Below are 72,089 nucleotides of genomic sequence, written 5' to 3'. Positions count from 1 at the left end.
TATATTAGCTGAAGATCCAAAGCTAGAAAAATGCTTTAAAAATTTTTTATTCATATAAACAAAATTTAATTTCTTTGTTAGCAAATCTTAATTCTATAGTTGCAATTACATCGAATTCTTGGACATCCAAATTTAATATTAGTTATATTTGTGTTACCGGCCATTTCATTGATGAAAATTGGCTTTTGAATAAAAGAATTTTTAAGTTTTATTAGGCTTGAATGACCACATAGTGGCCCAGCTATTGTTGTAAGTATTTTAAATACTTTGCATGCTTATGGAACAAAATTGTTTTCTATTAGTTTTGATAATGCCAACAATAATGATTCTGCAATAAATATTTTAAAATCTTAATTAAAACCATGCTTAAATGGTAAATTATTTCATATTAGATGTGGATGTCACATCTTAAATTTATGTATTCAAGATGCCTTGAATATTATTTCTACTCATATTTCAAAAATTAGAAATTGTGTTATATATATAAAAAGTTCAGGGGCAAGAAAACAAGAATTTAAATATTTATGCCAAAATTATGGTTTAAAATATAAACATTTTATATTAGATGTAAAGCATAGGTGGTATTCTACCTATGCTATGTTAGAAAGTTTTATATCTCATAAACAAATTCTTTCTGATTTTTATAATTTAAAAATGCCTAATGATATGATATTTGAGGAAGACTAGGAAATGCCAGTCTGTATAAGAGATTTTTTAAAACATTTTTATAATGCAACAAATGAATTATCTGGAATTTATTATCCAACTATTTTAATTTACCATTTCAATTAATGGTAATTAGTGATTGTTTTGCTAAATATAAAAATAATCCACAATTTCAATGTATTGTTGAAATTATGGAAAATAAATTTAAAAAATATTGGGAGAACATTTCTCCCCTTTATTGTTTAGCTACAATATTAGACCCTAGGATTAGTAAGGATGGTTTAGATATTTTACTTGAAACATATTGTGAAAATAGGAATATTGATATAGGAAATAAAAAAGATGAAATTAATAATTTATTATTTGAAATGTACAGTTCTACAACAAGTTCATTTACTGAACTTAATTTTTATTTACAAGCAAAATTTTCTAATTTAGGTGAAGTATCAAATAATTTTGATATTTAAGCCTGGTGGAGTGAACACTCAAAAAATTATCTGGTTCTCACTGCCATGGCATGTAATTTATTAACCCCTCCAGTGTCTATAATTCCATCGGAGTCTTGTTTTAGTGCAGGTACCCGGGTGCTGGATGACAAAAGAAGTTGCAAGAATGATGAGAGCATAGTGCATCTGTTCAAAGATTAGCTAGATGCAGAAGATAGATTACAAGACAAGGGAGGGCATGATACAACACTAGACATTTCACCCGAAGCAGATGGTGAAAGTCATGAATGATGATTCATGAATTTGACTACTTGTATATAATTTTTCATTTTTTCAAATTATTGTATTTTTTTTAATTTTATTTAATTTATTTGATATATTTTTTAAATTTTTTAATAATGTAGTTTTGTATTTTCAATTTGTAACCATATTGTATTTTTTATATTTTATTAATTTATTCCATTTTTATATTTCATTCATCCAAGTATGCAATGATCCAATCATTATATTTGTAATTCACTAATTTGTACCTTTCAAATTTAAATGAAATAAAATTCCTATTTTTTCTTCCAATTTGTTATTCCATCATTCTTATTTCAATTTGGTTAAGTATTTTTCTTTTTCATTTATGTGTTAAATAACTTAGATTTCTCATTTCTTAATTTTTTAAATAGTTTCCAATTTCCAAAGTTCATAGGAAATTGGAATTCAAATTTAAATGAAATAAAATTCCTATTTTTCTTCCAATTTGTTATTCCATCATTCTTATTTCAATTTGGTTAAGTATTTTTCTTTTTCATTTATGTGTTAAATAACTTAGATTTCTCATTTCTTAATTTTTTAAATAGTTTCCAATTTCCAAAGTTCATAGGAAAGTTAAATATTTTAGTTTTACAATTTTACTTAGAAAAGAAATCAAAAAATAAAAAAAAAAACAAAAAAAATGAAAAAAAAAACATTGCAGCCCAGTTCGGCCCAAGACCAAGGCCCACATTGTGGCCTAGCCTGGCACAGCCCGACCCAGGTCTGCGTGCTGGCACGGCACAGCACGGGCCCGCCTAGGCCAGGGCCGTGGGCCATGCCCGGTTGACCCCAAAATTTCCACCGAGGAGGACGGCACAACCCGTGGTGGCCTGCGGGCCAGCACGACATGACCCACTTTACACCTCTACCCCCATCGGGTGCCTGAACCTATTAACAACCAGCCTCTAGTAGACAATGTGGACCCTGGCCTAAACTAGAACCAGCTACCGGTGGAGTGTCGAGCTACTGCTCCCATCGGGACAGAGGCTTCTAACTCTTCTAAAGGCTCCAAGAAGAGACGCCGATGACGAACACACCGCACCACTAAGAAAAGTCAGCTCACTCCAGATGGGAGCGTGATGGACAAAAAGGCATACATCAAAGTGGGTAGCCAGGTAGGTGCTTCATATGAACAACCCCTCATAACTTGGGAGTCACCACTTGCTTCAGAAATCCTCTAGGCCCCGAGTTCGAAGAACTTCAAGGCACTAACCTTCAAGATATACAAAGCTGCAATAGACCCGGTTGATCACGTCGACAACTTTCAGGCTCTAATTCTGCTTCACGGGGCCAATGACGCTAGCATGTGCATAGCTTTCCCTACCACCCTTCGAAATGAAGCTCGACTCTAGTATGGCGGGTTGGCACTAGGTTCCATAAAAAGCTGGGACCAGCTCACCAACCTATTTATCACACATTTTTCCACCAGTAAGAAACACTCTAAATCAGCAACCTGCCTGCTAAATGTAATACAAAAGCCTAAATGAAACACTCTAGGAGTACATAAGAAGATTTAACATGGAACATCTACAAATCCTGAATCTAAACCTAACTGTACAGCTCACCGTGGCCAAGAATGGCGTACGTCACCCCGACCTATGTTGGGAGATAGAACTGAACCCTCCAACCACTCTAGAAGAATTCCTCGACATGGAGGATAAATTCATAAAAGCGGAAGAAGCACCAAGATTGCGGTCCAAGCTGTCTGGTAAGAGGAAGTGAGCTGAAGAAGAGGCAAGCAACAACAAATCGAAGTAGAGAAGCAAATCTCCGAAAAGAAGTCGGTCACCAAGAAGTTGGCAAAGTAGCTCACCAAGAAGAAAGAGTAAGTTTCCACAACGAGGTTCAGGTTTAGGCCGACGATCTAGAACCCCACCATTGTACAATAAGACATTTACCCCTTGAATACAAAAGGGGAGAAATATTGATGCAAATAAAATCAACCAACTATGTAAAGTGGCCACCCAGGATGAAGAGTGACCCAGCCACTAGAAACCCTAATAAGAACTGCCACTTCCATTATGACGTTGGTCACGACACAAAAAACTGCTGGAACCTGAAGAACGAGATCGAGGACTTAATTCGTCGAGGATACCTTAAGTAGTTCATGAAAGATGAAGGTCGACTTGCCGAGCAAGGCAGGGAGAAACCTCAGACTAGTCAGGAACAAGAAGCAACTCTCAGGAATCAGCAACAGGAAAGGCCTGTCCGGGAGGTCATCCACATGGTCACCGGAGGGTCCATAGTAGCAGGTTGTACCACCTTGGCCGGGAAGATGAATGTGACCTAACCTCGACATTGGCCGAGGTCCCCTCCATTGATGAGTGACGATCCACCCCTCACTTCTTCCTTGAAGCCTTCTTCTTAGAAGCCACCAACATCGACTCCATGCTCATCATATCTAAAAAAGGAGAAAGAAATGTTAGCTGCGCTAAAAATCAATAGAACCAAAAGCAAAAAACTTGGAGACTGATCTACCTATGTGACTCAGGCCGGCCTGTATAAGCATGGGTTCGGCCAAAACGGCTTTTACTTTGACCTTCTAGTGGACAAAATCCTAAGCCGCAACATGCAACTCTTCGCTGAACCCTTCACTGAAACTTTGACATTCACTATGCCAAACAGTGCTCATGCCCTAGCCACTGCTCTTAGAGAGGAAGGAATACCTGCTCTTTTAGTCTTTAATTTTATTGGGAAACTAGTCTAACACCTTATAGCTACCACGGAAGGGGAGATAGAAACAGAAAGGGACGTTGGGACTTTCTTCATGGTACACAGACTAGAGAAGATATCTAGATTTAAAGGGAAATTGCAGTGGTGACATAAACAGATCAGCCCTACCAAGGTCCGAATTGCATTAGGGTGAAGTTGACCTAAAGAGACACCATAATGCCTCAACACCAATTGAATGAAAGGATGTAGGGGAAACTGAAGGTCGACGACTAGTGCCTCCTTAAAAATACAAATAGCATCCCAGCCGTGATCCCAGGGATATTCATCAAGGTCTGGTTGAATAAAATCATACTCGGTAGGGATCTGGTAAATGCTGTTTAGTTCTACATTGCGCTCCCTAGAAAGTGCAGTTGGGCCAAAAATAGACGTTGCTCGTTGGACTTCACCTCTCATCCCTATTAAAGATCTAGAGCAAAACTCCCCTTGAGATTCCTCCCCTGAGGAACTTTCACCTCTTCGTTCGAGCTATGGTCGAGCGACCTACTCCCTGAGGGATTGAAAGACATCGGGAAAGGCTGACTACTCACCAAAAAAAGAACAAAGAAGACCGGCACTGGCGACTAACAGAACCTCGACAAGCGAACTGGGAACAACACTTCAACCGCAACCTCCTCTGATTAGACACCGCCCCAGAAAACTCCAAAAACAGTGTAAGTGGGGACCTCGTATTTATAATCCACTCGGCAAAAGAATGAGCGGAAGAGATGCATTAACAACAAATTGACGGTTGGAACAAAGGTGCCACACGCGAGCAATTTCAAATTCAAAATTTTGCACACCTGCTATGTAGGGGTGACAGTTTAAACCAAAATTTAAAAACCGAACCAAAACCAAAATTTAGAAAAACTGAAATAAATGAAACCAAAATTTTTTGTTCGGTTTTTAGTTATTTCGGCTAAAACTGAATTTTAATAATATATACTTTATTATATATATTATAATATATTATATTATATATTATAAAATATATATTATGAAATCGAATTTCAATATATTAGATATTAATATATAAATATATAAGGTAAAAAGTTTGTTTAATCTAGTTAATTGAAATTCTAATTCCAAAAAACGAAATTAAAAACTGAAATAGCCGAACTGATTTAACCAAAAATCAAAAAATCGAACAAAAAAAAACCGAAACTGAAATTTTCGATTCGGTTATTCGGTTTTAATCAAATAATGCTCACCCTTACTGCTATGCGCGCCTCTTTTAAATGTTTGAAATCGTCGCGCTTGCTGTGCGTGCTTCTTTTTTTGAGTTTGAAATTTGAAATCCGCTGCGGTCTCGCCCAATCTTAGACCGGATCAAGAAAGCAAGCTGGGTGACTTACAAACCAGTTGGACCAATTACCTTACTGAAAGCTACTCCCTTCATTGAGTTGACGTAGGCTCGAGAGTGGAGACAATTGATGAGGGGTAATTTGGTCCTTCGAATTACGTCATGGCACATGGCTTGTAAACGACACTTCGGCACTGAGTAAGTGAAATAGCTTGGGAAGTTAGCCTGAAGCACCTCTGTCGGGCCGAGTTGATAGGTCTCCCAGCTCGTAGCGATCTGCCTCAAAGATTGGCCTAGCAGTAGGAACCTATGACGACTTGCGAGGAGAGCCCACTGACTTGTTTTGAAGATACGCAACCAGCCTATGATCCCCAGAACATTAATGCCTCGACCGTTGGACTGGCCTACCGCACCGCACGCCTCAGAGTTACTCGGGTAGATCGTAACCCCGCACAGAACATGTACCTGACATGATAACTCACCTGACCAAGCGGAAACGGCTCCACAAAAAGATGAGACCCATTGTAAAGGGGCAGTCCCCTGATACCTATATAAGGCACTCATTTCTACTTGTAAGGGTACATGTGATTATAAGCTCTCAAGCTCTCAAGCTCTCTCATTCTCTAAAAGACTCTCAAAGAAACTCTCTGACTTAAGCATCGGAGTGCCCACTCTGGGTAAAGACAGCCCGGGCACTCTAGCTCTCCGTCTTGTAGAACATGTCAACTCGGCCACCTCCAGCTCGGCCCTAAAAAGGAACTATCTGAATTAGTGTCCAAGTCACCTAACATGAGGGAGCTGCCAGATCGTGCGACATCAATCGCTATATCAATTAATAGTTTTAGAAAATAACTTTTAGAAAATTGATATTTATTAATAATAATTTTAAAATCTTAATCTATATTTATTATATATTTATATATACTAAAATTTATATTTATTATATTTTTAGTAATTATTTATTGTGTTTTTTTGATAAATATATTTTCAATAATTATGTATAAATCTATTTTTATTTTGTTATTTAATCAAAAATTTTCAAAGGGAAATTGTCCAAAACTCATCATAACCTTTCACGAATTCTCTTAAACTCACCATAACTTTTCAAAACATCCAAAACTCACCATGTCAGTCAGTTTTTATTTTCCAAAACTCATCATCCATTAGAGCACTGTTAAAGTTCATTGACCCAAGTTATCCATGTCAACCTAAATGCAAGTTTCATGACCAAACTACCCTTGAATAGTGAGTCAACTTGTTAAATAATTTTTTGACTGAAGTGCCCTTAAGCGCCCAAACCTTTTCATATATAAGTTTTGTGCTTGTTGAGATGAGATTCTTTCTTGCTCTCAACATCCCAGGATGAGTCTTTGCTATCGACGTCCAAGAAAGAGCTTCTTGCTCTCAACATCCAACGAACCTCTAACCAGTTATTTCACCATCAGTTTTTTTTCCATTTTTGCTTAATCAAGGCACTTGTTTTTTCATTGAGTGTGGGGGTGGTTTTTTGTTCCAAAATCACATGTTATTGGTTCCCTAACTAGTAGCGGCTGATGAACACAGAAAAAAACAAAATTTCCAGAGCACCTATCACCCACTAAATTCTAAAACGAACAACTTAATTGATTGGGTCTCCATTAAAATATTTCTGTTATTTCTTCCTTTTGAAGTGGAGAAATTCCATGTTTCAGGATTGAGGAGTGAGTGGATTCCTTTTGGAATGAACAGGAATTTGATGTTAAGGTGGGAAGTGTAACAATCATAGCAAATCGATCATTGTATGTGGATTTTACATTGCCTTACACTAAATCAAGAGAAGCTATGGTGATGCCAATCAAAGATGATCATCGGAAGAATACTTGGATTTTTTTCAGGCCTTTGACTTGAGATCTATAACTGACGATTTGTAGCCTTCATCTTTACTAGCATTGTGGTTTGGGTTCTTGAACAACGAGTAAACACAGTCCATTGGATCACCCGGACAACAACTTGGAATGATATTCCAGTTCTCCTTTTCTCTCCCTCACTAAAGATGCAAATTAACTATAAAATCTGAAGATGAAGTTGGGTCTAATATATATGCTAAAAAAATATGATCTAAAATTAACAGGTAAATAAAGAGCATCCTTCTTTTGATCTATATTGGTTTGGCCACATCATCATTCCATTCGGATGAAGCAACAAAAGTTTTCTAGAAAGAAACTTGAAGTTCCTAGATAATTCTTTTATCATCGTCTCTAATAGTATTAAACAAAGGAACTAAGATTTGCATGTTCCTGTAAATCTCTTTAATCAATCACTTCTGTTGAAACCATCTTTAATTAGTTTCATTCATACCCAAACACCGATCAGACAACCGTCGTCGAAGGTCTCAGTGGCAATGATTTTCCCTTTCTCAAATGGTGGTGGAAAAAGCAGCAACAATCATTTTCACGTTCTCGGATGGTGGAAGAATCAACGACAATCGTTTTCTTTTTCTCATACGAGAGAAGCAGCGGCAATGGTGTTCTCTTCCATTCAAACTTATTAGGGTTTTGGGTTGAAAAATGACGGGGGTAATTTTGGGATGTTGTAAAATGGGTCAAACATAAGATAGGGTAAAAATAGTAAATTAGCAACATCCATTAGCCAAGTTAATGTTATCTTATTAACATGGTAGGTTTTGGATGTTTTGAAAAGTTATGATGAGTTTAAGAGAATTCGTGAAAAGTCATGGTTAGTTTTAGACAATTTCCCTTTTCAATAATTGTTGGCGATTAAATTATTGTTATTAATTAGAGATTAAACTATTAGTTTAGCTAAAATTAAGAGCGTTCGTGGTTTTGTTCGATTCATTTGTATGTTGTTTCGCTAACCAAATTAACCTGTCCGGGTTGGGGAGTTGGTCACCCGAAACCAACCAACCATTAGTGAAATCCAACCAACTTGGGTTATATTAGTTTGGGTCAATTTTCAGTTTGGTTGGTTGGTTCAAAATATATAAACTTAAAAAAGTAAATTTAAAAATGGGAATATGGATCAATTTTAGACTAGGGAATATGGGAATTTCTTGGCTTTTCCATATTCAAAATTATATATATATATATATATATATATATAACAGTCAGGTCAGTTTGGTTTTTGTCAATTTACAAATGGCCAAACTAAAATTAACCCGACCTGGTTAGGTTGGGAAATTGCTGAATCGAAATTCACCAGAAATACTAGAAAACTGACTAACTCAAATCGAGTTGGGTCGTGTTGGTCGGTTTCACCGTTTGATGAACTAGCTAGCTAAAATTAATTATTGTTATTTTTGGATTATAAAAAAATATTAAGAGTAGTATATAAAATATAACTAATTATTAATTATTTAAAATGTTAAAATATAAAACAATTGTCCACTCTTATGTGCTTTTATTGTTTAGCTTTCGCTTAACAAAGCTTGTGCATTGCATGGGTCCCTGCTAGGTGCAACTTGAGTGTTGGGTTGAGTTGAGAGTCGATCTAATCCAAGTCTCAAACCTCAAGCTCAAGGTTGGTCCAATTTCAAGGTTCAGCATGAGTTTACCTACCTAAGCATCTCGGGATTAGGGATGACAATTTTTACCCTACCTAGTGGGTATCCATCCCTACCCACCTCGATGGAGTGAGTTTTTTTGTTTGAAGGATGGGTATTGGGACAAGTCCGGATTTAGGATTCTACAACTCATACGTTATGGGTAGGGTACGGTATTAGGCTAAACCCAACCCCCTCAACCTACATGTTGTTGGAAAGCATATAAATTTTATGTACTAGGTATTGAATTTAATAATATTTTGAATTAGATGTAAAGGATAATTGATGGTTTATGTGTTCTTTTACATCTTAATCAAATAATTGGAGATTTTGTTGTTTATTTATATTATTTTACTTATTTATTGCTTTATATAACAATAAATAATAAGAAATTATATGCGGGTTTTAAACCCAATCCATCCCTACCCTTGAATACGGGGAGGGTTTTGCATTTTCATGTGCACGAAGGGCTTGGGTTCTCAAAATCTAACCCGTGGCGAGTAAAGTCTAGAATTTACAAAATTCTCCCCAAACCCACTCTGTTGCCATCCCTGTTTGGGCTAGGCTTGGGCATATTGAGCTTTATAGCTTAATTGTGCAAAAGCCTTGATTGAATCGGGACAAACTTGAATTAAGTACACCTAACTTTCACCCCTAGCTCTATTGCTTGAAACTGTTTTAATAAAGCCCATATATCACACGGGTTCCTGCTAGTTAATTAATTAAGATGGAACCATAAAGCGCTCTTCATTTTTTTTTCTTTATTATTATTCTTGTGCTTGGCAACACAATCATCAAAGAATGTATTTGCTTTACTTTGTCCCAAGGGCACAGAAGTGATCATGAGTAGGCGTGGGAAGGACTTAGCGCCTATAATAAGGGCTGTAATCCGGACCCATGCCAGGGGCATACAATTTTAATTTGTGACGTGCATTAAAATTTCACTTAGAAAAAGAATGTGAAATAAAACCTTTATAAAAATTTAATGGTTAAATTTTCAGTTGCAATAAATTTCAGTTGAGTTGCTAATCCTCCTTCCTTTGAAATTAAAGCAAATTCTTAAAATGAAATCAATTCAACTAACAATTGAGTGGGTTGCCCAAACCAGATCCATACCCATATTTAGCAGTTTTGGTTAGGGGTGCTCATGGTAGCCTTTTTTTAAACCAAACGGGTTATCGGTTCAGTAACCAAAACTGAACGAAGCCGATTGATTTGTTCAGTTCGTTAGTTTTTTATATTTATAATATAATAGTAGGGATTCATGTGATGTACGGGAAAATTTGAAGAACTTAATAATTTTATTTTTCATTTAATATTGATTTATAAAATTAATTATTGTTAATTGAATATGAACAAATACTTTTTAATAAATTTAGTTTTATTAATAATTTGTAGTAATTTTAATAATTTTTATTTTTTCAATGAGATTTGGTTAAGTTAAAATAAATAAAAATAATTATAAAAGATAACATTTTTATTAATTCCATTAATAGTTAACAATTTAGGAATGACAACGGGTTCAGGGCAAGGTAGCCACTCCTTATTGTCGGGCAAGTTCAAGAGCAAGGCACCCCACTCCTCATCAAGGATGGAGAATCCTTGAATTTCCCTATCTTATCCCCAGTATTGGGCGGGTTCAAGTAGAGGTGTAAATTGGGTCGTGCTGGGTCGGCACAACACGGGCTCGTACAAAGTGTGAGTCATGCCATGCTGACCCACGAGGCATCCCGGGTCGTGCCTCCCTCCTCTAGGATAATTTGGGGGGCACGGTCCACGGCCCGAGCCCGCACGAGCCCGTGACGTGTCGTGGGTCGGGCCTTGGGCCAGGCCATGCCGCACACCAAGCCAAGCTCAAGGTAAGGCACCCACTCCCCATCCAAGGTTTTTAAAATTGGACCGGATAGGGTCGAACGGTCTGATTGTTCGGTCCGAACGGATGACCTGTTCGATCGCCCAGGTCAACAGGTCGCTAACCAAATAAACGGTTTTTGGACAAAAAGCGGTTTTAAGGTAAAACGGTGTCCGGTTCCCAATTTTTCCGATTCAACCATCTGGTTTGACCTAGTTTTGAAAACACTGTCCCTGTCAACCCAATATTCAATTTAATGATAGAAATGATCAAAAGGATATATCGAGTATCAACCACATGGTAAATTTCTAAAAGTACACTAAATTGTCTTTAATATTCAAAATTGTATTTTTTTGAAAATTTTGGAAAATTTATTGTACTTGTGTGATTTTGAAAATTTACTCAAATTTATTTAAATTTTTATTAAATAATTTATTTTCTTTTTAAATGGTTTACTTACAGAATTATATTAATTTATCTTATAATTTCTAATATAAACTAGCCAATAATTTCCTTTTTCCAATATTATACTAATTTATCTTAATAATTTGTGTAATTATTTGTTCAAATTATAGTTTTTCATTTCCCATAGTCATTTATCTTTAAATAATTTTCAATAATTTGCAATGAAAATTATATAATTTTTCAATGGTTTTCCAAAATCTATTAAATGTAATAATTTTTCCTAAATTTTCCAAAATATTCTAATAATTTTCAATAATTATTTAATGCATTTTAAATAAACTTTCAAATACTTTATATCTTTTAATTTCAAAAATGTTATTTTATGAAAATGTAGTTTTATGAAAATTTTTGAAAATTTTATTACATTTGTGTAACTATGGGGATTTATTGATTTTTTTAAAATTGTTATATATATATATATATATATATGGTAGTTTACTAACAAAAGTACACTAATTTATCTTTTATTTTTCAATATAAATTAATTAATGATATCATTTTCTAACATTATAATATTTTGTTCCCCCACTTGTATTTGGTTATTAATTATAATAATAACAATAACTAAAATTTTATACTTTTTGATAATTGTTAAATATAATTCTCAATTTTATAGAAATTAGTTAAAGAGTTTTCAATTTCTACAAAAGGTTGTTAATGAGTTAATTAATAACAATATTTATTAATTTTTGGTAATTTACTAACCATACTAAAAAGAATATTTAATTTTTGGTAATTTACTAATCATATTTATTAACTTTTGGTAATAACACTATTTAATACTCATTGAATATGAGTGGGATTAAATATTAACCGTATTTAATTATTTATTAATTAATTTGAATATTTTAAATGAGGGAGAGTTGATATAGATTGGGGGGTGCATTTTAGGAATTGATTAAGGAGTGGAGCAACATGATACTTTCCTATTGGTTTAAATGAGATACCTTCGAAGAGAGATTATAGGAATATTTTTAGGTAGTTGGGTGACATGGCTTAATGGGAATGGTGGGAAGGGGAGAGGAGAGAAAGTCAAAGAGAATGCAGGGTGGGGATAATGGAGCAAGGAGAGGCATGGTGAGGGGAACCCGTGCGATGCACGAGCTTTGTTAAGCAAAAGTTAAAACAATAGAAATACATAAGAGTATATAATTATTTTATATTTTAACTTTTTAGTAAACAATCTGATCAAACTCAACCCGAGTTGATCGGTTTTCTACTATTTTAGATCGGACTTAGTTTAATAAATATATATATATATATTAATATTTTATATTTTAAATTTAATTTTTTTAATACGGGAAAGTAGGAAAATTCTCATATTTCTTAGTCTAAAATATTTTATATCACAGATTTAATTTTTGTAATTTATTTTTTAATAATATCATTGTAATTTATGAAATTTAAAGTTAATTTTTAAGTTTAAATCTTTTGAATAAACAAACTAAACCAAAAATAGACCCAAATCGATACAACCAGAGTTGGTGGCATTTCACTAATGGTCAATTGGTTTTGAGTGACAAACTACGGACTTGACCAGATCGATTTGGTTGGTGAAACAACCTGCAACTGAATTGAACCAATCATTAAACACTCCTAATTTCAACTAAATTTATAGTCTAATCTCAAATAAATAACAATAGTTTAATCTCCAATAATTATTGAAAGTTTATAGCAAATGTACACAATTATTGAAAATAAGTTTATGATGAAAATATAATAGATATATAATAAAAATACAATAATTACAAAAATATAATAAATACTGAAAAAATAAACTAAATTAGTCAATAAATAGTGTAATCTCGAATAATAGTTTAATCTCTAATAAGTATTAATCTATAAATTATAAAAAATATATAATTACTAAAAATAAATTTATAACAAAAACACAATAAATACGATAAATTAAATTTCAAAAGTTAAATAATAGTTGTTTAATATCCAATAATTATTGATAATTTTTTATTAAATAACAAAATAAAAATAGATTTATAAATAATTATTGAAAGCATATTTATAAAAAAATAATAAATAATTATTGAAAATAAAATAAATATTAATTATAGTATATATAAATATATAATGAATATACACTATTATTGTAAGATTACTACTAATAAATATACTTCTGTTGATAGTTATTTTCTATAATTATTAATTGATATAAGTGAATTTAGTTATTTACAATATTATTTCTTTATTAAAATAATATTGTTATTTAAATTCTTAAAATATTAATTATTAATTAAATTTAATAATCCATAATGGGTAATTATGTGGAATTAAAAAAATAAAAAATTCAAATAAACAGAAAATTAGGAAGAGGGGTTTGAAGCAAGGAGAGGTATGATGACATGGACAGACCAATTTTAATATATATATATGTATATATTATGAAAATATATATAAATATATAACAAAAAATTAGAAATATATAAAATATTATATTTTAAATAATAATAATATATTATATATTATAAATATATATTTATATATAATGCATATTTATTCATTTATAATATATAGAAAATATAATATATATAATATACATACACATATGTAACATATATATAAATATGTATACCAATCAGTTCAGTTAACCGCCGGTTTTCTATTTTGGTTAACCGAAATCGAACTGATATATACCTTTGGTTTTTTAAAAATACCGAATTAAAACTAAACTGATTGGTTCGGTTGACCAAATTTTTGGTTTGGTTCAGTTTTTCTTGCTCACCCCAAGTTTTGGTTTCTTGCAAGGCGCATAGTCAAAAATAAACCCAAATTCAAAAAGCAGATCTAAGTTTGGCCCATTTTATAGACCCATTTTTATGTACTTTTTATATTAAGGACTGACTCATTTTTGGGGAATGATTGTATTATCCATAAAAAATTATTATTAAAAAAGACAATTTTGTCCCGTCTAGATATTGACAACTTTTTCCTATGTAAAAGATTACTTACCAAGGAAAATGAATTTTCTTGTATATCTCACATAAATATGAAAAAATAATACTTTAATCCATAAAAGTTTAACTTCCATTGATCGATTTTTTCACTCTCAAAATCTGAAAAACAAGCAGGCCTTAATTGATATATCATACAGATATAATATGTTAAGTTTAATATCTATTTATGAAAAATGAAGACTCTCGCTGATTTGCCACTTGGCCTGTGGGTTAATAAATAGATTACATAAGGGCCAATCGAGTCAAAATCAGATAATTATTGGCATAGGGATCTTATACTTCACATCTTATTTTCTGGCCGATGCCTGAGATTCCAAAATCATATCCGAGCATAGGGCTCATTAATATTAATGCACGGATTGAGAGATATGCACACAATCTCCAAGCCAACTAGACCACCTGTGTCATGGCAACGCCTTTATATATAGAACTTGGGACACCGAGACCAAGAATGGGACAATAAAATTATAGTGCTTCGAACCAAAGTGCATTGAGATTGGGATCTCGTTCACTTCCCCTATTTCATACTTGCCATGATGCCATCACGACCACAACCACCACCTTTGTTTCGACGCCATGAGAACTGATGAAGGAAGATTTGGCCTGACCTCATGATCACTCAATATGTGGCAAAAGCAACAATTCAGTACAACAGCACGCCAAGGCACGAGTTCCGGAAGGAGGAATTAACGGTCCGAACTCCCTGCAAGGAGCCCGAACTCCCCGTAAGGAGCCCGAGTTCTCCCTTAGGCCCCGAGCCTTACGAACACAAAGGGCAACAACCCGAACTGGCCTGCCCCATGGTAGTTCGGGCCACACCTCTATCCGAACTCAAGACTTCACCTTGCACACCACTCCAGCACTTCGCCTCTAGGACGCCGAACCAAACAACTGTACCGTACCTGACATCGAGAGAGTCCGTATCCAGGGGCGGCGCACCTGACTGACGGGATCTGACGCATGACAGCTGCACTACAAACGACCACCTGCCACCGCCATCTGCAGTTACAGAGACGGCTTCGACAAAGAGAGCAGTGACAGTTCTGCCCCAGCAGAGGTGATGACACCCGAACTGGCAAAAGCACAGAAGTAACCATACCCGACCTAACAGAAGCTTAGGAGTGAATGCGCGAAGTGGTTATAAAAGGTTCTCTACCCCCCAAGAACAAGGTATGTGAACTTTGCGCCATCTGGTTCTATCTTGCCTTTGAGAGAATATTAACTTGAGCTTCAGAGCAATCTCACCGGGTTCCTCCCCGGAGATTCCCCACTTTCTTCTCCGTTTCAGGTCCCTGTTGCTCCAGTCAGAGGCAAGGTCGTTGACAGCTAGGACCGGCCGGATTGCGCACCATCAATTGGTGCCGTCTATGGGAACGCTTCTAAAAGCCTCCCTCTAAAACTCTCATAACCTCTTTTTTCCAAAAACCCCAACACTCATGGCTTCTTCCAGCAATGCCGGACGTGGCACGGAGATGAACACCACCGGGGAACAACTTCAAGTCCCCGTGGTGTGCATCGGACAGTTCACCATCCCCCTTCCAGTGGATGGGATCCCCAGCCTGATTGCGCCACGAACAGTGGCGCCCGTAAACCTTCCTGCCGTGAACGTCCCCTTTCCTCTCCCTGTCGAAACAACATTTACTGAACCAACTGCTGTCCCCCTGGCGATCAGTCAGAACCAGTTGAACGACCTGATGCAATGCATGCGGGCAATGCAAGCCCAAATGCAACAATTCCAGCAACATCAGCTCCAGCAGCACCAAGTACTGCACCACATCTCTTAGTATCATTATCAACAGCAGTTCCCCCAACTGCCTCTGAACCAACCACTGCTTCCACCTCGGCACCCTGCTCCAAAGCCGGTTAATCCCTCCCCTCAGGGTGGACGCCATCACCGAGGAGAGGCCTCCCAACCTCAAAACCCCCACAAGAGCCAGGCCTCATCCTCGGGCCGAGGGGAAAGAAAAATCACCCCCGCCTCGCAGCTCGCCGGTGGGTTAGGAACCTCACCCGCCAAGTCAATATCTCGGCACTCCAAGTTTGAGCTCCCGCTGACAGAGAATCGATTCAGTGTCCTAGAGGCAGACTACCAACAGCCCGGGCCCATTGAGCTCGGCAACACAGAGGCCAGCAGCACCAGCACTAGGCCCACTCAGCAACGAAGGCGCCGGCGAAGTTGCCGAACTGCCACCCGTGTCCTACCCGAGCTTAGAGGCAAAGAAGAGACAAGCTCGAACGAGGTAAAAGCTGCCCCGATTCTCAGTTCCTTCCCCCCTCGCATTGGAACTCCTGGCAGTCCCCATGCCCAGAGACTTCAAGCTTCCACCTTTGGACAAGTATGATGGGTCCTTCGACCCCAACGACCACGTCGATGCTTTCCAGTCCCAAATGCACCTAGCTAGGGGCAGTGAATCGTGAATGTGCGTGGCCTTCACCACCACCTTCAGGGGGGTGGCCCGCACTTGGTACAGGAACCTGGCCCCTGGGTCGATAAGAAGCTGGACCCAGTTCATGCAGGTCTTTACCGCACACTTTGTCACCAGCAAGCGGTGCCCCAGAACCGAGGAAAGCATCTTCGGAGTAGTCCAGAGGGAAGGAGAGTCCATCTGGGGCTACATCAAGCGGTTCAATGATGCGTGCTTGCAGATACCGCGATTGGACCCCGTGGTGCAGCTCGCGGCGGCCTAGAGAGGAGTAACACACAAGGAGTTCAAATGGCACATGGTAGCTAACCAGCTCGTGACCGTAGCCGAATTCCTCAAGCTCGTGGATAAGTTCATGAGAACAGAGGAAGAGATCAACCAAAGGACCAAAATCAGGATCGAGAAAAGAAATAGGAGAGGCGTGCCCTCCAACCCTGTCGACAGAAGAAAAAACCCGGCCCAGGAGCCGAAGCCGAGCCAGCCGTTCCGAGCTCCCTTAGCAGTTTGGACGGACTACACACCGTTAAACACGAGGCGGACCGAGATCTTGATGACAATCAAAGACGCCCCATACGTAAAGTGGCCACCTCGCCTAAAGGGGAACCCAAACGAGAGAAATAAAAACTTGTACTGTAGTTTCCATAGAGATCACGGTCATAGTACCGAACAATATAATAATCTCCGGGACGAGATAGAGGAACTCATCCATTGTGGATATTTGAGAAATTTTGTACAGCATAACAATAATAATAACAATAAGGCAAGTCGTTAAGGGGAGCATGGAAGGGATGCCCCCAAATCCAGCAGCAGGCCAGCCGAACCGTTGCAATGACAGCCTTCGGAAGAGAGGCCAGTTCTGGGAACCATCCATGTGATAGTGGGAGGTTCGGTGGTAGCAGGTTGTACCTCGGCAGCGGCCCGGACGTCAGTTCGCGAAGCAGTCCGAGAAGAACAGAACCCTCCAAAGAGGCCGAAGACTAAAGAACTGATCTTCTTCACGGAAGATGATGCGCGAGGGGTCCACTACCCCCACGATGACGCGCTTGTCATAAAACTAAGGATCAACGACTTCGAGGTCAGGCGCGTACTTATGGATTCGGGCAACTCGGAAGACATCCTCTTCAAGTCGGCGTTTGACACGCTGCAGTTGCAGAAAAGCGAGTTGAAGCCCGCGAACACTCCTCTGGTGGGCTTCAGCGGAGAGGAAGTCAGGCCCCTCGGGAAAATAACAGTACTTGTGGAAGTCGGCACATGGCCTTGTGCGGTCAAACTCAACCATGATTTCCTGGTGATCGCGACCCCCTCCCCATACAATGCCATAATAGGGCGGCCAATTACGCATATCCTACGGGCAGTGGTCTCCACCTATTATTTGGCAATGAAGTTCCCTACAGACTTCGGTGTGGGGGTGGCGCGAGGCGACCAGATTGAGTCCCGCAAGTGTTATCTTGCCGCCCTGAAGGGAAAAACCAAGGTGGCCGACGACCTCGAACTGGAGCGGCCCACAGAGCAGGGCGAGGAGCGAGTTTCGCCCATAGAGGAAACGGTCGCAATCCCAACTTTGGCTATGGACCCGGCTCGAACACTACAGATCGGTGCTTCCGTCAAGGAACCTTTATGAACCGAACTGGTGAGTTTCTTACTTCAAAATTTAGATATTTTTGCATGGTCCGCGACCGATATGCCCGGTATTGACCCCATTAAACAGAAGAAACACAACTTAGCCCCAGAGCGCTGGAGGGCGGTCGACGAAGAGGTCGAAAAGCTCCTCGCAGTAGACTTCATAAGGGAAGTTCATTACCCGAGCTAGGTAGCCAACCCAGTGCTAGTGAAAAAGGCAAACGACAAGTGGCGCATGTGCGTCGACTACACCGACCTGAACCGAGCTTGCCCGAAAGACTGCTTCCCCCTCCCCAGAATTGACCGCCTAGTGGACGCGACTTCGGGACATGAGTTTCTAAGCTTCTTGGATGCCTACTCGGGCTACAACCAAATCAGGATGGACTAGTCTGATGAGGAAAAAACCAGCTTCATAACCGAGTTCGGCCTGTACTGCTACAAGGTCATGCCCTTCGGATTGAAGAATGCTGGGGTGACCTTCCAAAGACTTGTGAACAAGCTGTTTCGGCCCTTAAATGGCACGAAAATAGAATGCTATATAGACGACATGGTCGTCAAGACGCAGCTTTCACAAGAATTAATACAAGACTTAGATTCTGTCTTCCAAATCCTACGTCAATTTAGCATGAAACTGAACCCAAACAAGTGTGTCTTCGGGGTCACCTCGGGTAAGTTCCTAGGGTTCATCGTCAATCGGCGCGGTATTGAGGCCAACCCAGACAAGATAAAGGCCATCCTAGATATGAGACCACCCCGAAAAGTAAAAGAGCTTCAGAGGCTAAACGGCCGCATAGCCGCTCTGAGCCGCTTCATGTCCAAATCAGCAGACCGCTGCCTGCCTTTCTTTAAAGCAATCAAAGGCTAAGGGTTTGAATGGACCTAAGACTGCCAGCTCGCGTTTGACGAGCTAAAAAACTAGCTCACTAGTGTGCCGATCTTAACCCGGCCCGAGAAAGGCGAGGTCTTGGAACTATACCTCTCAACAAGCGACGAGGTGATCAGTTCGGTACTAATAAAAGAACTATACCTCTCGGCATGACAGCCGCACTATAAACGACCACCTGCCACCGCCATTTCCAGTTACAGAGACGGCTCCGACAAAGAGAGCAGTGGCGGTTCTGCCCCAGCAGAGGTGATGACACCCGAACTGGCAAAAGCACAGAAGTAATCATACCCGACATGACAGAAGCTTAGGAGTGAGTGCGCAAAGTGGTTATAAAAGGCTCTCTACCCCCCAAGAACAAGGTATGTGAACTTTGCGCCATCTGGTTCTATCTTGCCTTTGAGAGAATACTAACTTGAGCTTCGGAGCAATCTCATCGGGTTCCTCCCCGGAGATTCCCCACTTTCTTCTTCGTTTCAGGCCCCCTGTTGCTCCAGTCAGAGGTAAGGTCGTTGACAGCTAGGACCGGCCGGATTGCGCACCATCAAGAACCTTATGCAAATGCTTGAGCTCCTTCCACTGGAATCAATGACCACACTTAATAGTAGGGGTACTTTAAGACAATACTGAAATAGTACGGTTATAGTTAGTCAATTTCCTAAACCTTAGGGTTAATTTAAATAAAAAATTCCCTTTATTTTTCATTTAATCTTTTCTTCCGAAGGGCAAAGTCAAGAGTCGAAAAGAGAAAAAGAAAAATTTCCAATCAGTACCCTATACTTTGGGCTTAATGCCACTTGGGTCTCCGAACTTAAAATGCAACAATTCAGTACCTAAACTTTTAAAACGTGTCAATCCAAAACTTGTCATTAATCAACTATTAATCAACCATTAAGTGGCATTTAAAGAAGACACAAATGCCCTTCAAGTGTCATCTAATTTTCTTTATCAATCATCCAAATGTTGACAAAAAATTAGCAGTCCCAAATCCTTGCTTTTTCTATTTAAGAATGTTGGCAAAAAACCAATAGGCCTTAAGTTTTTTGAATAGAAGAGGCAAGGATTTGGGAGTATTAATTTTTTGTCAACATTTGGATGGTTGATCAAGAAAATTAGATGACGCTGCAAAGACATTTGTATCTTTTTCAAATGCCACTTAACGGCTGATTAACAGCTGATTGGATTGACATGTTTTAAAAGTTCGAATACTAAATTATCGCATTTTAAAATTCGAGGACCAAAATGACACTAGGCCCAAAGTACAGGATAGTAATCGGAAATTTTGCCGAGAGAAAAAGGAACCTTATCGACATCTGCGCAAATTAGAAACATCCTTTCGTGGACGCACTAAAACACGCTCCCGCTTGACCGTTGGTGGATCAAGTTTCAAATAAAAATAGTCCCTTCCGTCTTCCTCTGCCTTTTCTTTCTGAAACACCTCGTTTCTCTCTCTCTCTCTGGCTCGCTCTCTCGCTCTCGCTCTCTCTTCTAAAATGGGCCCTGCTAAGGATTCTTCTGATCGTCTTCAATGGCAGAAAATCTTCAACGCTATTGTCCAAATGTTGCAGAGTCAAAATATCCAGCTCGAGTCCCTCGTTAAAGAGAGGAAACTTCTCGAAGATAGGATTCAGATCCAACACGAACGATGGGTTTCCGACGTTCGTCTCCTCGAGGAACAAATTTCTCAAGTAAACACTAGAAAATCCCAAAGCCCACAATACAGAGCAATTTTAAATATGAAATTTAGGATTCGTTTTTTAGGTTCTAGGGTTTTAGGGTTCCGCTCTCATTTGTTTTGCAGATGAAGATGGATCTTTTGGAAGCGGAGATGGGTCAGTTTCTTGAGGCAGCAAAGGCAAATTTGTTGGTCGGGTTGAAGCAGAAGGAGGCTTCTCTTTACAAGCTGAAATTAGGTCAGATTTTCTTCTTTCTTTTAGGATTCTCTCCTTCTTTCTTTCTCAGTCTTGTATGGTAGTTTCATTCCCACCACGCCCCCTCATACTTTGAGGTGGACATTTTACTTTTTTTTTTCTTTTTTATGCTTCCGAGGAGGAACACCTTCAATTTCTTTCTCATATTATACCAGAATTACCAGAGTATATGCATATTCATTCCCAGGAAGAATGCCTTTCTTCGTGCAGGAATTTAAAAATAAACAAATAAGGCTCAGTTTGGAAATAGTACAAATGCAAATATGTACATCATAAATACATACAAAATAATACAAAATATAAGGTTTTACAGTCTACATATTTGCATTTGTACTCCTTCCAAACTCAGCCTAAATGAAACAATCTTCAGTATCAGTGATCATTTTAGCAAATGGCAATTAGTTATTTTATTTTATTTTTTCCTTTTTTTCCGTCCTTATTAGAGAGATAAAAATATTTTATAAGTTTTATCTGCTTTATAGTGGAAAAGTTTTCTTGTTTTAACCTTGTGGCACGAATGATTAGTAGTTCTCAGAGAACAAAAACGCAGTGTGGTTTTTCTGTTTTGGATGGGCATTGTTTTGAAGGGAAGTTTGTATACGGGTTTGAAATTTTGGCTTGAAATAATTTAATAACTCTTCTTCACTGTATTACTTCTTGCTATGAAAACAGGGCGTGCAGAGAGCGAATTGGAGGACATAAAATTATGGCTTGACTACCTTACTCAGAAATTCGCTGAAAAAAATGTATGTTACTATCATTTCAGTGTGTTCCTTTTTGTTTTTGTGATTTTGTCAGCAAGAGTAAATTTATTGCTTTTCTCTGCAACTTTTTTCTTATGGTTTACAGGGAGGATCTCCGATAAAAGTAAAAAAAATTGACAAAATAAAGGGCAGAGAGGGAGATGGTGACCTAAAATCTGTGGACAACACCAAGGAAGAGGAACGGCGTTCCAAGACATTGGAGGGTGAAGTAAGAAAGCTTAAGCGTGCATACGAGAGTCTGAAATCGAAAAATACTTCTGAAGTCTCTGCAATTTTGTCAGAGAGAAATTTTGTGTGGAACCAGTTCAAGAAGTTAGAAAGTGACTACAATAGTCTTTTAAAGACTAAACGTGCTGAAGTTGGACAGGCAAATGAGAAGATAGAAAAACTTCTTGCAAGTTTGGAACAATTACAGTCATCAAACAATGAAAAGGATGATATCATATTGAAGTTAAAAACTGACCTTGCTAAACTTGAGGCTGAAAAGGATAAAAGCAATAAAGAAATTTCCAGGCTCTCTAAGGAATTGGAGTTGCTAAGGAGTTCCCAAAGTCCTTTAGTTACATCTTCCTTGAATGGTTGCACAGCAAAATCAGATGCCCATAGCCTGAAAAGCAAGAACAATGGGAGAGACAGGAGGCCTTTCGTAAAGAAAGACTTAACTGCATCACAGACTTCTGATTCTCATACCGACTCTGAAAAGGTATATGCAACTTGAACCAAGCATAAGTTTTTCATTGGTGTCATTAGCCTTCATGTTTATGCTTGATTTTTAATGTAATTTCTGGATTTGTTTTTTTTTTTAATTTTTAGTCAATCAAATGATCTTTGCAAGCTCTTTTTCTTAATGCCTTCCATCTAGTGGAAACTGATCGGAAATATTATGCAGGACTACTGTTGCTTGTAATTGTTAGAGTAAGAGGATCTTCTTTTTGGTCTTGGGCCCGTTGTTCTATTGCTTGAACTAACAAGTTGCATAAGATTGGAATTGCTCTTTTTGTTTTTAATTAATGTTAAAGACCATGAAATGACATGTTTGAGGTAAACTTACCAGGAAAAAAGGCAATTTCTTTGTTTATAAATTGCAAATATTTACTTTATTATTTGTTGTTCTGATAAAATGACAGAGAAAAAGTTGGCAAGAGTTGCGTTTAATTCTTTATAATTGTTGTTCTAATTCTGATAATCTAACTCTGACTTGCAGAATTAGAAATCTTTTTTTATCTTTATTTCTTTCTTGGTGGTAATAACATAAAACTCTGAAAGATGAGTGAAAGAAAAAGTAGGAAATCTTTAACCTGATAAAGCTGAAAATTATTTTGACACTTCACTAATCCCACCCAAGTAGTGCAATATCATCTGTCTAACAAGTGAAGAAAAGTGCTCAACAGTAGTGTTTCACTTGGATTTGGCTATTGTTGTGAGTTGTATGGTGTTGTCCCACCATTTGATGATGGATGGAAGGGTCAAGATATATTGAAATTATGAATTTGAAAGTCGATCATCCTTGTCCCTCCAAATTCCTTGCCTTCTTTTGTTCCCCTTCCCCCTAGTGAAGAAAAGTGCTCAATAGTAGTGTTTCACTTGGATTTGGCTATTGTTGTGAGTTGTATGGTGGTTGTACCACCATTTGATGATGGATGGAAGGGTCAAGATATATTGAAATTATGAATTTGAAAGTCGATCATCCTTGTCCCTCCAAATTCCTTGCCTTCTTTTGTTCCCCTTCCCCCTAGTGAAGAAAAGTGCTCAATAGTAGTGTTTCACTTGGATTTGGCTATTGTTGTGAGTTGTATGGTGGTTGTACCACCATTTGATGATGGAGGGAGGGTCCTACACAAGATATATTGAAAATTATGAATTAAGGTCGACCATCTTGTTCCTCTAAATTATTTACCTTCTTTTATCCCCAACCCTCCGCCTGCTTTATAGATGCTTGAGGCCTCATGGGAAGAGGATGACTTTCCATAGATACTTGGAGGTTCTTTAGAAAATGGAAAAAGGTGGTAAGAAGATGGCTTTCCATGGATATACAAATTTTAGACATTCTTACAGCTTTTATTTTACTGATTCCCTCCATATCTTTCTAGTTTGAGAGATGCATTTTTCAGTTATAATCATCATTTATTTAGCATATCAAAAGCTAGCAATGGTAAGAACAAGCCAGGGACAATACTTATTGATTTAAACATTTGGTGGGTATTTTTAAGCAGCTTGTGTTTTGTTGAGAAACATGTTTGCTTAGTTAATTTAATGCCAAATGACTACATTCCCCTTTTTCTATCAAATTTCTTGTTAGCATAAAGAACTTCATGTTTGTTACATGATATTGATGAGACACTGCCAAGTGTAAACAAGTCTCTTAAGGCGTTTGATACTCCCAATGTTGATCAGGGATCTAGAAGAAGTTTGAAGAGGAGAGGTGCTGAGGCCATTGTCACTTCAGAGACTCCAAGATTGTTCTCATCCACGTTTAAAGTTCCAAAGTTGAAGAACTCGCCTTTGCTTTACATGAGTAACTGACTAACTAGCTAAACCACAAAATATGTTTTTGTGTTCATACAAAGAAGAGTGAGAAATCATGCTTGTATGTATTGAAATTATTATATCCTTTAGTGTCTGTGTAAGTTATGCAATCTTCTGTAATCCAAGGGGAGTAATTTTTTTCTTTGGAAATTCCACAATCTAGAGGAAAATTTCTACTGAGAATACCTTTATGATACTGGTTGATTGGTCACAAGTTTTTCACATACATGTCTTTCCAGTATCATACTTGCAATGCCACAGGCTCCACTTTTTGACAATTGTAGGCAGTCTATTAATATTTATCATATTTCTTTGCCGGGTTCGACTATGATACCGAAAAGACAATCTGAAAATCTTTTGACCTTCAACCGGGTATCATAAACATGTTAACCAATCAGATGGTATTTATCAAAATTCACAGGTGGATTTTGATTGGTGAAAGCTCTTTCCATATCATGTCTTTCCAGAATCAAAGATTTTCATAGGGCCTCTGGTAAAAGGTAAAAGGCCCATGTGCCCAAGATCGGGGTTGGCTGATTTTCTTTGAGAGTGCCATGGATTGATGGATTGGTATCAAAATGCCCCATACGATTAGATTCAGTTTCCTAATAAAGAAGGGCACTGAATTAGTTATGGGCGGAGTTTGCCTTATATTTGCGTCCAGATCTAAAAAGTTTCTAGCCTCCAAGCTGCCTTGTCAGGTTCAGATTCGGATTTAGGTAGATCCTTATTTAGGCCATTTCAATATAGCCCTTAGCCCAGACAAAATCCAACCCTTTTATCCTGTCCAATGCATCTATATAATATGGGTAGGATCCAAACTGATCCACTTTTTACTCAGTTAACTTTATGGCTAAATCTTATTAAGTATTACTGTATTAATGTTTTGAACCCATTGTTAACTCGACAGGTGTAACTGGGTGGCTATCATTTAACCATGTTTCTAGGTCCATTTAGATCATGAGCCCTTTACATGCAAAAAAAGAAAGAAAGAAAGAAAAAACATTGACTTAGTCAATGACCTGGTGATCTATCTATAGAGAATTGAACTGTTTGAATTAATTGTTTTAATGTACATGATATTAGAGATTGAAAAAGAAAATATGGACTACTCCAATAGTTAATACTTTTCTTTAAACATATCTACGAATCCTTTTTTTTACCTAATCATTATGTTTATTTTTCTGTATTAAATTAAAGTTTCAATCTAAGAATATTGGATTAATAAAATATTTGTGGTCCATTTGGTTCATGGTTGAAATCGCAATCGCAATCCGGTAGAATTGAAACCGGAATGGTCTATTCCCATAATTTGTATCAACTGGAATGGGACTTCATTCCCAAGGAAGGGGGAGGGAATGGCCATTCCACCAGAAGTGGGAATGGGATTTTGATTCTGCCCAACCAAATAGTTGGAATCGAAATGGCCCATTCCAATTCCGATTCCAGACCCCTACTCCTATGAACCAAACGGGCCACAGATGTGGAGAGAATTAATACTTCAAATTAATATTTTTTAATCAATTACCAAAAATTAATATATTTTCTAACCTAATGCATAGAAGAATACTTTGGTTAGGAAAGAACCAGTCAAATTAATTGTTTTTTAATTTCATTAGACGTCTAATCTCAAATTAATGTTTGTGTTTAGTCTTGTATATTAAATAAACTTTCCAACATAAGAATAGAACTATATAATGTTGATACCAAGAGTTTTAAAGCCCTTACGCAACTTCATTGCAACAAATCAGCATCAAGTACAGGCCTAATAAAATCAGGAGGGAGAGAAGGTTTCTGCAATAATTGTCTACAGTATTTAGCCGCCAAGGGACATCCAAACGATTGTCCAACATAAGACATATAACCTTCGGTGTGTCTCCTTCAAGCCAAATGTGAGAAAAGTTTAGGTTCAGAGTCATTTGAAGGCCTACTCTAACAGCTCGAGCTTCTGAAAGTTTCGGGTCCGAGAGATCTGTTGGAATGGCTCTGCCGAAGAGGAAGGCACCACAATGATCTCGAATTACAAGACCCAATCTAGATTTGCCATTGCCCATTGCACCATCCACATTGATTTTGACGAACGGTGCAGTTGATGGAGACCAACCTATGGAATGTTCAATAATACATGTAGCAGGGTTGGTGTCACCTTCCTCTCTTCTTCGTTTTAGCTCTGCCAGCTTCTCCGATTCAAAGCTTGTTTCCAACATACTACAGTTCCAAGAGAAAAGATCAAAGTCAATGAGTTCTGCTACCTTGCCATTTCGTGCATCTTGATTTGATGATGAGATCGGCGTAGGAAGCCATACTACACCTTTACCCCTTTCAACAAATTCTTTTTAGAGTCAAGCATACTACACCTTTTTTTCAGTTTGGAAAGATTATAAATACAAATATGTATAATATAAATATATATTAAATAATACAAAATGCAAGGTTTTGCATTCTATATATTATATATTTATATTTGTACTCCTTTCCAAACTGAACCTGAGTATTTCAAAGATAAAAGCTAAGCCCACAACTTGTTTTGTTCTGTCATGAAACGCCACGTAGGCTTCATCAGGAGTACACTGCTTCTTATGGCAGTATCTTTGGATTCCCAGTCCCCTAACCTCCTTTCTATTCATGAAAAACTTCCAGCCATTCAGATATATGTGGTGGTTTCGTATTGTAAAGCCCCACCAAAAATCACGACTTATAGCATTGATTTGGGAACAAATGCCCTTCGGTATCTACTAGATCAACGTTTTTAAACCGTTGTTGATTTGAACGGTCCGACCATTCGCACAGGAAACTGGTCACTTGAACAGTTTTAGGTTTACCTTGAACCGTCATTTGATGAAAAAATGTTGAAAAAGTCAAAAAAAGTCAATTCGCTGGTTGAACCATTGACCCGTCCGACCCGTCCAATGGTTAGCGATTCGATATTTTATAAATTCTGTTTTTTTTTAAATAAAAATAAAACAAAAAAAATAAAATGTCAAACATATCCTAACATCTAACCTTCGAAAGTCTTAGCCTCTTTACTCTCTTAGGGTTTTGTTTTGCCAAAGCGAAAACCAAAAGCCTTAGGTGTTCACCGAAGACGACGGCGGCGATATACCGCACCACCCTTCCCAGATTTCGAGTAAGCACCCGCCAGCGACCAAAGTTGCAGCAGCAGCCGGCGACTAAAGCTTTACTGCGGCTGCCGGCAAACACTGTCAAACTAAAAGCTTTCACTCTTTCTCAAGTCTCAATCGCATCTTGAAAGGAAAGGCTCCGACGACTATCTTCGCTGTGGCTGCCACTGAACACCGGAGACTCCAACCTCCGGCGACTATCTTCACTGTGGCTACTGGCGAACACTGTGATATTTCAGCTAACTAAGTGAGCCGGCGACTATCTTCTCTGTAAGTGTGCCATTATCTCAAAACACCAAAAGTATTAACAGTTTTCCATCCTTGGATAAGTGGATCTTCCACAGAAATTAAACCAGGAGCTCTCCCTTGATTGGAATACTAGACGAAATGCCATCCTTGATATTGCCAGGGGACTAGCTTATCTCCATGAAGAATGCAGGCAGAATAGTTCATTTAGACATTAAATCCCAGAATATCCTCTTGGATGACAACTTCAATGCTAAAGTTTCTGATTTTGGAATTTTTTCTATATTTTTTATAATTTTTCTATATTTTTTGTATTTTATTATTTTTATATTTAGATATTTTTATTTTTACATATGTTGTTCTTTTTCCTGTATATTTTTGTATTTTATTTAATTTTTTTATTATATATAAATATTTTTTGTTTTTTAATTTATTTATGATGTCACGGGTCGAACTGTTTGACTTGAATGATTGAACTGCCGAACCAAAAAACGGTGCCCAGAACCGTTCCACTTTTGAATCAGTTTTTAAAACCTTATACTAGATAGTCATGAAATAGTTTGGGATAGAGGATAGGGTCGAATTGATAAGGATTTCTTCCACTTCTAAAGTTTATTACAACACTTCTCAACCAAAAAACTCTAATTAGAAACAGTATTATTATTAATCAACAAGGTGCACCAAGGTAATTTTCTTTTCCTATCATGATGTTGACTCCAAGTTGATGAGCAATATCTCGTTGATACTTCTATGGACATTCTGGCTAAAGTGAATCGAGGATTTAGTGAGATTTATTTATTGTCCTGAGTAGCTCCCAAAGTTTTAAGGTTAGCAATTTCACCGCTAGAGCACCTTCCAAAGATTAAAATGTCGTTAGCAAACATGAGGCGATTCGGCTTCGCGCAGTTTCTAGTGATTTTGATGCCATAAAGTTATCCAAAGCCAACATTTTTGACTAGAAGCCTGGAGAAAAGGTTCATATAGAGAATAAACAAGTAAGGTGAGAGGAGACAACCTTGACTAAGTCCTCTTTAAGATCTAAACTAATGGAGGACCCGATTCCCCATTAAACATGATTGAGAAAGTGGAAGTAGAAATGCAAGTTCTAACTAAAGAATAAAAGTGTGAGCAAAAACATCTTCTCTGGAAGTTCTAAAGAGGGACATGCAACAAGGTCATCGACATGTAAGGTAAATTTGCCAGGTAAACATTCTTGGGTCTACTTCATATATTGGAGACATAGAGGACAAATCGCCATAGTATGTCACAGTTATGTACCAGATGGCCAATGTATGTTACAGGTGGCTTAACGAGTAGCCTTGATTAGGCTCTAGGTGCCTAAACCAGGTTTCAAGTGTCTTGACTGGATGTCAGTTGGCCTGAATCAGGTCACAGATGTTCAGGCCGAGCTTGAGTAATAGGTGTCTTGAGGTGTCCTACTCGAGTTCCACCAAAGCAAAGAAAGCTTAATGTGTCTCAAATTATGATAATGTCCTACGTCTGATAGGTATCCCGAAGGACAGTTTATCATTCAATTTATACTTTACCCTCTTAGACAATTCAACATACTAAATTGACCGTCAAAATAAGCCCAAGATATCACCCAGGCCCTTTGACATCATTTTCTGTCCCATGACACACACCGACACATTTAATAATAATAAAAGAATAAATTAGATGGATCAGCCAAATACCAATCGCGTAAATATGTAGCTTCACCGAAAAAAAAAATTGCTAACCCGTTGCATACTTACATCCAACATTTCTCGAGCAGCATATCCGATGTCGAACGCAAGTTCAACTAACTTATTGCTGAGAGTCTTCAAAAAAAATTAACTTTATTGCTGAGAGCCTTTGTTCATTATTTTAAGGGTAAAATACAAAAACCTCCCTTCAAAATTCTGACAATTATAAAAATCTCTCTTCATGTTTTACTTTAACAAAAACCTCCTTTAAACTTTTAGAAAAATCTACACATACTTTCCTTCCGTCACTTACCTAGACAAAAAACATTCAACCGATGCATTAAGTTTTACAAAATACCCATTCTACCCTTTGCATTTTAACTTTAAATAACCCATCTATCATTCTATCATTACTTTCTTTTTTCAATCTCCTACCGTGAAACTGCATTGAGTCACGAAGAGAGGTAGCATTCAGCCACAATAGACTCTTTCCCCCCTGAAACTTCCTCCGGTCAAGTACAAATAATTCTTCTATACCGGATATAGAGGACGCGAGCTCTATTCTTCCCATCAGAAAAGCCCTTAATCGTTGTTTTCGTTAATTTTTCTATACTGAATACAGAGGATGTGTGCTCTGTTTTTCCTATCAGAAAAGCCCTTAATCGTTGTTTCAGCTGTAGACAACACAATAGGGGTGGGTGATTAGTAGATTCCAGAAATACTTACAAATCAACACAGCTTATTCGAACCCTGATTACTCTATGGCTACAAATTTCATCCTTTCTCAAGCTAAAGATTTAGCCCTAGAATATTTGGACCTTGCTTTCAATTCTCCTACACTCACACACTAACATTGCTCCATTGAGCTTCATAAATGGAACCACATCCCTTTCAATGCCCACCTCGACCAAGCTAATGCCAGAGGATTACAATACGTGAAATGTGTTGGCATGCAGTAGCTTGAGGCCATCCGTAGATTGAAGGATTATGGATTCCATCCAGTGAGGACCATTTACTTACCTTTTATCCTCGATGAGGAAATCAGAGGTTATGATTCTTGCCAAGTGAATTTCTTTTATTAGAGTAGATATGCCAAATGAATTTCATTCTTTTCCTCTTCTTTGATTGATATTAATTTAAATATTCAATTGCACTAGTTATTATCTCTTTGATTTTTTATAAAAGATAAAATTTTGAGGCACCAATCATCATTATATATCATCTTGATGGGACTGGGCTGGTGAGCAATTCTTCCTCAACCAGAAATGAATAATGGATTTCTACCTAAAACAAGAAAAAGGAGAGAAAAGAAAAAGAAAATACAGACCGGGACATAACGCAAAAATCTACATAGCCATCTGGAAGTTGTCCTAACATAACCAAATAAGGGATTCTAACCATATGAAAGTTGAAGCATTCACATCATTTTGATACAATAGTTACAAATCAAAGAGCTTCACTTAGGTTCACTCTGCGACTAATCTCTGCAAAGGTCCGTTTGAAAGCTTCTCTGTTGTTGGCGGTGGTGATAGGAAAGTCTCCAAGAAGTCACGCCAGTAGCACAATGGCACTAAAGATGAGGATGAAGAGGGATATCGTAGGGAAAATGTTGTTGAGACCTCGCTCTCTAAGTCTTGGCTAGAGTTGTGGAGAGATGCCAATGGAGAAGCAAGAACGCCTTTCAACCGAAAAGTCTACTGATTTCAATACCCATTTTACAAAAGGGTAAAATGGATATTTTAGAAAAAATATGCATTGATTTAATGTTTTTTGTCAGAAATTTAATGATTGTCAGATTTAGGGGAGATCCCTATTTTAAAGGGAAAATCTATGATACGGTAAAGTAACATTTCCATATCATATCCGATGAATTCAACCAATCAACATTCGACTTGTGTCACATTCGGTGAATAACCTACCGGTTTCAAAAACAACCATAACATAATCACATTTCAAAAGAAAAAAAAGAAAGAAAGATGTTAACGTCTCATTCATTAAAACGTCACTCTCCTCTTTTCTCATTCTCCGTATTCCAACCCCATGCCCGCATGGCTGCATCATTCTCCCATTTCAAAACCAACAACCCCAATGGTTCATATGTTCCTATTTCGATTTCATATTCCTATTCTCACAAATCAAAAGAACTTTGGAAATATTAGAGTACAAAAAAAATTCTTTCTCCTTGTTTTTTTAAAATCAGACTGGACCAGAAAAATTGAGAACCGGTCAAGTAACCGGTTCCATTTTACTCTAGAACCGTTATTTTGCTAAAAACTATTGATTTGGTCTGTAAATTATTATCTCAGGCGATCGAACCGTTTGAACCATCCAATGGTTTTGCCTATTTTTTATATTTTTATTTTATTTTTTATTTTTTTGTCAGAACGGCCGTCCGTTTGGTTCGAACGATCGAATCGTTTAACTTGAGAACTGGACCCCTCTGATCAAATCGTCTGATTCAGTTTTGAAAACCTTGCTTTCACCTACAAATGGAGAATGTGAACTGTTGCAAGCTCAAATTGGGCCAGTGATACCTGGTCAACTGTATCAAACTGAATTGATTATGTCAGTTCTGGTTCCACGAGTTTGTCTCAATTAATAATTAGGCTGGTTCCGGTTCTTGCTTGTCCCAAACTGATTTGAATTTCAGATCCGAGTCAAATGCAATTTTCTAGTAATTGGATCAGATTTGGATTTTGTTGAATTTGATCCAATTACAGCCCTAACTATCCTTCACTTTTACAAACGGACAGTGAATGGATTACCCAAATTGCTTTGACTATGTTTGCTTGTGATGCAAACGCAAATATATACTTTGCATAAATACCCCATTTTCGATTCAAGAATGCAAAGTGAGTCCATAATGTAATTCATTTTTTTGTGTTATTCATGTTTATTTGAAATTAGTGCAAAGCATGGGCCCCATCATTAAATACTCCAATGCTTTAAACTTTTGTCAAATGCACCACTTTTCAATAAAATCTGTATCCAAAAATAGGTACAATAATGTCCTCTCTTTAGGATACAAAAATGTCAAAAAACACATTTTTGTCCTCTTAATCATTACATTTTTGTATGTCAAACAAATACTCAAAAATCCAAACTGGGGTACGTAAATATCTCGGGTTGGTGTTTGTATCGCAAACAAACAGAACCTTTATATCAGCTGAATAAACATAATTAAATATTCAAATCAGCCCTCTTCGTTGGCCACCACGTGGAAGTTGTTCTCCATTGTGTAGCTTAAGCAACAAGTTGTTGCTTGACAGCTTGAGAGTAGGTTTGCCGATGATACCCAGAAATCCGAGGCTTTACCTTACATTTGATCAAATTATCTCGAATTAATTTGGATGACGTATTTATGTAATTAGATCAATGTACATCCAATTAATAATCGGATCAGATTCCGATTTGACCCATTTGAATCCAATTATATTTATAATATTTATTAATTTTAGTATATAAATTTTATATAATTATATTTCAAATTATAATATATTCTATATATTATATTATATATGACTTTATACATATGATATATTGAGTATGTTATATTTATATTAATTTATTATATATAAAAGTTGAAAAATATTTTTTAACTTTATAAATATTTATAGCAATCAGATTAAATTTGAATTCGATTTGGGCCATTAGGATTCAAATTCGAATTTGAGTCTTTAAACCCTGTTGGATTTCAGATATTCGCAATAGTCGGATCGGATGCGGATTTTGCTACATTCAATCTAAGTCCAATTCAATTACAACCCTACTTGAGAGGGAAACTGTGTAAAATGCAATGAACGAAATTTAACGTGAGAACTCTCAAATGCAATGAACAAACTCATGATTAGACTTGTTCATGGGCAGGGTAGCCTGATGGGGTGGTCCGGCCCGGCCTGTCCTAAGTCGGGCTCGGACAAAATTTTAAGCTTGTAGGCTTGAGCTTAGGCTCTAAAAATTGGGCCTAACTATTTTTCGGGCTGGGCCTAGGCTTTCCTGAATAAACTTGGCTTGATAATTTTAAATATATAATAGAAATATGATATATATATATATATATATAATAGTAAAATTAATAGCAAAAAAGTATTATATATATTAAATGTATAAAATATTATATAATATATAATATATAATTTTTATTATAAAATACATGTCAAAGTCAAGCTTCGAGCTTAATATAGGGTCGGGCTTGGGCTCAAAATCTAGGCTTGATGGTCGGGCCGATCTCGAGCTCGGGCCTGGTAATTTTATGCATGGTTTTCAAACCGTTATTGATTCGGACGGTAGGACCGTTTGGCCTGGGAACCATCCAAGCAATTGGTTCCGTTTTACCCCAAACCAGGTCCTTGGCCAAAAACCATTGAATTGGTCAATGACCCATTGACCTGGGTGGTTGAACCATCAACCTGTTGACCCATTCAATGGTTTTTGGCCATTTTTTATTTTTATTTTTAATTTTTGTTGTTAGAATGAGATGTCAGATGATCGAACCGTCGACCTAGAAACCGGTGACCAGAATGGTTTCGTTTCCAAGCCGTTTTTTAAAACCATGGTTTTATGTTTATAAAAAGGCAAGCCTGACCTAACCCATAAACATGTCTACTCATGATATGTATTTCTACTCATGATGGAATAAACTTTGGAATAAACTATCAATGGGTCGGACCTGACCCAATGGACCCAATGGATTTAAACGAGTGAGTTAGTTTTGGTTCCAAGAACTGAAACCAGCAGATTAGCTCCAGGTCCTGATATAGTGTCCCGATTATTATCGATTTAGAACCGGTTCCACCCAACCCCAAATCGATTCAGACCCAACCTGAGATATATATATATATATATATATATATATATATATATATATATATATATATATATATATATATATATATATATATATATATATATATAATATAATGTATAATATATATTAAACAAATATATTTATTTATTTATTATAATTGAATCTGTCAAATCAGACCCAATTGTTCCGAGAACTGATCAGCTCAGTTCTAGGTCCTCAATATTTTTTATGTCGGTTCCGGTTCTAGTTGGTCCCATCCCAGACCCGATCCGTTGATAGCCTTAAATAAACTATCGACAGTAATCGGCTAATTGGGAGGTAAAAAAGATGAGAATGGAATAACTATTGGCGGTAATATGCCAATTTAGTGGAAGAAAATATGAGAAAGGAAAGGGAATAAATGTCAACTGTTTGATTACAGAAATATGAAAAATTTATAGAAGAAGAAAAATATCCGGTTCAGTTCGACTAGAAGATGGAAACTGGAAGAAGATGAATGGGTAACGGATGAATTGGCTAACGGATAGGTTACATCTATTGAGTTTTAGATCGGCTAACAGATAGGTTAAACATTTATTTAGTTTTTGAATTTTTAAAGGGAAAATAATTACGTGTGACTTAAGAATATTCGTCGTTTGAACATGGGTGTAGTAAATGCGAATTCACATCTGCGCCCCACGAACGCCCTACAGCGTATCTCCCACCGCTTAGCTTCGGGAGATATTCTAAATACATGCTGAGATGTGCATGTGGGGCGCAAATGTGATCTCAGTAAATGCGCCCAATGCCAAACTGCCAAAATCACCTCCTTGTTACGCACACCGAATCTAACAGCCCACAGTTTTAAGTACATCGTTCCATTCAATCTGCGTGCTAAGTCCTAAACTGGGACAAGGCGAGTTTAGTGTGTAATTCTATAATGTGTTTACGGTTTGGTGGGATAATACTGGGATTCAACCCCAAGCCACAGGGCGAGAGCAGATGGTGCTGTTCTGTTTACATTTTTTTAATGTTGTAATTTGTAACTACTCCATAAAATTCTACGGAGAAATCAGAAGAAATGTAACAGATGGGAAAGGATCGAATCTATATCAATAAATCATGCCCATGATGATCGGATGGTTGTAGACAAAAAGCTGATTAACAAATAGGAATTCGTGACGTCATACAATTACAAGTAAGAAGTAGAGAAGGAAAAGAGAGAGACGGTTAGTTGAAACGAAGGTTAGATGGAGGCATGTACTCTACGGAGCTATCTATCAGACTGTAAGAAGAAAGAAGTTTAGTACTGGCCATTAATATATATAACAACGAGCTCAGTATCCTACTCCACCATTCCTCATAACACTTTTTCGTTTATCTATCACGGTAGCAAACAGACAGCATGGCACCTGCAAAGCCTACAACCTTGACGGATCTGGTGGAGGAAAAGACACTACAGGCGAGATTTGTACGGGACGAAGATGAGCGTCCCAAGGTGGCCTATAATCAGTTCAGCAACGATGTCCCCGTCATATCTCTCGCTGGAATTGACGAAACCGGTGGTCGGAGGGCGGAAATCTGCCAGAAAATAGTGGAGGCATGCGAGAATTGGGGGGTCTTCCAGGTGGTCGACCACGGCGTCGACGCAAATCTTATCTCTGAGATGACTCGCCTCGCTAGGGAGTTCTTCGCCTTGCCTCCCGACGAGAAGCTCCGGTTCGATATGACCGGTGGCAAGAAGGGTGGATTCATCGTCTCTAGTCACCTCCAGGTACGTACCATTTGTATGTAGGCATACGCATACGTACGCTTGTACCCTTCAAAACTACTGTGTCAGGCCCATTCACTCGGTAGATACATCCGAGATGAATACGGAAATTCAAAGTCGTTAGGTTGTCGAAACTTGTGCATCTCAACTAAACCTGGCAATTGGGTTGGGTGGGTCGGGTACTTTGGGTTGATTTCGGGTTGGTTTATCGCTAGACCCTAACATTAAATATTCGAGTTAGGGTTGACCCATGGGTCAATTCGAGTCATCCTAAAAAAATTATAAAAATTAAAAGAATTAATCTTAAAATTCTAAATATAAAATAAAAAATTTGAACATTTAATAATTTAATGAGTAAACAATAAAAAGTAAAGACTAAATAGAAAAAATTAAAGAGTAAAAACTTCTAACAATGTACAAATAATCCCAATTAGACTTAACAATCGGATCAGCGGGTTAACCCATGACTCAACCCAGTTTTTTGAGTCGGGTCAGATTTTTACATTCGAATAGCTAAATATGAGACCCTAACCCTGTTTTTTCGGATTGGGTTGGGTCGGGTTCGCGGGTTGGGTCAATTTTTTGCCATGTCTAATCACAACAAGTCATCAACGTATATCTTTCTTCTCATGTTATTTTTCCACGTGGAAAATCCGAAATATCACCATGCATTGAGATGGTCATTTTCATAGAGCAAACAAAGTTTTTCCGTTTTTATGTGGTACACAAAGTGAATTGGTGGATGATTTGCAGGGAGAAGCAGTCCATGACTGGCGTGAGATTGTGACCTACTTCTCATACCCACTCTGCACTCGGGACTACTCGAGGTGGCCCGACAAGCCGGAGGGATGGAGGGCGGTCACCGAGGTCTACAGTGAGAAGCTCATGGAACTGGCCTGCAAGTTGTTGGGGGTTCTGTCGGAAGCAATGGGCCTTGAAACCGATGCCCTCACCAAGGCTTGTGTGGACATGGACCAAAAGGTGGTTGTAAACTTCTATCCCAAATGCCCACAGCCGGACCTCACTCTCGGCCTCAAGCGACACACAGACCCTGGCACCATTACCCTTCTCCTCCAGGACCAGGTTGGAGGGCTCCAGGCTACTAGAGATGGTGGCAAGACATGGATCACCGTTCAGCCCGTCGAGGGAGCCTTCGTCGTCAACCTTGGCGACCATGGTCACGTAAGTAAAAACAAGGCCCATTAATGAGGAGAATTAAGTGATGATGTACGTAGTAGAATTTAGAAAAGACTTGTCACTTATATACACGTTTCGTTTCGATTGTGTACATGCAGTATCTGAGCAACGGGAGGTTCAGGAACGCCGATCACCAGGCAGTTGTTAACTCCAACTGCAGCCGTCTGTCCATTGCAACATTCCAGAACCCAGCTCCTGAGGCTATTGTGTACCCACTCAAGATCAACGAAGGAGAGAAGCCGGTGCTAGATGAGCCGATCACATTCGCCGAGATGTACCGAAGGAAGATGAGCAAGGATCTCGAGCTTGCTAAGCTCAAGAAGATTGCAAAGGAGCAGAAGACGGAAGAGCTGGAAAAAGCCAAGCAGCAGAACAAACCCCAAGTCATCGAAGAGCTTCTTGCTTAGTTAGTTTGTTACGTGTTAGTTCTTTAGCTGTTCAAAGGGCATGCAACTGCTTATTTTGTTACTCTTCTTAACTACTTTTGTGTTACTCTCTTTTCCGTTTGATCTTTCTCCTTTTGTAATGTCATCCTTGGGAATGATGTATGTTTTGTTGGTTGAGGAATAGTAAATGTCTTTATATTTTCCTTGGTTCAACGATGAGATCAATTAATATATTGGTGAATGTATGATGGCTGATGAAGTCTTTCCTTAAGAAAAGCAGAAAATCTGAGTTCAAAATTCTAGTCGAACTAAAAATTCGTGATAGAGACCCTGAAGCTTAGTTATAGACTTATAGTCCTTCCCCCCATTTGGTTGCAGCTTTGATGATTTGAGTTTTAGTAAAAAGGAAAAACAGGAAACCTGAGCTAGAAACTTAATCAATCTAAATTTCTATGAGAGAAACTTTGAATACCATTGGGTCTAATTAATAACGATCATTAATGTAGGGGTGGGAAAAAAAACCGAAAAATCGTATCGGTCTACGGAAACCAAATCGAAAAATCAGTTAACTGAATCGGTCGGTTTAGTTTCGGTTCGGTGTTTTTAGAAAATCGAAAGTACCAGTTCAGTTTCGGTTAACCAATATAAAATACCGGAGGTTAACTGAACCGATCGGTATACATATATTTTTATATATTTTATATATATTTATGTATATTATATATATTATAAATTAATAAATATACATTATATATAAATATATATTTATAATATATTATATATTATTTATTATTTAAACTATAATATTTTATATATTTATATATATATTTATAATATATATTGTAAAAACTAAAAAACCAAAAGACCGATGAATCAAACTAACGATTAACCAAATCGATCAATCACTTAACCGACTGGTTTTGGTTCGGTTCCAATTACCGGTTTTCCAAAAACCGGTAGTACCGTTCGGTTAAAAAAATGCCCCATGATTCGATTAATCGAATCGTGAACACCCTAGATGTCGTAGACACGTTAGGTAAGTACAATAAGTGAGCACCTAATAGCTGTGTGACGGATGTCCTAGTTAATGCGCCTTTCATTCAAATGTTTTTGTTCCGTTAGACAGAAATTATTCATTATTTTATTATCTTTATCAAAATAATTAAAAATAAAAACAATAAAAAAGAAAAATCTAAACATGTTGGGATTTGTAACTCATTTATGTTTTCTTTTTTCATTATTTTTTATTTTTAATTATTTTGACAAAAATAATAAAATAATGGATAATTTTTGTCCAAAAGAACAAAAACCTATAGATGAAAAGTACATTAACTAGAATATATGTCACACATCTATTACGTTCTCACTCATTGTACTTAACTAACGTGCGTACTACATCCGGACCCGTTTAATAATGCCAAACCTCCTTATCAAGGATGATTTTCAAGTCTATTTGCTTTAGAAAAGTACTCCCAACATTTTTTTCCCATACAATTCAATATTCACAAACCTAAAGAATGAAGGTTATGTTTAGATCCACAAATCACAATACAAATTGCAGCATCCGATCAACACCATTTGCAAGTCTACTAGCACAAGGACTTATTTTATTGACTACAATTGCAGCTTTGATGACGTAAATACCATGTGCATGACTGAAGGATAATTGAAAACATAGATGGAGCAAAATTTCAAATCTCTTTTCTCTCTCTCATTATATGGGAATGTTCTTGTATCAACAACGCCTTATGTTTATCGGTCATTGGCTCAAAATTTGAAGAAGCTGATAATTCTTTTATTGTCTGAAATTTAACCAGTAAATGACGAAAACAATAGGATGATCAGCCTCGGGGTTACCAAAATGAGAGCCTTGCCATCATTCAAGAAAATTTTCACATCCATATGACAAGACAACGCACCAATTGCGTTTTGATTTGTATATTTTTTACTTGGAAGTAGGAGACTCAGCGGTATATGATCCGTTTGGTGACCGGAATCAGAATCACCTATTCTCAATACCTGTTTGGTTCAGTCAGAAATCGGAATCGAATTTTGATTGTTGCTATTTGGTTCAACTAAAAGCTAAAATTAGAATGAGCCACTGGCTGAAATGAAACTTTCAGCCATGTCCATCCACGGGAAAAGAACACAGAACTATCATAAAAGGCATAAATATGAGAAGGCCAGTTCGGCTAAAGGGAGAAATAGATCTTTGGTAATTGTTCGTAGAATGCGGTGAAATTGGGTAGGGATCCGCCAGAAGTTGTTGCTGTTGTCTTTGATGAAGAGATGACGACATTGTGCCTTTTGAGGTGATTACTGCATCCAGGCCAATGTGCACTAGTTCTAAAATGGAGTTACTATAAGCCCAAAAAAACCAGTTCTATTCAGTCTAAATTAAAATGACGAAATCTGTAGAACAAAATCCTGTACGAAGAGCAGCTAAATCCCAGCTTTAATGGGATTGTACCATGAAAACTCGATGCCGACTACAGAATTGGATATCCCTAAACCTCAAAAATTGAATCGGAAAAGAAAGAAAAATCTAGTGCTTCCCGAACAGAGACAAAGAAATTTGGGAAGAATAAAGTAGAGCAAAATTCAAATCATTCTACCTAAAGCATGAGATTGTTTGAGCTTGAGTTGACTTGACCAGATTTGAACTATGGAAACGTGGAACTTCTCCGGATCAGTTACGCACTTGAAGATTTCAGCAGGCAGATTGGAATCCTGTGAGAGAGAGAGAGAATTTATGTATCTATGTCGCGCTAACTGCTAAGAGATCAGAATTTTGTCCAAAGAAACCTAAATAGTGGAATGGGAATGGCATTCTGGGGGAGGGAGTCGGGAATGGCCATTCCTCATTTCCATTCCGGTTGACCAAACATCAGGAAACGGAATGGCCCATTCCCGATTCCAGGGTCCTATTCCCTTGAACCAAACGGACCCTAAGTTCCTTGCATGATTGAGTTTCCAAGTACCTGTCGATCTATACATGCAACAAAATTAAATCATGGAACTTAGAGTACTATAAAAATGTTCAGAATTTCCTATAAAATTAAAGAAAATTAGATTTTGTGCAATATGATTTGAGCACCATATTGAGGTTGAAGAGTTATAAACTTGTAACATTAGATGGGGAGGCTGGCTTCTTTGTGGTGTTTGAAATCCTTTTCTGAACTCTTCTGCGCCTTCACCCCCAACCTTCATGGTCATAGTAGATGAGAATTAGATGAGAATTGTTGGTAATTCTAATTGTACTCCACGTGGGAAAGTGAATTGTCGTAGTTTAACCTTCTTGTAAATAGATATAAGAAGCAAAAATGCCGGTGGGTGCAACCTTAGAACCTGCAATAGAGTTCAGGAACTTTAGAAACCAAATGTAGAATGTCTGGTTTGATTCTTTAAAGTAAAGAAAATTAAGACCCCGTTTGGTTTGTTGGAATAAAGGTCTGGAATCAGATTCGGAATGGGTTATTCAAATTCCACTGTTTGTTGGTTGGGTGGAATGGGAATGTCATTTCCCATCCCTGCCATTTGAGGGAATGATCATTCTCATTCCTATTGATTCTAATTTTCATTTTCATTCTTGTTTGAACTAAACAGACTAGGGAATAGACCATTTCAATTCTAATTCTGAACGATTTTGATTCCAATTTAATTCTAACTACAAACCAAACCAAACGGATCCTAAGAAAATAATTACAATTTTGAGGTGGTTTAATCCATTCTTGCTACCGAAGACTTGCAAGACCTCTTCCTTTGCATGCATTTGCCGGTGTACATGCTTACTCAGCACAATCATGGTCCACACAAACAAATTTAATATTGTTTCTAGCCCTGCAAAGTATAGAATAGCTTGCACTCCACTTTCACTTCCTCAATGTTCATCCCAGCATTATTTTTTTCTTCTAGTGATGCTCTTGGATTTCCCTTTGATTTGATTCTATTAACAAGTTCAGCAAGTCATCCTTATTTGCTTCTCCTAATTTTCGGAGCCATATAATATGATGGGGACATCTGTAAAGAATTTGGGAATTAAACCGTTTCACTTTGGTACTCGATTTCTCACACCTTTCCGGCAAATAATTAATCTCATCAGTTACATGAAGCCATTTTATGTGATTAAGTAAAAGGAGGTCAGTTCTTTTCACGTCTAAGACAGAAATCCAATTTCTAATTGCATGGAATGGAATCTTCTCAATCTGAATTCTATATATAGTGATAAGTAATTTCATTTTCACAGAGTTTCCAAACACCTCCTTAATAATAATCATTCAGATAAAGTCACATGCACACCCTTTGATGAATCAACATAGGCGACTAGGCATTCATATATCAAAAATCGAAATAATTATAAGAAAAAAAAAAAAAAGTTTAAGGCGAAACGAATTACATACTGATGAAATTTTCCGACGAACTGATAAACAATAACATCCCTCGTTAATTAACAAAGTTGGATCGAGGCTTGCCCTTTAAACCTTAATTAATCCTACCCATCCGAAACTCTTAAACCCTTTCTTGCTCGTTTCATGTTTTTTTTCTTTGCGTTCAAATTAAGTTAATAAATTAATAGTTATCAGTTTCTAGCTAATAAAGTCAAAACGTAAAATATAACTCCGGCAATGATTAATCTAAGCTAGCTAGCTAGCACCCGTTCAGTTCAATGTCGTCTTCCCCACCTTATAAATAGACCATCCCTAGCCCCGGAAATTCCACTGCTACATCATAAGTACTTGAGCCCCAACGTAGACAGTCGATAGACATGGCGAGGTTCAATGGTTTCAGCTGGGTGATGTTGGTAGCTTGTGCGGCAATGGCATTGTTGGTTAAACCAACACCAGGATGTGCATCTGGATTCTTGGGACCAGAAGAATGCTCTAAGAAGGTTTCCAGAGGATGCGGGTTAGAGTTATACACTGCTATGTTTGAGGGATCGGGGGTTAACGACCAGTGTTGCCAAGAGCTCGTACAAATAGTTGGGAAAGAATGCCATGACACGATGACTGCAAACCTTGTCAGAGACCCCGTATACGCAGTGAATGCTCCCCATTTCTGGCGACGGAGTGCCCAGATATGGTTTACCTGCGTCGCACGACTGACAGGCCGTATCGCACCTTCACCCTACTAGTTAGTCTGCAAGAAGACCAGCTATCTAGCTAGCAGTACGCAACACGTTTTGTTTCTGCATTACTGAAATAACATTTTCTTCGGTTTCCTCCATCGATCGTCATCTCTCTTGACTCTTGAGCGAGATATCATTTAAGATTACAATGACATGATGAATTAATAATCTTCTACCCAAACTCAACCAAGATAACATCAACGCCTAAACAAATTAAAATTAAGTTGGGGTTCTGTACGTTCTACTCCAAAGCTATATCATTCAATTCTTCGTCCGGATCTACAATGGCAATTATTTATTTGAAAGCCTTAGCGGGAGACATTAATGAAATGATAAATATACCTAATGAAATGACCAATTTCATGTTCTCTTTTTTTAGACCATTCAGGGAGCCCTCGCCTAAAGTTTGCGTTGATCAGATTGTATATCAAATTATATTAACCCACCGTAAATAATTGTTAATTGAAAGGGCCAGGCAAATTTCTTAAATTATTCCTACTGTTTTGTTAATTTACAAAATGTATCCGTACTATTTAACTATTATCTTAAATCATTCTTATTGTTTCTGATAATTAACTAGTTTTACCCCTTTCATTAGTATCCGTTAAAATCCATACACATGTAACACCATATGGCATAAATTTTTTTTAAAACCCAATAATACCCTTCATCCCTCAGCCCAACCAGAACCGCACACTCATTAAAAGCCCTTCTCTTTTCCCTCTTTCTCCCCTCCCTTTTTTCTACGTAGCAAGTGCCGAATATGAACCTACATGTTTTTCATGCCAAAATATAGACGATCCAAAAAACCGAAGGAAAATAAAAGACACAGACGCATTCTTCTTGGGTTTGATGATTGAAGAGCATTCTTGATCTTGGTTTTGAGCCATAGCAATGCCCCTTGTTTTGAGCAAGTGTGGAATCTTTTCAGGACCTATTTCAGTTTCAACCATCATCAAATGGCCCTAACGCAGATGGAATGTTCAACGAAATTAAAAGAGCCAAAAATAGCCAACACCTTAAAAGGCTGTAGAGATATAATTCAGTAACTTAACCTCATGGAATTTGGCATCATTTGATCACTGCTCGTCTCTTACCATATTCAATACAAGCAAGATCACCTAATGCTGAATTGCTGATGCACCCATCATTATGTACCCAACCATTAGAACACTTGTCTTGGGTAGAGGGTAAATTTTACACTTCATTATTTTTTATTAGTGTTTAACAACGGTGTCAATTGTTAGAAACAGTAGGGGTAAACAGTAAGGGTAGAGTTAGTCAATTAACTAAACTATAAGGATAGTTTAAGAAATTTGCCCTTATTAGAATAGCCCGGCCCCTATATAGGTTCATGGATTTACTTAAATCTATCCTATAGTTTGTAACCTATTTATTTAATTAATTGATCCACCTTTCATTAAGAATTATCTGGTTTGTCATATGAAAATATTAATATGATCACCAAAATTGAGTGGTGGAAAATGTTCAAAGGGTATGAGCCCATGTTATTTATTCAAAGAGTACCTTTAACATTTTTTCATATAGAAAACAAAATATACCAAATAAAGTAAAATAGAGTAGTTGCTCTTGGGGCTGTTCATAAGAAGGCCCAACCCGACCAAACCGACCAACCCGAGTCGGCCGGGTTTTCATCAACACCGGTCGGTTTCGGATTGGGCAAAATCATAAACCGATATATCGGGTCGGTTTCGGTTTTCTTATGTGAAAACCGAAACCGACCCGAACCAAACCAAACCAATTAGTTTTGTAGTTCGGTAGTTCCTAGCTTCCTACCTAACTAGTCTTCTGCTAGAACTAGAACAGCCATATCTTCTAGTTCCTACTTAACTAAATTGTATCTATCCTAATTTCTATAGTCTTTTACACCAAATAGGCAACCCATTAGGCAATTACAATTAGAATTAGGTGTCCTTCTAGTTCTAGGCTTCTCTATCATTTTTGTACAGGAACAAAACCGAAACCGACCCAAACCGACCCAACCCGACTCAAACCGACCAGGTCGGTTTTGCCTATCAGTGGGTCGGTTTCGGTTTCCACCTCATGTAACCCGACCAGGTCGGGTCGGTTGGGAAAATCCCTGTAAACCGACCCAACCCGACCCATGAACAGCCCTAGTTGCTCTTGTTTTATAGGGGAAGAATAGCATTTTTATTTTTATTTTCTTTTGATTACACTTATTTGAATGGATATATATTAGACTCAAAACTATCATTTTCCACTTTCATCCAATAGAAAGTCGATTTAGTAGATTGGTTACAAACTATAGGGGATATTTTAGTAAAATGCAAACAATAAGGTAGGTTTTAATAAACCCATTAAAACTATAGGGATAATTTTAGTAAATGACCCTTAATTGAATTTTAGCACAAGTTATGGTTGGTCTTTGTGCTTGTCTATATGCTTCAGCCAAAACCTATTAATAGTTGTCACCTAATATGGTAGATGCCCTTTGTCAAATCTTTTTTGCAAGATCTTTTTGAAGATTTGACAGTCAAAACACGTAGTGAGCTTTTACATAAAGACTCGAAAGACGTGAGAAGTTTCATTTGAAGCTTCCCGAAATCAATTCAAAATGGGTTTTTTTACGTCTTTTTGGCATTCCGTCTTTTGGCGATTAGATCTTTTGCACACCAAACGGAAATAAACCAAAAATCGGTCCACCTGACTTGTAAACAGCCGAAAGATTGCACGAAAAAAGACGAGAACATGGGCTTGAGCTTCTAAACAGCCATCAGCCCGTATGAAAAGACACTCCAGGGGCCTTAAACTTCAAAACATGGTTTTTAAAACTGGCCCATTCTGATAAAAAAAAATAAAAACCAATCAAAACCGTTCAAACGGTTAACCACCTGAATCAGCAATTTGCTGACCAAAATCAACGGTTTTTATGAAAAATCCGGTTTTGAGGAAAACCGAAACCGATTACCTGACCGATTCCTGGCTTTTCCAGTCCAACCGTCCGGTCCCGTCCGATTTTAAAAACCATGCTTCAAAAGCTTTAGATTGAACCGTTCCTCGAGAGATCAGAGAGGGCACGCTTGATAGAACTGGAACCCACCAACATCATAGGATGCCACTAATATTAGATGGAACCAATCATACAGTAGTAACACCAAATGTAACATCTGATTGTTGGACGACCCCCAACAAGTTCCAACTTCTAAGCATAAAATGGGGTAGGCATAAAGCATAAAAGCATAAAATGATTAGACACAAACAGTGAGAAAAGCAAGACAAGGACACCCAAAAGAGTAAAAACAGAGCAGTCATGCCTACACTACCGGCCTCTAGTCTTCTGTTAACTAATCCGATCTCCACAGTGGTCGGAACCAATTTGAATGGAAGGACGACTGGTAAGAGATCATCAACAGAAGCACAATCACCAACGCTGCGACACCCCAAGGCGAGCCACCCGCTCTATGAATCGAATCGTGCTCTGGACGCGGTTGTCGAAAGGCGAATCTCATCCCGTGCTTGAAAGCCATGGAACGAACGATGAAGATCAATAGGACGGGCAACAGGAAGAGGAGAAACCGGAAGCTGATCATGGTCTGCTCCATCTGAGCCTTGTACTCTGTGTACCGAGAGAGCAAAAGGAATAGGAAGACGATAGCGAAGATGGTGAGTAAAGGAGGGGGAGGAGCGGAGATGGAGGACAGGGTCTGGCCTGTCCACCCTTGTTTCCATTCAGGACCCCTTCTTTTAGTTACAAACCAGCTCATTTTGTGTTGTCTATCTATGTCCCCAGGAGCTTTAATTCGACTCTGTCGATCGGTGTGAGAATTAATGATTTAAAGACCATACATATCGTAAAGGAACGTGGTTTGCTAGATTAGATCGGCTTTGGAATAAATGCCCGAGCATGGATTCTATCTGCAACCGACCTTTATTTTGGATTCAAGCTTACTCAAGCTCAGAAAGAAGTGATACCAAAACAGTACTAAAAATTTAACAAAGCTTCGTGTGTTCTTTATGCAAGAAAGAGTGGGAATATATTCCACCACATTCAGCCCAAGCAAGGTTTCTTTTGCCACAAATTTAATCCGATCAAAGGTTATAAGATGAATTAATCAATTAAATTCTCAGACTCCAGACTCCCTGCCGGTAGTATTTTCTTAATTAGCAAGCTAATGAGAGTCCTAGGGTAATTAAATTAAGATGCAACATGCATGGTTTCAGGAGAAATATTAACCAACCTCACACAAGCACAGCTGGTGGTGGTGGTACACTGTAATCATGAAGATCAGCCATAGCCAAATGAAGGGTAATTTGCAGATGCTGAATATCTTGAAAGAGAGTTCACTTAAGTTTCACCATGGACTACATCGCCAAGAAAAAAAGTATGGTCAAACTTAAAGTTATAAGATTGTCTTGCTTTCGTCAGAAAGAAGCGGACAAAAAAAAAAAATAAAAACACTAATGAGGGCAAATTATACATGGGGCGGAACTAGGTTTGAGATATCAGCTCGAGAAAATAATTTAGTATATTTAAAAAATAAATACTATTATACGAAAAAAAACTTATAATCAAATTAAAGGCTATTATAAAAGTGATGACCAAACAGTTGGGCCGACTTTCCAGATGCATTGGTTTTTTATTTAAATAAAAAGGGTAAATTATAAAGACCCTCCTATGTATTATGGGATCATTGATAAATATCCTCTTGAACTTTTATTTGCAACAAATACCCCTTGAACTCTCACTTTACAACAAATACCCCTTCCATTACAGTTCCCTCAATTAACTTCTAAAATAATTTTCATTCAGCTGTTTAAAATTTTTAGATAGATCCCCAAACTATCTTTTCTTATTTATTTGAATGATTTATGATTTAATTAGTTTTCTAAGTATAACATTGATGACCTCTCGGTTGCTCTAATAGATCCTTACGATTTGGATTCAATATCCAAATGAAATGGCAGATGTTTCTTTCTAATAGATATAAATTTATGATTTCATTTTTTTTATATTTTTATGATTTCAATATCCAAATGAATGGATATTTTTATATTTTAAGATGATGAAAGACATCCGTGTGATTGAAATAAATACAAATTTTTTAAAAAGCTTTTTTCTATGCCAGTGAAATGATTCTTGTATGTTATTTTAAGCTGGTTTCGTTTGAAAAAATGGAGGTAATTTTGGTCAATTAGGGTTTAAGAGAAAATGGAAAGAAAAAAAAAATAAGGAAAATTTAAGTGGAAAATTTGGTAATTTAATGCATTTTGTCATAAAGTGAAAGGCCACAGGGGGTATTTGTCACTAACCCCATAGTATTAGGGGGTCTAACTATCACTAGCGGTGTTATATGCGTGGGGGGGGGGGGGGGGGGGGGGGGGGGGGGTAATCATCACCTTGGTTGGAATGGGTAGCAGAAGTCATTTTTCTTTTTGCCTCCTCTCGCTCTCTCTATAAATTTAGAAAATGACAATTCCTTGATGGTATGGTTTATTTAGGGTTTATATTTTAAAGCTCGTAATTATTTCTAGCATGTTTTGTTTCGTAATTTAGAAAATGACAATCCAAACCCATTTTCTTCCCTCTTTTATTAGTTTGAGTCTATTTTCGATTGGTTTGTTTGTTCAAAAGATTTAAAATTAAAAATTACATTTAAATTTAATAAATTATAGTGGTATTATTAAAAAATTAAATTTATGATATAAAATATTTTAGATTAAGAAATATGAGATTTTCCCACTTTTTTGTATTAAAAATTATATTTAAAATATAAAATATTAATATATAAATGGTCGGGTTGGCTCAGTTTTGATTGATTTACTAATGGCCAAATCAAAACTGACCTAACTTGGTTGAGTTGGAAAATCGCTAAACAAAGCCGATCGAAAATACTAAAAAACCAACTAACTCAGGTCGAATTTGATCAAATTAGTTATTAAAAGTTAAAATATAAAAGAATTATATAATCTTATATATTTCTATTGTTTAACTTTCGCTAGTGTATATATATAGGTAGAAAGAAAAGATTCTCTGGCCTGCTACCATGGTCCCAATTGACTCCAATGAAATATGAACACGCTAGTGTTTTAAACCACACACCAATTGATTAATTATTTAGGGGTATTTGGATTACCCTTTGACTACGTCACAGGAAATGTAATCTCAGCATATAGATGATATGTGTGTTATTAATGGAGGTATTCTCTTTAATTAACTAACTAATAAATGTACGTGCAATAGGAAAGAGAAAGGAAAAGAGAAAATAAGGCTACGTTTGGTTTGAAGGAAAAAAGTGGGGAAAAGAAGGGAACGGTAGGAAAACCTTTAGGCTGTGTTTGGTTTGAAGGAAAAAGTAGGGAAAGGAAGAGAAAACATGTACAAACCTTGTATAGGTTTCCCTGCCTTTCCCTTCCTTTCCTTACCTTTTCCTTCAAACCAAACACAGCCTTACAAACCTTATATAGGTTTCTTACCTTTCCCTTCCTTTCTATATCTTTTCCTTCAAACCAAACATAGGTAAATGAATTAGATTTTTCCACATGGTGGTCTGGACATGAAGCCAGGGCAAGCATGAATCTATATACTTAGTGGTTGCTTGGCATGCATTTGGGAGTGTTCTCTTGACCTATTATATATTGGGCTTGGACAAATTTTTAGCCCATAGGATCAGGCTGGGGCACCAAACACTGGACCTACTGGTTTTTGGGCTAGATTTGGGCTTTTCCAAATAAGCCCAGCCCAATATTGAACCTGACTCGATAATATTATATATATATATATATATAATAAAAATGTAATATATATTAATAATGTATAATATATATTATAATATGATATAATAATTGATGGTGTGCAATCCGGTGGGTCCTAGCTGTCAAAGATCTTGCCTCGGGCTGGAGCAGAAGGTGCCTGAAACGAAGGGGAAAGAGAGTAATCTTCAGGAAAGAACCCGGTGAGAATGCTACGAAGCTCAAGTTAGTATTTCCTCAAAGGCAAGATAAAACCAGATGGCGCAAAGTTCACATACCTCTTCTTGGGGGCAAGGGGGCCTTTTATAACCACTTCGCGCACTCACTCCTAAGCTTCTATCAGGTCGGGTATGATTACCCCTGCGCTTCTGCCAGTTTGGGTGTTATCACCTCTGCTGGGGCAGAACCGCCACTACTCTCTTTGTCGGAGCCGTCTCTGTAAGTGGAGATGGCGGTGGCAGGTGACGGCGGCAGGTGGTCGTTGAAGTGCGGCTGTCAAGCGTCAAATCTCAAGTCAGTCAGGTGCGCCGCCTCAGGATACGGACTCCTTCGGTGTCAGGTACGGTACGGTTGTTCAGTTCGACGTTCTGGAGGCGAAGTGTTGGAGTGGTGTGCGAGGTGAAGTCTTGAGTTCGGATGGAGGTGTGGCCCGAACTGCCATGGGGCGGACCAGTTCGGGTTGTTTCGTAAGGCTCGGTGCCTAAGGGAGAGCTAGGGCTCCTTGCGGGGAGTTCGGGCTCCTTGTAGGGAGCTCGGGCTCCTTGTAGGGAGTCCGGGCTCCTTGTAGAGAGTTTGGGCTCCTTGTAGAGGGCTCGGGCTCCTTGTAGGGAGTTCGGGCTCCTTGTAGAGAGTTCGGGCTCCTTGTAGAGGGTTCGGGCTCCTTGTAGGGAGTTCAGGCTCCTTGTAGGGAGTTCGGACCGCTGGTTCCTCCTTTCGGAGCTCGCATCTTGGGCGTGCTGTTGTGTCGAGCTGTTGCCTTTGCCACGTGTTGAGCAGTTACGAGGTCGGGCCAACTCTTCCTTCATCAATTGCCCCCCACTCCTTGCGCAAGGGGACTTGCCCTGGCGCGGGGAGTTCGCGAGGTGGCGGGTGGATTTGACCCATACTTCGAACTGGTTTTGACTGATACGCGAAGTACGCGTTCGTTAGGATCTTTCCGGGTTTCTCGAGCACCAAAAAGTCGAGAAACGCGCCAATCCGTCTATAAATGCTGCAGACGTGATAGCGCGCGTTATTTCGAAATTCAAAAAAGCGCGTCGCTGGGAGACGTGACATCGGACGTCTTTTCAAATTTGAAAAAACGCATCGTTGCCGCCTTTAATGCGGGGAGACGTGCGCTGGCGCTCTTTCAGTTTCAAAAGACGTGCGGCTAGTCACATCTCGGTCTCAGAAGATGTGCGGTCAGCGCGGCTGCGAGCCGTTGGATTCGCTTTGATCAGGCCGTTGATTTTTGGTTACTGTGGGTATAAATAGTGGAGGACCCCAGTCGCTTTGTCACTTCTGCGTTTTGCTTCTTGAGCTCGCGTCCAAGTTTCAGCTTGCGTCCAAGTCTTTAGCTCGCGTTCAAGTTCCCGTAGTCTGCTTGCTTATTCCGGGTGAGTACTTTCCTAGAATCCTTCTCCTCCCGATGTCTAGCTCGGATAGCTCAGACAGTTCTTCGAGTGGGTCAGATGTAGGTTCTACGAACCGAGCTGCATCCCCCGACAGCCCTAGTGAACCCGAGGTAGAGCTCGAGGAAGAGTTCGAACCCATAGGCCGAATCGCCTCGAGTAGTTTGGCGTCCTCCTCCCGTCGAGGTCAAACGTTAGACAAGTTTGGCCCCTCGACCATGACGCCTGAGGGGCTTCACTCCCTTATTACCCAATTTAACTTGCCTAGGGAGTACACCTATTTTATACCCTCGGGCAGTTTCCCTTGGGAACACGGTCCTGATGAGATCATGATATTTCGAGAGCAGCTCGCTGCCGGGTTGCGCCTGCCTTTCCACCCCCTTATCATTGAGGTTATGAACCACTTCGGCGTTACCGTCGACCAGCTTCACCCGAATTCTATTCATAACTTGGTGGGGACAATCTCCCTATTTTGCGAACTGATCTTGCCCTTAGACTTAGAGATTTTTTCTTCCATTCTGATGCTTAAGAAGCAAGCGGGTCCCCTTCCCGGGCATAGGCGGGCGTATTACCTGTCTCCTCGCCCGGGGTTTAAGCTCTTACACGATCTTCCCAATAAGGTCCCGGAGTGGAAACAGGATTACTTTGGGGTGCAAAGTGCATTGGGGTGGCCGTTCCAAACCGGGTGGGGGATGGCTGCCTCTGATGCCGGTGTTACGCTTGATAGGGAGACGGCGAAGGGCCTCCGGGAATGGGCACGGCTAGGGCTAAAATGCCACCATTATTTGACGAAAGCTAAGCTCATCGAGGCCGGTCTGAGTTCGGGTAGGTTCCTTACTCAGAGACTTGCCTTTTGTTTTGATCAGGCCGTTGATTTTTGATCAGGCCTTCTATAGATTGCAAATGGCATGGAAAAAGTAGAGTCTAATTACTTCTTTAGTGGTGGGGGAGTTTGAGGTTACAAAAGTGAGATAGCCAAGACTTTTGTGGATCATTTTAGATCAATCTATAGAAGGCCACTCAATGAGAGATGGACATTTGAAGGACTTGATTTGGAGGTTTTGGGAGATAATCAAGTTGAGTTCTTGGAGAGAAGGTTTAGGGAGGATGAAGTTAAAGAAGTAATTTTCTTAATGGATAGATCCAAACTCTTGGGCCTGATGGATTCACAATAGATTTTTATCAAGACTACTAGAATATAATCAAAGATAATTTGGTCAAAGTATTTGGGGAGTAATCAATTTGGGAATGAACACAACCTTTATAGCTTTGGTTCCAAAGAAGAGTGGTGCTTGTCATCCAAGGGATTTCATACCTATCAGTTTAGTAACTAGTATTTACAAGGTGATTGCTAAGGTGCTGTCCCTGAGGATCAAAAAAGTGCTCCCTTCACTTATTTCCCAATTTCAAGGGGCCTTCATTCAGGATAGGCAAATAGTTTACTAGATTTTAATTGCTAACCAGTGTGTAGAGGCCCAGGAAAGGTTAAGGAAAAGGGGAGTTGTAATCAAGTTGGACTTGGAGAAAGCTTATGATCTAGTGGATTGGAAGTTCTTAATTAATATCATGAGAAGTTGTGGCTTTGGTGAGTTATAGTGTGTTACTGTTGACTATATAGGGGCAGTTTGGTCTTTTTATTTATGTTTGGTGTGAGATGTAATGTTTAAGTTAAGTGATGTGCCCATACTTAAGTAGGGGCACAATAGACATTTTGTTTTACTATAGAAAACTATAAATATAACCTGGCTGACTAGAGAGAAAATACTTTTCTCTCTTGTTCGAACCAGTCTTTTCTTCTCTTCTCTTCTCTCTTCTATCTCCTCTAATCTCTTTCTACTGCTGTTCTTAACTGAATACTAGTGCAGATTTGAACTTTATCATGGTATCTGAGCTGCTATAACAAGTTCAGATCTGCCTAGAATTTTTTATCGCCAATTTCTCTAGGGTTTTGCAGATTTCTCAAGAATTCCTTGGAGATTAAGGGAAAGGCTGCAAATGAGTGATCGTTTTTTCCTTGAGGAGGTCTTCATGCCTCCAGTTTGTGGTGCAGTGGTTGTTTGTGGTGATTTGTAGGAAGCTCTCTAATCGATGGTACAAAGAGAGAAGGTTCGGTGGTGCAGTGTTCAATCGAGTACAGGTCTGTTTTGTAGTGTGCTGTATAGGTGTTATAGTGTGATTTGATGGTTGATTGGTTGTAGATCTAGTACTAGGTGTGTGGTGTGCATTTGGAGGGTTTTGTGATGTTGAAAGTGGAGGATAACAAAGTGAATTAGGCGTGTGACATACAGGTTAGTGAAGAAAAAAATTCAGATATGGGAGATAGTAGTGAACACAAGTCTAGTGTTATGGTTCCCCCTGATTAGTTAAATGTTCAAATGACCTCTATCAAATTGAATGGTGAGAACTATGTGCCTTGGGCGAAATCTGTAGAAGTCTTTCTTAGGGATAAGAAGAAGGTGAAGCATGCGAGAGAAGAAAAACCTTCCACTAATTCTCAAGAATATAGGTATTGGGAACAAGAAGATGCACATATTATGACCTGGTTGTGGAATATTGTGGAACCCAAGATTAGTGTGAATTTTATATTCCTAGATACAACCAAGGAGATTTGGGGTCATGCTAAGAAGCTGTACTCTAGACAAGACAATACCACTAGAGTGTACCAGCTTTATCATGAGTACTTTAATCTGCAGCAAGGCAATCAAAGTCTTGAGGAATACTATGCTAGCATGAGGAATCTTCGCAATGAGTTGAATGTGTACCCTCCCCTCTGTTGAAGTTCGACCTGCCCTAGAATTCTGTCTTGTTTGTTGACTGTAAAGTAAAGTGAACAGCAAGAAGTAGAAGTAGGAGAGGAAAGAAGAAGAGAGAAAAGAGAGAGAAGGTCTGGTTTGAATTAGAGAAAAAAGTTATCCCTAGATTCGGCCAGACCTGTTATTATATTATTAACTTATTGGAAAAGACTTAAGTGCCCTTATTTAAGTAAGAGGCACTCGAACTAACATAATAGTACACATCAACATTCTCAACAAGTGCAAAGACCAAAATACCCCTTCACTAACACCACTAACACTCCCCCTCAAGCTGGTGAGTATATATCATATAATCCCAGCTTGTTACATATGTAGTCCACTCTCCCCCGACTCAAACCTTTTGTAAACAAGTCTGCCCACTGGTTTCCCGTACTAACATATGCAGTTTCTATCACTCCATTCAGCACCTTCTCTCTCACAAAATGACAGTCAACTTCGATGTGGTTGGTTCTTTCATGAAACACCGGATTGGAAGAGATATGAACCGTTGCCTGATTGTCACAATAGAGCTTCATTGGAGTACTGATGTCATATCCTATCTCCTGTAGAAGGTTCCTTAGCCACACTAATTCACAAGCAGTATGTGCCATGGCCCTATATTCTGCTTTTGCACTGCTTCTTGCCACAACTGTTTGCTTCTTACTTTTCCACGTTACCAGGTTACCCCCTAAGAAAGGTGCAATAGCCTGTGGTAGATCGTCTATCAGACATAGAACCTGCCCAATCAGCATCAGTGTACCCTTCTACTACCAGTTTTCCACCACTCCTGTACAGCAAACCACGACCAGGAGCTCCTTTAAGATATCTCACAATCCTTAGCACTGCATTCCAATGTGGGACCAAAGGTTTCTGCATGAACCGACTCACCACACTAACCGTAAATGAAATATCTGGCCGAGTAATGGTTAGATAGTTTAGTTTGCCTACAAGTCGTCGGTATCTGCCAAGGTCTTCAAATACTTCACCTATATCACTGCTCAGCCTCGCATTTGTTTCCATAGGTGTCTCAGTCGGTTTAGTACCCAGCAACCCTATTTCTTCCAGTAAATCAAGCACATATTTCCTCTGACACAAATTAATGCCATGCTTAGATCTTGCTACCTTTATGCCCAAAAAGTATTTCAACTTGCCAAGGTCCTTTGTCTGAAAGTGTTCCTGTAGGAATGCCTTCAATCTGTCAAATCCCATTTTATCATTCCCAGTCACAACGATATCATCCACATACACCACCAATATTATTTTGCCTGCCGAAGAGTCAAGACTGAAGACAGAATGAGCAACTTGGCACTGTTTCATACCAAACTTCTTGACCACCTCACTGAACCTACCAAACCATGCTCGAGGGGACTGTTTAAGTCCATATATAGCCTTCTTAAGTCTGCATACCTTACCATCCTCCCCCTAAGCAACAAACCCTGGTGGTTGCTCCATGTAGACCTCCTCGAGCAAATCACCATGCAAAAAGGCATTTTTGATATCTAGCTGATGTAGAGGCCAATCATACATAGCTGCAAGGGAGATGACGAAACTGACCCTATCTTAGCAACCGGGGAGAATGTCTCTGTGTTGTCAATGCCATAGGTTTGGGAGTACCCTTTGGCAACCAGCCGTGCCTTCAGGCGCTCAACACGACCATCTGGCAAGAACTTAACACTATACACCCGCTTACAACCGACAACCTGCTTCCCAGGAGGAAGAGCGGCGAGGTCCCAAGTGTGATTATGATGCAGAGCAGAGAGCTCTTCTTCCATAGCACGGCACCACTCTGGAGAGGTAAGGGCTTCTTGGACATCCTTAGGAACAACCACGGAGGATAACAAAGAGATGAACTGGCGATGGGAGGCGGAGAGGTGAGTAAGTGAAACAAAATTGGAAATAGGGTGAAGGGTGTAGTTACGTTTACCTTTCTGGAAGGCAATAGGAAGATCTAGGTCGGAAGCTGGTGTCGGAGCTGGAGCTGGATCTGTCGACGGTGATGAAGTCGGAGGAGCTGCAACCGGTACACGCGGGCGATGTGTATACACGTGACGGATGGGTGGACGATCAACAGACGGTGGCACCGGAGGCAAGGACGTAGGCATGACTGGAACCAGAGGAGGTGGATCAGCCACAGGAAGAGGAAGAGGAGGTGGTGGTGTGGAGGAAGCAGCATCACCGGACCCCTCGAAGAACGGAGTAGACTCGAAGAATGTAACATCGGCACATACCAAGGAACAATGAGAACTGGGATGATAACACTTGTACCCTTTCTGAGTTCGGGAATAGCCAAGGAAGATACACTTCAGGGAATGTGCATCTAACTTGTCAGTCTCGGGACCCAAATTATGAACGAAGCAGACACACCCAAATACCCGAGGAGGAAGCGGAAACAGAGACATGTTGGGGAATAAGACACTAAAAGGAGAACAACCATCAAGAATAGACGTGGGCATCCGATTAATTAAGAAACAAGAGGTGAGCATTGCATCGTTCCAAAAGGTTTTGGGAACATTCATGTGGTGCATGAGGGAGCATGTCGTTTCTACAAGATGTCAGTTCTTTCTCTCAGCAACCCCATTTTGTTGCGGAGTATAGGCACAGGAAGTTTGGTGTATAATGCCATGTTGGTCCAAGTATTCTTGAAAAGATGAAGACAAGTATTCATGACCATTATCAAAATGGAAAATTTTGATGTGAACTTCAAATTGATTGCGGATCTCAGCATAAAATTTCTGGAAGATGGCAAATAATTCACTTCTTTCTTTCATTAAATAGAGCCACGTCATTCTTGAACAGTCATCAACAAAAATAACAAAATATCTGTATCCATTATATGACATCACTTTATAAGGACCCCAAACATCTGAATGAATTAAATAAATAACTTTGGCCCGGCCTGGCCCAAGGCTCGGTCAACGGGCCAGCCTGGCTCGTGGCCCAACATGGGCTCGAGCCGTGGGCCATGCCGGGCTAACCTCCCAAAGTATCCCAAGGGAGGGAGGCACGGCCCATGAGCTGCACATAGGCCGTATCATGCCAGCCCATCACAGCCCATTTTACACCTCTAAATCTATGTATCGGGCTCAATTGTAATACTTTGGGGTGGATTTGTTTCTTTGGTTTGTTGTTTTTTTTTTCACAACTTGTACTGCTCTTTTTTAATATTAATGAATTTCTTTTCTATGTTTTCTGATTAGAAAAAAAAAAACCATTTGAGACAACACAGGTGCAGGCCCCATACATCACTATGAACTATTTCAAAAGGGGAGGAAGAATGACTATGTTTAACAGGAAAAGGTAAAATAGTACTTTTGCTTAAAGAACATACAACACAAGATTTTATTGATGATGATAAAGGAGGTAATTTACTCTTCAAAAAACCAGAACAAATAACTATAGTTAATTTATCACTATGAGGATGACCTAAGCAATGATGTCAAAGCTGCCAAAAACTATCATTGGAATTCCTAGAAGAGACAAAAAAAACAACTAGGTAGAGATGTAGAGTAGAGTCATGATCAAATTCCAATGTAAAGAGACATTCAGCCTTACAATCCCTCCTTGTCACTTTCTTAGTGAGTTAGTCTTGAATCAAACAACTATCATGTGAGAAATAAACATCATATCCATTGTCAACAAGTTGTCCAACTGAAATTAAATTGGTGGTAAATTTAGGTACAAGAAATACTTGCTTTAAAGACAATGAGCAAGAAGGTGAGGCAGAAAGAGTTAAATTGTCAATGCCAAGAATTTAAAGTCTATCACCATTGGCAATGACAATTTGATTATTACTAGAATAAGGGGTATAGGTTGAATTTGGTGAAACACAATCATGTGATTTAAAGTCTATCACCAAAGAGGACTAATAAGTGAACTAAAGTAGCAAGGGTTTCCAGAAAGTACTATAGTTGAAAAGGCTGAAGAGATGGCAGAAGCAATCATTGTTTGAACTTGTGGTTCAGAAAGACCATTAGATGTCTGAGACATTTGCCCTGAAAAGGTTGTGGCAGTTCTCGAAAATGTCAAGATAGATGGTGTCTCATCTGTAGTGGCCTGGTATGCTTTATAACCTTTCCTCCCTTGAGATGATTTGGCTGTACACTCATTCACCACATGCCCTTGTTTCTTGCAATAAACACAGAAATTCCGCTTCTTACAATGTGATGCAATGTTTATCCTTTGCATTCATGGCACTGTACATGGGAAAAATCCCTGCCACTGACTCCTTTACCCTTAGAAGTTTGACCTACAAAGGCTACATCAGGTTCTTTCTTTCCTTCAAGCAACACTTGAGTTTGCATATGAGTTTCTTCTCTCAATAATTCCCCAAGGATTACATTTATATCATCTATAACACCTCGATTGAGAATACTAGCTTGAATAATTTCAAATTCCATTCATTGTTAATCTTCTGGAACTTTCCATTAAAAGTAGGATCACTAGTGACATACAACATTTCCAATTCTGTCCAAAGAGAGATAAACCCAGCATAGTAGTCAGTAATCTTCTTATCCCCTTGGGTATACATGAATATATCATACTCCAACTGAAACTTCGAGCCACATTTGTTTGTTGATACACCTCCAAATAACCCCACATGGATTTTGTTGTTTGAAAACCCCGAAGTTGATATACAATGGAATTATCAACTAACCCTAACGGCCTGGATATAATTTTGGCATTATCTACCTCCCACTCCTCCATTTCCTTAGCAGGTTTATCAACTGGCTTAGTCTTTGTACCATCCAGAAATCCGCAAAGATGTTTCCCCTTCATAAAATATTGGAATTGGAAACACCACATGCTATAATTTGTTTTGTCAAATCTAACAGAAATAGAATCAGACTTATTTGTTGCCATTGTGTCCTTTGAACAACACCTCAAAACTCAGATCAAAGAAAGCTTCTAATATTTGGTTTGGGAGATCAGAACTCCAAAAAAAACTCTAATATGGTCTATATGAAGTTAACCAAGCTGAACAAACCACCAAAGAGGCGACCCAACACATCTGGTATGGCACCAGAAAATTTCTAGCATTAAAATAAGGGTGAAATGAGGACTATTAGACCCCGCTAATGGAAATAAAGCGAACCAGCCACCCAATACCTTTAGACACATGAAAAAGGACTTGGAATCTAAAATCCCAACCCCAAACACCAAACCAGTTGAGAGATATATTAGGAATATCGAATCTGTCCTGCTATATTTCCAGTTTCGAGATGCTTTGAGAAATTTCATTTCACCCCTCAAAAGTCAACATAAAATTCTAGAAAAATGCATAATATTCTTTTTAAAATATATCTTAACAATCCTACACTTGAAATTGAAGAGAAACCTTGAGTTCGAAATGCCAATACTCTGCCCTAGGTCCTTGATGATGTCCCAGGAAGGATAGCCCTACCAGGTTCATTCGAACACTAGATTTTTTTATTTTAAATTTGTCAAACTGAATCATAGAAACATCCAAATGAATGGCTCTGATACCATGTCACCCTTCTAGGGTTTATGGTGTTCAACAAAGAAGAGAGAGAAGTTGGAGGGTGTATCAAATATAATGCCCCCACCCCACTCCCAAAGAGCATATTTTATTGAATAGGGTAAAAATATATACAATTACATAAATGCCCCTTATTAGTGAGCAAATAATAAGAAAGTTTATATACATCCTATTGCAATACAAAAAGACCCACCAAACAAAAAAAGGAAACAAAATAAAATATAATGAATACATACAATCCTATCTAAAGTCTCAACATATTTCTGTTTCCAGCTTCTGTGTCCTCATCCATGCATCACTGCCTAGAACCCCCTTTCATGACCTTTAATTAATCAACCCAGCATGAATTATTTTATTCATTTGAACTTGTTTTAACCTTCTTGCCTTAACTGTAGGAATTTTTCTTTCCTTCTTTCTTTCTTTTTTCTTTTTTTTTGAGAAAATTTCCTTTTTTTTTATTCAGGATTAGAACTCAATATACCAAGGTCTAGATGAACTGAGGTTTCTTTGAAATCCCTCATTCCTCCTTGTAGGCAAGGTGCCAACCAGCTGGTTGCTAAGGTCTCCTGCTGATCGTAGCAGAGACTTGTGATTGAATCCCGCCTGCACCTGGATGGGGGGGTTATTGGTTGGGGGATGGGCTACCCCTAGTTGCGTAGCCCTTCAGAAGATATAAAAGAATATTCCTCCTTGCGTAGCCCTAGTTGCGTGGCCCTTGAAATAATAATTTTTTATGTGATAGACCTCAAATATCCAGAGTATAATGAATTCCAAATGCCCCTAGTTGGAATATCTTTTGAATTATTATTTGCTACCAAACTTTTGTCAGATCAACAATCATCATCATCTAAGCCTTATCCCAACTACATGGGATCAGCTACATGAATCCTATTTCACCATTCCATTCTGTTCAGTGCTAGATCCATTGTTAAATTATGAGTACTTAAATCATTTTATCAGTTCAATGAATATTAAATTTTATGATGCCCTATGAAAAAAAAAAGAATATGAAGGGTTTCAAAGAAATCTCAATTCAATGTAATCTAGACCTTGGTATATTGAGTCTTAATTCTGATAAAAAGGAAACTAACCAAGAAGATATCTTGGAAGTCCAAGGTGGTGTTTGGTATCATGGTGTTGGAGAGCTGTCCACAACATTGGTACCACATAGGCATTTTGACTTTACTAAACCATAAGCCTGTTTGGTTGGACTGATTCAAGTACCACTATTTGTATTGCTCTTTACCTTTGGTTATATGAAAGTCACTTTTGGAGGAAACACCATTTGGTTGTTTCTGGCTCAGGGAAGGCATTTTGTCCTATTTGGTGCCTGGTGGTGCTTATATGTATTAAACAGCAATAAACAATTGTAACATTGTACTTTGTGCCCAAACCATTTTTCCCAATTCCAATCCTTAAATCAAGTACAAATGCAACACCATGATACAAAACATTCTCCAAATTAATGAGTATACACCTAACTTTGCAGTGGACTGTACTATGTTTCTGAATAGTCCCTTTTTATGTCATTCTGAATGGTCCAGATTTTATGTAGCCTTTTGGGGAATCTGAAGCTCTTTAGAGTTGTGGGGCTTTAGAAGTAGGGAGGATAGATCATCCTTACTTGAGCTAGCTTGATTAGAGTTGGTAATGCTGTTAGAGCAGAAATCATGGCTCTACGCTAGGTTTTCAAGTTGATCCACCAGTGTATGATTCTTATAGCTTGATTTCCAGAGAGAATATCTCATTCAGATGGATCTTAAGATCCTCCAATTACACAACTGACAACACGAGGGTGGTGGGAGGAGAGAGTTGTATCAGGAAACCAGGGTAGTGCTGTTAATGACTTTCATGTTGATGTACTGGTTTATAGTTCCTGGTGCTTTTATGTCTTTTGGTTCAGCTTACCTTTTTTTGAGGTCAGTATTTGTTTCTACTAATTTCTTTCTGTTTTTTTCAACGTATTTTCCTTGTCATAATTAAGCTCAGAGGAATTTGAGATGGAGAATTAAGAATGAAAGATGAAATGCATCTGGCTAGACTGTATTGTAATATTGCTGAACAGATTATTCAGCAATAAATTAGAAGCCAGAAGTAAAGGGGAAGCATATTTATTATATTAAAAGGTCATTACCCAATACTGGTCTCCAAATCCAGGTATTGGTAGAGGCTGAATGGGTGTGGTCTGAACATCTGGCATCTTTGGTCCAAAGTGGTCACTCTTAGACTTGATATGGTCCTACCATTGGCGCTTTTTCTGGGCATAAAGTGGCTGCTCTCAGACATGAACCTATGTTCTCACATTTGCCAGTCCGAGATTTTTCCATTAAACCAAGTAATGGCCCCTAATAGTGACAGTATTAGAGACTGATAAAAAACAGTTACAGTATTAGAGACTGATAAAAAAACAGTTACTGTATTAGAGAGAAAACAACAAATTAATAGTAACAGAAGAGAAGAAAATATAGAAAATAACTAAAATGGAAAGAGAAGAAATATTTAGAGCAAGATTTTGTCAGGTCAACTATAATATTTCCAATTAGGGTGGTTGGTTAATGCATAGACTCAACAAAAGGGCTTGGATCTCCCTTTAACTCCAATTTAGATTCAAGCTGACTAGAAACAGTTGAAATAACTCCAAATAGACAAATACTGACTGGAGTCTTGGACTCCTAAACTAACTCCAAATATACACAACTAATCCTATTGAAATAATTAAACCAAAGGCAAATTTAAGATGGAGAAAAATTTTAGTGACTGAAATCTCATATAAAATTATCACCTCATCAGTATTCAATAAAATGGCAAGAACTCTCTCAAAACATAACAAAATCTTGTCACAAACTCAAATTCGTCTGATGAAACCAAAACAGATCCAAATGAACTACTTTTGACCCCACGAGTTTAGACTATAGGAAAAGTGACAAACCTGTAACTCCAAATTCTTTGAACTTAAACTATCAAATAAGGCTGATATAGGATATAAAGGAGTTCTACAGATTCAGGAAGGTGGGTTCTGCCAAGGGAAGGTTATATCTGTGTATAGAAATTGATCTAAATATGTTAAAAAACGATTTATTCTAGCAAATGCATCAGCTAGACAAGTAGTTCTTAGAAATACTATTTTCAGGCACACCTAGGTGCATGGGTGAGACACATTTTAATGCAAGTGGTGTGCACTTCGGCCTACAAATGTGACTTTCGTAAATATTGCTTTTTGTTTTTAATTTTCGTAGTTTCTTATGTGTTTTACACCTTTATTATGGTTTATTGACTTCTAAATTACCTTTTATTAGAGTTTGGCTTCAGTCAGTGCAAAGCCTTTTCAAATAGTCTTTACAGCCTTGCATTGGGAATATCTCCATACTTCTGTGTCTTATTTCATGGGGAGATATTCCTGATGTAAGGTTGCAAGAGGCTGTTCGAATGGTGTGAGCACAGCTGCACGGGCTTGAACTGACTGAAGCCGATCTCCTTTTATTACTGTTTGTGCACTATACATGGTCCGTTAACTTTTAAAAACCTGAAGTCTTAGTTGTTGTAGATAGGATCTCAAACAACAAAATTTCCACTAAAGAAGCAACAATAATACAACTAATATTTGATCCCTAATCCTAAAATAAAATGAACTGCAACCAAAATAACAAAATCAACTCATTGTTTATATATACAGGCCAAAAGGTTAGGCTAGGGGTGTTGCTCCAAATCCTTGCATGGACCTGTTTGGACTTGCCAATGGGGCTTTTACAATGCCAGAGGGCCAAGTTATTAGGATTAATAATGTAACATATTTTAACATTGCACTAGCTATTTGAAGTAATGCAATTAGGAGATAAATAAACATTGAAAGTTTTGCATGCTTGAAGCACTTTGGCATAATCCACACGTGTTCTTTCACTTTCATGGTTTCACTTTACATATGTTTTATATATATGTTTTTTTGATTAATGATATGTTTTATATATATATATATGTTTATATATTTTAATTTGAGCCAATAAGCTTTTTAAAACATTTAATTTTTTATTCAGGATTGCATTTTTATGTATTGATGTATTTTTTTATTTTCTTTTCAAAAATTTGTCCCTTGCTTTGAAAGGGTGTGTGCCTTGCACCTTGCATTTTGTGCCTCAGGCAGTTGAAGATCCTTGTGCAGTTGTGTTTTCTTGTATTTTCTGCTTTTAAAACACTACTTAGAAACCAATTGTATCGTGGTCCAATCTCCCAATGTTTTCTTGACTGTCCAAGGCCATTCAGATTCTTTTACTTATTGTTAAGGATTTTATTAGTAACAGCATATGTAACAGTTCTTGCCATAGAACATGTTTTGACTTTCCGCAGAACAAACATATTATGTGCAGCATTGGGCACATGAACATGTCTGTGTACTTCCAAAATGTTCTTAGAAATGTGTTTTTTATGAAATATATCATGTGGCCCACTATTTATCTTTTCTTTCTTACAAGTAATTTTGTATTGTGGGAAATACAGAAGCATTTATGCATTGCATAAATACATACATGCAAACTTTCATGTATACAACACACCCCTTCTCCTTGTATATGCGTCTGTGTATAAAAGAGTTGATAGTGATGGCCCTGCAGTCATTCATTGCCAATATGATGATTATGTACAACAACCATCATATCATTTACTAAGGCATGCTTGAGAGGTGGGGCCATTTTAATTGCAGCATTGCAAGCCTCCTAAATATCATCTCATCATCATCATCGAAGTCTTATCCCAACTATATGGGGTTGGATACATGAATCCTGTTTCACCTTTCCATTCTATTTAATGCCATATCCACTGTTAAATTGAAAGACCATTATCTAATGTTGGCCCCAGCTATCTGGAGTCTTGGGAGGGGAGGACTGGAGACAGTCCTTACCTTTGGCATTGTTAAATTATGAACACTTATTATGTGTGCTGCCAATGATCTTCTATGCACGTGACTAAACGATCTTAGTCTATTTTCTATCATTTTATCAACTACTGGAGCTACTCCAAAGTTTCTTCAAATGACTTCATTTTGATCCTATCCTTTCTAGCTTTTCCACTCATCTGTTTCAATATACACATATTTGCCACTCATTTTTTGGATATTTTGTTTCTTGACTGCCCAACACAAGCCTCTTAAATATCAGTTCTTCAAATAATTTTAGCCTTTCACAACTAGCAAATTCTAGCAACCATCTTGACTGCCCAACACAAGCCTCTTAAATATCAGTTCTTCAAATAATTTTAGCCTTTCACAACTAGCAAATTCTGGCAACCATCTTGACTGCCCAACACAACCTAAGCAATCATCTTTTCCTGACAGGATTACCCCAAACAAATCTACCTCATCTAGGTTGTTGACATTGGTGTGCCTAATTCTGGCAGCTAAAATTGGTTTGCTTTAGATGTTCCAACTGAATAGTGGTATGGCTTTGCCAATTGCCTTATCCATTATTTGGATCTTTGCTCTCTCTTTTGTCCTAGGAGTAACAGTTAAGTAGCCATCCCAAAAGGAAAGTAGCAACAGTTAAAATTTTCTTTCCCCTGCTGACATCTTACAAGAAATTGGTTTTTTGGAAATATGTAGTGGTAAACTTTGTCCTGACATTTCTATCTGAATTTTCTCATTATATATATAATTCTCAGAGTATTGGAATTGGTGGCCTTAGTGTGTCAAACACGTTATTTGCTATTAGTATTACCAATTCTCCAGATCAAATGGAGTCGTATATACTTCTATAGTCCATCTCCCATACTTGACAGACTTATTCATCTGAGTTGACAGCTGACAGTTCTGTAGGTACTGAATCAAATTTCTCAACTGACTTGTAATATTTATCATAATCTTCATTCAAATTTTAATGCTGTTGTGTGCAATATGTAGTTAATTTCTACCTGCAGGGTTAGTTTATTGTATTTTGACTGGTATAGTTGTTTCAGTCTAGGTGATCATCGCCCCAAATTCTTGACTTTGTTACAGACTTCCAAAGTTCCAAGGCAACTTGGTTATTTTTTATCTGCACTTCATTTTTCAGGAACCAGACTCGCACAGTGAACTTCAAGACCCAGGTCGTGAAGAGCACAAGAAAAGACCCAGTCCACGGGGACCCATTAAAATAGTCATTGCCAAGTGGGCTCGGAAAGGTGAAACTGGATTATACACCACTGGTTCAACCTGCATGGACAAATGATGTGACCAGAGCTGAGTAAAAAATGTTGTACAGTATTAACCCCAACCGTTGTGAATTTGAAAGCTTGTTATCTTGCCAACGTGGAATCCTAGATAAACTCTTCTGGTTATGGGTTAAAGTCGATGAATCACTTCATGAATGCAAAGCTATTGTCATTATTTTGTCATTTCTTGCTGTAGGACCACCATCTACTGGTGCTCGTCGCTACCACTTCATTGAAGGATGACAGTAATCTCCCATACCACTTAGGCGCTTGGTAATTGGTATTGCAGAGCTCTAAGAATCAGTTAGTCTCTTCTGATCACATCATCGATATTAACCCGAAGTACTCTTAGTTTGAAATTAAATTATAGTAGAGATTAGGTATGTATTAAGCTTTGGGCGCTTAAATATATTTTTAATTTTGGGAATCTTCTAGCTACCTTGACTTTATTACAAGATGATGGAATCTGGCTTGCTTCCTCCAGAGGAGGCTAGAAGGTTTATGAGAAGAAATTGAAGAAAAATCAGCTATAGAAGCTAGGCTCGACAGTGAAAGCTGTTGTCTCAGTCTCAGTGAAGAAAACAACGAACTCCACTGTAAATAAAACATCGTCCTCACCAGTCACCAACTTCCTCGGCAAAGAAAATGGAGACCCCTGAACCCAAAATTGTATATTTGTATCATAACTATCATAACAGTGAAGAGTGTAAATAAAACATCTTCCTCGGCCCTCAGTCCTTACCAACTTCTTTCTGGCTAAAAGAAAGACGAAAAAAAAAAAAAAAGAGCAACTTGATCCAGTTGCAGAGACTAACCATAACCACACACAATCTGTTGTCTCTCCAAATTCTAGTTTACATACTGCGAATACTGAATAATTTAGTTTGTAGTTATTCGATGATCCCGCATGCTATTATCGCTGCCAGTGGGAAAAGAAGACTGGTTTAGTGCCTCCATTCCCAGTTTTCAATACAAGGGACCTTCCCAAGAGTCCAACTGAATTTAATTTTAAGATAGAACCTCTTCATCATGTAGTTGGTGACCTGCCGACTTGGTGTTTGACCCCATCTCGCCATGTTTCCTTGTAACGTACAGGAAGTAATATAGGTTATTAATATATCATAGTCTGAAGTGGATAGGTTATCAATGCACCATACTATATATGAAGTAAATATATAAGAGAGAGAGAGATTTATTAATATTGCCACGTGGTTAGTACTAAAAGTCTTTGGCTTACTTCTTTTATTTCGTAATAAGTAGGTGGCAACTATACCTATAGGCCATTTTGTAATTTAGATTTACTATTTATATGATATATTTAATTTGAATTCCTTATTAAAAATAAAAATAAATCATGCTTAATTTATAAGCTCTTTGCCTCTTTCATCTGAAGGGATTAGACCCATATCAATGAAAATTTTTATAATGATTTTTTGGGTATTTTATTTTATTCATCTAATATGAGATGAATTTGGTGTATCTAAACGCATGTGTATGCATTATAGTTTTTTATATATCTTATTAATTGTGTCAAGTAAAATGAAAAATCATGTAAAATGAATAGATTCTGTTAAACACTTGAAAAGGGTTTTACTTTTTAGGCTTAAAGTTGATCCATTTGGAGATGGACGAGAACTAGGAATGGCAATGGGGCGGGGCATCCATTCCCCATTGGGGATAGGGAATTCTCGAATTTTTTTCGCTCCAAGATAATTATTTAAAAATTATTTATTTTATGAATAATTTATACATAAGATATAGGAATTTGGGGGTATTTTAAGAATTAAATTATAACTTTAGGGGTAATTCAAAAATAAAATTATGGGATCCTAGGATTTTAAGAATTTAGGGGAAACTTATAGATATTTTAAATATTAATATTAAACCTAGAGATATTTTACTAATTTACCTTCGTGTTTGAGAAATTATATATAAAACTCGTCTCCTCCCCGTCCTTGTTTAGGGTTGGGGAAAACCTACCCCGTTCGGGGCGGGGTAGGGCGGGGCCCCGGGTTTAGAGGGGTGATGCGACGCAATCTGGCTGCTCCTAGCTGGGGATGATTTGGCTTAAAGTAGACGACAAAGCTGGCTGATCTGCACAGAGAGAATCAGAGAACCCGGGAGTGCTTACCCGACGAGGTCGCTCCGATGCTTAAGTCAGTAATGTGCGAGCTGAAGATAGTTTAGAAAGCAAGATAGCTAGTAAGCAGTGATTACACGTAGCTTTGCCCCCAAAGGGTTGGGGTCTTTATATACTGGAGTCCTTGCGGGTTTTTCGGAATGGTTTCGGGATTCTTGCCATGATGAGGCCCGTTACCGTATTAACAGGAGATAACGTCGCTAGCCGATAAGGCATATCGCTGCCGTCCGAATCGATCGGAGGAGATAAGGCCAGTTGTTACGAGGCGTGATCCCGTGAAACATTGAGTCTGGTGGCGAGACCTTCGAGGTTATCATGTGGAGGTCAGTCAATATTACCCGAGCTAATGCCCCTTGGGTCCGACCTGTTACGAACACCGAGGTGCCTAGTAACTGAGGTGATCTTGATGCAATCGTGCCCTGAAGTGAGCTTGTCTCGAAGTGGATTTGCTTCCGAGGTGGGCCTGCCCCGAGGTGGTTCGGTTATCCGAGCTCAGTCTGTCGTAGACTTGGGTACGTCGGGATGAGCTGTCGTTCTGCCAGTTAGGTTGTGTCCACTTGTCCTCCTATTACTAGGCCGGGCCAAATCGTCCTACATCAATTGCCCCCCACTCCCCGGGCTAGGGGTCCTGACCTGGTGCGGGGAGTTCATGATGAGCCAAGTGGATTTGGTCCGAGGACCGGGCAGTTAGTCAGATGACTCACGGGTCAGACTTGTTCGGCCACCCGACTCAACCAGAAAACATAGGTCGCGTCTGGCTTACGTGCGGACGTCACACGAATTATAGACTCCACGGATGTCAAAAAACGCGCTAAATCGAATTTACCCTCGGGGGTCATGCAGATGGTTTTCTTAGGAGTCGTTGGATTGCTTCGATCTCGACCGTTAGTTCTCGAACATAGCAGCTATAAATAGGAGGGTCTGCGACTCATTTTTCTCGCCACAAGTTCTACGATTGAGCTCTCCCGAGGTTGCGTCGGAGTCTTCCAGCTTGGTTTTCTTTTCGTTTCCCACTTCGTTCCTTGTTTTCAGTGAGTCTCCCTTCTTTGGCTTTTTCCTGTTTTCCGATTATGTCGAGTTCTAGCGTAGATAGGCTTGTAGATAGCGTTAGCGGGGTAGAGGGCGACGTTGTTCTTGCCGGGGAAGTCAGCCCATGGCAAGGTGCCTCCCATCACCGGTCTTTGGAGGGAACCTCTGACCCCGAAGTTGAGCCATCTCGGCTCGGGGAGACCGAAGCCCAGGAAGAGGGTCCATCCTCCAGGTCAGTGGCTCCATCTTCATCCCGAGGTCGGGGGCCTGACGACTTTGGTCCTTCCAAACTGTCTTCGGACAGGTTGTTGTACTTAGCGTCTCACTATCGTTCTCTTGATAGCTTGGTCTTCAGTCTTCCACTAGGTCAGTACCCTTGGGCTCACGGCCATAACGAGCTCGCTGTTTTTGAGGAGCAGCTCGCGGCAGGGCTGTGCTTCCCTCTTCCGAACTTTATTCGAAACATAGTTGGTACTATTTCTTTGTTCCACGCCTATAACCGGCCTTTAACCCTTGATATCTTTAGCTTGATCTACGCGATCAAGTGAAACTCAGCTTGTCTGCACGGGGACGTACGACAGAGCTATTACATCTCTCACAGGCCTGGATTCAAAATCCTGTCCGGCTGCCCAAACAAGCTTCTGGCCTGGAAAAGACGGTACCTCATCGTCCGTAACCCGGAAGGGTGGTCTTTTCCAACCCACTGGAGGGTGGCTACCCAGGACCCTGGGGTGATCTTGGATGCAGAGACCAGGGCGGTGATTAACTCTGGCATCGTAGCTGCAAAAAGCAGACAGTTAGTCAAAAATCTTCAAGGGTGCTTTGAGCATGCATCTGAAAGGAAACCTACCAGGAGGGCTAAAACCAGCTCGCACCAGCGCTTCCTCGGCCAAGAAGCTCTTCATCCCGAGGCCGAGGTCGATAGAAGTAGTTAAGTTTTACAACATCACCATTGACTAGCTTCATCCGAACTCTATTCGGAACATAGTTGGTACTATTTCTTTGTTCCACGCCTATAACCAGCCTTTAACCCTTGATATCTTTAGCTTGATCTACGCGATCAAGTGAAACTCAACCTGTCTGCACAGGGACGTATGACAGAGCTATTACATCTCTCGCAGGCCTGGATTCAAAATCCTGTCCGGCTGCCCAAACAAGGTTCTGGCCTGGAAAAGACGGTACCTCATCGTCCGTAACCCGGAAGGGTGGTCTTTTCCAACCCACTGGAGCGTGGCTACCCAGGACCCTGGGGTGATCTTGGATGCAGAGACCAGGGCGGTGATTAACTCTTGGAAGGACCTCGGCCTCGAGATGAAGAGCTTCTTGGCCGAGGAAGCGCTGGTGCGAGCTAGTTTTAGCCCTCCTGGTAGGTTTCCTTTCATATACATGCTCAAAGCACCCTTGAAGCTTTTTGACTAACTGTCTACTTTTTGCAGCTACGATGCCAGAGGTTGATGCAGAGAGCTTCCTGATGAGCTCCCAGAAGGGGAAAAAGCGGAAGGCTGTGAAGAGACTTCATCGAGAAGTCGAGCCTTCGACATCTGGAGCATCCGAGGCCCTGGCCTTGGAGCCGAGCTCCACTAAGCCCCCTAGGGAGGAGGCCCGACCTGTGGACCCCAAAGTGGTTGCAGAGGAGGGCCACAGGGAGGGAGCTCGTCTTCAGGAACCAGAGGGTGTGGTCAGTTTCAGAGGGGCCTATTGCCAGGCCAGAGCTCGCTCCTGCTAGCGAGGAAGAGAGCATTACGAACCACGTGCTCGCAGTGCAGAAGAGTCGGGACGTCGTCTTTCCGAGCGAGGTCACGCGATGGGCTGACATGCTCCCGAAACGGCTCCTGGAACTACCTTCTAGCCACTGCATGGTGGTAAGTATTCTACCTTCGGCTTCGCTCTCTGTTCCTTTTTTTTTTTACTTACCTCGATTTTCTTTTGATAGGTCAACTTTTCCCTTCACGCATTGGCTTGTTAGTCTGCGATCCACTCAAAGCAGGCTCGGGATGCCAAGGCAGAGGCACGAAAGCTCCACCGCGAGCTGGACTTACCCTGAGGTGAGGTACTTCGGGCAAAAAAGGGAGCTGAGTGCCAGAAGCAGCTGATTCTGGACCAGGAGGGGCGGATCTCCTCGTTGACCGAGGAGAATGCCAAGCACGAGGAGCAGATTTCTGCGATGGCCATGAAGCAAGAGGAGCTGATTGCGACAATGATCGAGGAGAGGGCGTGACTTCAACAAGAAATCAAGAATCTCGAAGCAATGGTCCAAGAGCGTACTCAGATCTTCGAGACCGCCATCGAGGAGGCGCGGTCAGAAGAGAGGAACCAGGCCATTGAACGCTTCAAGGAGTCCTCAGAGTTTCACGCTCTTCAGGTCAAATACGGTTCAAGCTTCTACCGCTCCGGGTTCAAACTATGCATGTATCTCGTCTGACAGAAGTTCCCTGATCTCGACCTCAGTGCCATCACGACAGCGGACTTAGCTCTAGGAGTGGCCAGGGCAGCGAACGAGGAACCAGACTCGTCAGAGGAGGAGAGCGATGACGAGGTCGAAGTAGTGGACCCCTCAGACGTGGTCGGAAGTCCTCCCGCTTGATAGTCTTAACTTCTTTTTGTTTCTTTTTGAATCATGGATGTATACCCCGAAGCCACCGAGATCGGGTCACAATGGAACCTTTGTACTTAAAATCACTTCATCAACGAAATATACTTTTTTGACTAATCTTTGTGTAAAAATATTCTAAGTGTGAGTGACTCCCGATCTGGGCAGCAAATGTATAGGTTACCCGAATTGCTGATATACCGAGCTGGACCATAAGTAAAGATAACCAAAAAATTTTCTAAGTGGAGATTACTCTGAATTGTCTGCCCAGGCTACTAGTAGGAGTAACTTCATGTAATGTACCCCGAGGTGAGCGGCATTATAGAGCGTATACCCGACCTATCCGCGCATGGGCTACACATTTAGATGTCGGCTGTCCCTAACGGATCCAACCTATTGTTATATGCCGAAGTGGGCTAGACATCATAGGGCTTATACCCGAGCTGTCTATTCCTTAGGCATTAGAGGTATTTTGCTTATGCCGAAGAGGCGATTAGGACTTATATGCCCATGCCAAAGAGGCAACTGGGTCTTGGGTGCCCATGCCGAGGAGGCGACTGGGACTTATATAATGATGAGTCCGTCAATTCGGTATCTTAGCCCTTAGACCTTGGAGGCGACTTATTGTCCACCCTTCTTGGTCCTGCACATGCCGAAGAGGTGACTGGGGCTTATATAATGCCGAGGTCTTTTACCAACTCGACACTTTTAGTCCTTAGACTTCTGGGAGTGACTTACAGTCCATTCTCCAGTTAGACAATTACAGATAGTACCACCTTAGATTGCCGACATTCCACACCCGAGGCACC

At 38.9% G+C, this 72,089-nt stretch overlaps 2 protein-coding genes and 1 long non-coding RNA gene across 3 annotated transcripts; all 3 read left to right on the top strand.

The window, feature by feature from the left end:
* Positions 1-20,591: 20,591 nt before the first annotated feature.
* On the top strand, positions 20,592-24,506 carry LOC104605567 (cytomatrix protein-like protein). The gene is made up of 5 exons (XM_010270387.3): positions 20,592-20,865; positions 20,979-21,090; positions 21,781-21,854; positions 21,958-22,575; positions 24,267-24,506. The coding sequence occupies exons 1-5, from the start codon at positions 20,671-20,673 to the stop codon at positions 24,393-24,395; spliced, it is 1,128 nt and encodes a 375-aa protein (XP_010268689.1). The 5' UTR covers positions 20,592-20,670; the 3' UTR covers positions 24,396-24,506.
* A 10,967-nt stretch (positions 24,507-35,473) lies between these two features.
* LOC104605566 (naringenin,2-oxoglutarate 3-dioxygenase-like) lies at positions 35,474-37,804 on the top strand. Its single transcript, XM_010270386.3, has 3 exons — positions 35,474-36,011; positions 36,762-37,190; positions 37,304-37,804. Exons 1-3 carry the CDS (start codon positions 35,643-35,645, stop codon positions 37,610-37,612), a joined length of 1,107 nt encoding a protein of 368 aa, XP_010268688.1. The 5' UTR covers positions 35,474-35,642; the 3' UTR covers positions 37,613-37,804.
* A 14,177-nt stretch (positions 37,805-51,981) lies between these two features.
* On the top strand, positions 51,982-66,417 carry LOC148803580 (uncharacterized). Its single transcript, XR_016077129.1, has 2 exons — positions 51,982-57,147; positions 65,383-66,417. It is a non-coding gene; the product is annotated as an uncharacterized LOC148803580 (long non-coding RNA).
* The last annotated feature ends 5,672 nt before the right edge of the window (positions 66,418-72,089 follow it).

This window comes from Nelumbo nucifera, chromosome 1, assembly GCF_055504915.1.
Source record: "Nelumbo nucifera cultivar China Antique chromosome 1, China Antique-T2T, whole genome shotgun sequence".
Lineage (NCBI taxonomy): Eukaryota > Viridiplantae > Streptophyta > Magnoliopsida > Proteales > Nelumbonaceae > Nelumbo > Nelumbo nucifera.
This window is presented reverse-complemented; position numbering and strand designations above follow the sequence as displayed.

What these genes read in the sequence shown, in the direction of transcription:
- LOC104605567 (XM_010270387.3), top strand. Translation starts at nt 20,671, where the DNA reads ATGGGCCCTGCTAAGGATTCTTCTGATCGTCTTCAATGGCAGAAAATC. An exon ending in TCGAGGAACAAATTTCTCAA is followed by an intron (nt 20,866 to 20,978) that starts GTAAACACTAGA and finishes TTTGTTTTGCAG; the next exon opens with ATGAAGATGGATCTTTTGGA. An exon ending in AGAAATTCGCTGAAAAAAAT is followed by an intron (nt 21,855 to 21,957) that starts GTATGTTACTAT and finishes TATGGTTTACAG; the next exon opens with GGAGGATCTCCGATAAAAGT.
- LOC104605566 (XM_010270386.3), top strand. Translation starts at nt 35,643, where the DNA reads ATGGCACCTGCAAAGCCTACAACCTTGACGGATCTGGTGGAGGAAAAG. An exon ending in TCGTCTCTAGTCACCTCCAG is followed by an intron (nt 36,012 to 36,761) that starts GTACGTACCATT and finishes GATGATTTGCAG; the next exon opens with GGAGAAGCAGTCCATGACTG. An exon ending in ACCTTGGCGACCATGGTCAC is followed by an intron (nt 37,191 to 37,303) that starts GTAAGTAAAAAC and finishes GTGTACATGCAG; the next exon opens with TATCTGAGCAACGGGAGGTT.